Raw genomic sequence first — 72,089 nt, forward strand, 5'->3', positions numbered from 1 at the left:
GGCTGTGCTCTGCTGTGCTCTGCTGTGCTCTGCTGTGTGGTTGTGTGCCGGGGTGGGGCAGGGCTGAGTGGTCCTGATGGAGCTAAGGGAAAGGAAAAGCTAAGGTTTCAAGGGAGAGAGATGAATTCCAATGCTGTGTCTGCTGGACTTGTATAGCCTAAACTGAGAGAGGTCCTTGGAGACCATCTACCTGGTCCAGTTCATTCTGGATATCTGGGCAGACTCAAAGTAGGGCTTTTTGTGCACAAGGCAAAAGCACAAATCATAGATGCTAGCCCTGAGGTGAGACACACTTTGGACCGCATGGATCCTCCTGGTCTCCTCTGCCTCGTGTGTAACCATCTTGAAAGGAATAAAGTGATTTTAAACGTGCACTTTTACCCCTCCCTTGGACTGAAAAAAAAAATGAACCCTAGGAAACTGCAATTTCTCCAGGAGTCTAATGCTAGAGGAAGGAAAGGGTCAGGATCCTGGTGATACAAAAGCATGTGTCTCTTTGTGCGTGTATGTGCCTCTCTGTGTGTTTGTGTGTTTATCCTCCAGAGGGAAATTTCATGGAGTTCTGACAACTTGATAGACCACCTTGCAGGAAAGGCTAGCACTAAGATGATGATGGGCCAATGATGGTCAGGGACCACGCTGGACCAGGACCACTTAGCTGGTCTTCTACTTAAACCTGAACATCCTGTCAGGACTGAGAGTCTGGACATCTGGAGGAGGCCACTAGATTGCTTTGTTCTTCTTCCTTACATGGCTTCATTGAACACCCCTCCTTTCCTCTTTTCAGTAATAACTTTGTCTCTATGAGGCCCATGGAGGCTGGGTAGTTGAGTCTAACTTGCTAAAGATGCTCTGTAATGTGATTGGCCTGCCCTGAAGCAGTCCAGGGGAGCCTGGATCTGGGCTCCTGGAATGTGACTATGGGTAATTGGAGCCTGTATCTCCATGCCATCTTGCTTTTAACTGTTCTTGGGAAGGATCTCAGCAGGTGGCAGACCCCTAGGGAGGTGTAATTGACACAAGGAACAGCCTTTCTCAGAGACAGCGTCAATGTGTCTGTGTAGAGTCTTATCCTGAGTATCTGAAGTGTAAGTCCGGAGTCATCTGTAAGGATGGGTTTCAGCACTTGTGGAGGGACTAAACTTTTAAAGGCTGTTGCTTTGAGGATCATGCGTCCATGCAGCTTTGAACCCGAAAGACTGACGTGCCTTTTCTCCCCTCTCTAATTGAACTCCTCTACCAACAGTTTCTCCCTTCCTCTGATCATTTATCATGGATTATTTTCAGTTTCTAGAACTAATGTCTTGAGATTGCAGCTCAGTTCCTGGCAGCGCAGATAAGCACCCTGCTCCAGTCCGAGGCAGGAAACCTTTGCGGCATGTCAATCAAGGGCTGCCCGTGGCTATGAGTTTGCCGATTGCTGTGGTCTTTTAGTTTTCAGTGACAGCTGCTGTGAATGGATCAAAGCTCTTAAGAAACTCTTGGTTCACCGAGACCCCCTCAGAGATAATTTCTCTGCAGGGATGATCGGGCTCTAAGATAAGAGAGTGTTTGCTGGGAATTCACAGAGTGTTTCCTGTCACACCTTACTGCAGTCGGCTGGAGAACTCCATAAACTTCACAACAGTTAGCTCCCCGTACTTCGTTCTGTACCTCCGTGAGGGAACCTATTAGTTAGAGCATCTCTGGTTGCTGGTGACATGAAATACTTCACCTGGCTTCATCTATTGTGGACGGAGTCTGCTTGTTCTTTCCCGGCTGCCTAGACCCAAAATAACCACACAGGAACTGTATTAATTAAAACACTGCTTGGCCTATTAGTTTATTTATATTTCTAGCTAGCTCTTACATTTTAAATCAACCCATTTCTATTCATCTGTATATTGCCATGTGGTTGTGGCCTACCGATAAGTAAGGTTCCTTCCTGCATCCAGTGTCTGTCTCCTGCAGCGGCTACGTGCCTTCTCTCTGACTCCACCTACTCTCTTCCCTCTATCTGCTTGGAATTCCCCCTTGCCCTATTTTGTACTGCAATAGATCCAAAGCAGCTTCTTTATTAACCAGTGATACTCACAGCATACAGAGGAGAATCCCACATCAATCTATAAAGGAATTTGTTGGCTTATTTATGTGATAATTGTCAACTAATGGGATTTATGGTTGTTTTGGAAATATATTTCTAGGTGTGTCCTTGGAGGTGAACTTAACTTTCTCCAGTCACAAGGTTAAGAACAGGGAGAGAAGAGAATGGAAGTCTGTTTTAGGAAGCAGTGAAATTTGCAGCCAGACTCCTGTGGTTGGTACAAGACAGGCTGGCAGGGCCAGGGCCAGGTTATCATCTTGTTCAGATTCACATGATAAGGGGAAGGCACTGTATGGCAACTTTTCCTCTCTTTTCCTCCATCATTGTATGGTCAGTTCATATTATTTTTTTCTCAATGGCTCTAAGACTTAGTACAATGTAACCCTGGGAAAGACAGCAGTTAAAGGATGTGTGAAATAAATGTGGGTTATAATGGGAGCCCAGGACAGGAGTAACTACATAATTTTTGATTGGATTTGAGGCTCACTTCATAGGTGGAAGTTCTATGCCTTGAGAAATTCTAATTCGGTAGGGACAATTGTCTCAACTATCTCAACAGTCCGATAGTCAAAGTAAAGTAACAAGCGTCACTTTGGAAGATTGTAATTCCTTTTAGGGTCATTGCGCAGAGATAGAATCATTGATCCATCTACCAGACAAGAGGGAGCACTGCAGAAGCCGTGAAGTCTACACTGTAGGATCACACAGGCATTAAGTGGGTGGTGTGGGAGACCCTGTATAATGACGTCAATCATTAGGAAGTTCCAGACAGACATAGGAAACCCTCAAGCTGCTCTGTGCCCTGATCTGGGCATGGCTGTTGCATGCTGGGCATGGTTGTTTCTTCTTGCTCAGGGTGGACGTGATGGCTAATCTTGGTTGTCACGCTAGCCACAATTACAATCAACTTAAATCCGAGTGGCCGGGCACACCTGTGAAGGCTTTTACTGAGTGGATCATTTGAGGTAAAAAGATCTACCTTACATCTGGGCCCCATCTTCTGGTGGCAGCCTACATAAAAGGACAAGGAAGAAGAAAGCTGTTGCTTTTTGTCTGCTTCCTCTCATTCTTGCCGGCAAGTTCATCCATCCTTCTGGGGAGGGATTCCTTCTCTGGTGTTAGAACCTATTTCTTTAGGATTCCTGTCAAGTTGGGAGCATAGCCCCCTGCCCCTCGCATCTATCCCAGCCCCCAGGCCTGGTCTGGACTCAATCCCAGCAGGCCAAGGTATTAAATACTCCCCAGGGTAATTAAGTGATCACTTAAATACTCCCCAGGGTATTTAAGTGATCCACCAAAAGAGGAACACATGGTCTCCCTTTCTTCCTCCCTGGGTCGTATACCTGCGGTTTCCCTGTTCCCCTCGGGGCCACCCCAGAGCACAGATCTCCCATTAAGCCTGGATATTTCTTAATATGACTTGTTTTTACTTGGCTTGATTGGGAATTTTTGTGTCGGCAGGGAGCTTGTGTTAGAAATATTCCTAACAATTCCAACATAGGCTGAAGACCAGAATGTGGTGGTTTGAATGAGAATGGTTTCATAGGCTCATTTCTTGAATATTTGGTCCTTAGTTGGTGGAACTGTTTGGGAAGGATTAGGACATGTGATTTTGTAGGAGGAGGTATGTCACTGGGGGTGGGCTTTGAGGTTTCAAAAGACTTACTCAATTCCTAGTTAGCTCTCTCTGCCTCCAACTTGGAGATCAAGATGTAAGCTCTCAGCTGTTCTCGCTTTTGTTCTTTAAAAAATACAATAATGCTGGGGTGACCGCAGCTGCTAGTCCAGGCAGAGACTGCTAGAGCGGTGCAGGTTCCCCGAGGTGAGCAGCAGAGCTGACCGGAGCATGTCCCAAACAGGCTGGTCCTGCCATGCGGCTGGGAGAGTCATCCAAGCGGGAGGGTGACCAGGTGGCAAATAAAAGGCTTACAGGACATAGTAAATAGACAGAAGGCTAAACATAAAGGTGAACATTTATTACTTAAAGAAGAGGGAGAGAAAGAAAGGCAGAAATAGAAAAAGAGAAGGAGAGGGGAAAACGTGTGCACATGCCAAGAGAGGGAGCAGAAGAGGGAGTTAAGATCGTGACAAGGTCAGAAGTAACTGGGAGTGGGCGTGGTTTGCCCCTTAAAGGGACCAGACCAAAAGAATAACATTTGCCACCAACTCTTTGCTCTGTTACCATGGACTCTAACCCTCTGAAACCATAAGTCCCAAATTAAATGCTTTCTTCTACCTGATGCTTTGGTCACAGTGTTTTATCACAGCAATAGAAAGAAGTGAGGTTGACTTCTTTACATCTGGACTCTGGGTTTCTAAACTGTCAACAAGGGGACTTTATCCACACAGTAGCTTGTCATGGTCCAATTGGCATCTGTTCTTCACTTATTTAGATTTTCAAAGGTCTTGGGTGTGAGAATAAAGGGGGCAGTTGACTGGATTGTTGGGGGTAAGGAGTTTGTTAGAGGGTTTATTACCTACATGGACAGAGAGACAGACAAGCAGGCAGACAAACTAGCCTAATATGTGCTCTGAGGAGAGTTCAGGCCCCAGTGCCAGAGACAGACAGAATATAGTAGGGGCTCTAAAGAGGATCTATGTCACATGGCATGGTTGTGACGCCCTTTCTATAGATCTCTGAGGAAGGTTTCAGAAGGGGTTTGTAGTTAGGCTCCCTGATTCCCCAGGAGGTAGTAGGGAAGGGGTGGGGAGTGGGAATTGTGACCACCAACACCCCTTAGATGTGTCTGAGCCAGTAAACTTACAAACTCACTTCCCCAAAGGAGAAACGCAACCACCAGGAAGCCTGTTAGCTAGAGATCCATGAACAGTGCTCTCAGGAGGGAGCCTGTTAGAAGAGGGGCTGCGGACCTTGTGGACTGGGCATCAGTGTGCTCTGGATTCTACCGGGTTTCCCTTATAGGAAACCACAGCTGAAACCCGTGGTTGTCAGGGTGGGATGGGGTAGGGTACAGAGTTAGGGTGTTGAGGGTGAAGTTCTCTGCCCTTTAAACCCATCTGTGCCTCAAGGGAAGCTTAGCCTAGGCCTCCTAGTACCTGTGGCTACTTATTTTCCAGCCTCCTGGTGGGGATGCTTGGAGGGACACACTAAGGATGCTGGCAGATGTCTCCAGCTGGCTTCTTTCCAGGGCCATTCACTGGCCCCTGTAGAATTAAGCTCCTGAGCTGCAGGAGGGAGAGAGGCAGGTGTGACTTCCTGCAATGCAAACTGGGCTGACCCCATTCCCTGAGGAGCACAGGGCTTAGGGCAGCTCTGCAGCCCAGGGTTGTCAGTGACACAGGTCCTACACTTTTCTCTTTCTTATGAATTTCAAATGATTTTCCAGGTCACATTCTGTGACTCTCCTGGCAAGAGCAAAGATATTCTAAGGGGAGACATTTGTGCTTCTCGCTTTAGTTATCACACTTTTGAGAGAGGGGACCCCAAGAAATTGGCATTTTTCCAGGAATCAAACTGAAGGAAGCCAAAAGCTGAAGTCCTAGTACCAGCCGGAGGGGGAACCTGTCTCCCAGGAAGAGATTTCAAATAGTTCTTGACAACCTGCCAGACCACCTTGCAGGAGAGACAGGAGCTGAGCTAATGATGGGTCAGTGATGGGCAGGACCACGCCTTGACCAGGATTGCCTAATTATGCCTAGTTCTCTGCATGGTGTGCCTGGGGGAGCATTAGACCTCTTAATCGCTTCCCTTCCCTGTGTGACCATGTGGAATAAATCTTCTTTCTCTGTTTTCCACCCTTCCTTGCCTATTTAATTGGCCTGTTAGGGCTTCCAGGACATTTTAGGGCTGCTAGAACCCAGCCTCTGACTTTAACAGCTGGATGAACATAAGCAATGTTTTGATTCGTTAGCACATATCAGCAAAGTAGGTTTCGGTACTGGTCCGGATTTTTATTACTATGAAGAAATACCCTAGGCAGATTAACTTTTTTTTTTTTTTTTGGAAAGATTATTTAGCTCACTGCTTTTTGAGAGTCAAAAGTACAGTGTCAGAAGCCGGGTGGTGGTGGCGCACGCCTTTAATCCCAGCACTCGGGAGGCAGAGGCAGGCGAATCCTTGTGAGTTCGAGGCCAGCCTGGTCTACAAGAGCTAGTTCCAGGACAGGCACCAAAAACAACAGAGAAACCCTGTCTCGAAAAATTAAAAAAAAAAAAAGTACAGTGTCAGTATTTGTAGTTTTATTTTATTTTTTTAACTCTTTGGGGTCCCACTACCCAGCTCCCAAATAAATGTGCAGAGATTTAATTTTACTTATAAATGCCGGGCCTTAACTTGTCTTATTTCCAGTCAGCTTTGCTAACTTAAATTATCCCGTTACTCTTTAACTGTGTTCTGCTGCTGGTCTTTCTACCATTCTTTAGGCTTTATATCTTTCTTCCCTTCTTACTCCGGGGCTAGCTATGTGGCTGGCCCTGGCATCCTCCTCCCCTCTCTTTCTCACTCCTCACTCTTCACTCGAACCTAGATTTTTCCTTCTATTTATGCTGTCTGCCCGGCGGCCCCGCCTAGCCCTTTTCTGCCTCACTATCGGCATTCTGCTCTTTAGTAGGCCAATCAGGTGTCTTAGACAGGCAAAGTTAGACAGATGCAACGTAAATGAATGTGACACATCTTTGCATCATTAAGCAAACATTTCACAGCCTAAATGAATGTAACACATCTTAAACTCATATTCCACAACAAGTACTAGCTTGGCTCTGATGAGCTCAGAGTGACTGGCAGAGTAGTGTGTTTCATGGTTTTTGTCCACAGAGGGTCCCGAGCAGCAGGCAGTGGCTGGGCAGGTGAGCGGGTGGAAGACAGGTGGGCAGACACATTGTATGCATCAGAATTGGATATTTATTACTTAGAGGAGAGAAAGAGTGGGGAGAGAAGGAGAAGAGGACAGAGAGAGAGAAGAAAGAGAGAAGAGAAAGGAGAGAAACAGAGAAGGGAGCGGGACAGTGAGTGGCTAAGATGGCGGGGGAAGGGCAGGGGTTGCCAGGAGTGGGCGTGGCTTGTCTCTTAAATAGACGAAATCCATAACAGTGTGTGCATATGGTCAGAAGAGAACACACCATCAAACGGGGCAGAGAGCAGTCAGAAGCTGTGTTTTCGACAGCTCACACCTTTGACATCTCCATCATCCCATGGCCGCTGCTTTGCTCCCTTGGGAGGGTAGATCTTGCACTGTCCTAAGCACCTTCCATTCAGCAGTGTATATAAAGTTGTGTTGCCTTCAAGTGTCCCCACACGGGATCAGGTCCAGCACAGGAACCCTTAGGAGACAGACCACGCCAGTACCGCAGCAGCCTTCTTCACCTCTCTCCAGGGGGATTAGGTAAGGAAATGGAATCTCAGGGCATTTACCAGACATCTATAGAACTTTCCCTTATTTCTTGAGTCTTAACAAGCCTTTCCTTAGCACTTTCTACATCTTACTGAGGTTCAGAGAAAATTGCTATGTGACAGTTTCGCTGCAGGCCCTGCTTCAGGTGAGGTCTTCCAGCCTGAGGACTCAGAGCCTCTCCATGCAGCCTCTCCATGTTCACACCATCACCTCTTATTTGGAGTCAAGGTGCGGTTCTGAGTGGCTTGTCAGGCCTTGCTTGACCTAGGGATATAAATCTGTTCTCTGCCACTGCTGCTAAGATTCATGGAAGCACCCACAAAGGTATCATGACTGAATGCAGAGGGGAGGAGAGGCTGAAACACGCTTCTGCAGAGATTCTAATGAAGAATGGCCACACCATTGTCTCAGCAGCATACATAATGCTGAGAGCACACGGGAAGTGTAAGGGGAAGGAGGTTCTTGGTGGCATCTGTCCTCCTGTCTGCTGTTGGTAGACCAGAGGGTAGACAGCCACGGAGCTGGAGGAAGTGAATATCTGTCACAGCTAACTTATGGCAGCACCTGGGGTGGGTGGGTTATTTCTGGAGTCACAGAATCAAGTTCTACTATGCCATGGTGTGCTGTTACATAACTCCTTTCTCCTCCAAAACACCGTGTGGGTATACTCCATATGGCTATGAAGGGGAGATTTGTCATACCTTGGGTCTGTATTTATTTCTGGAGTAACTAGTTTTTGGCAACTCAACCTGGGAATTCATTTGACTCACTGAGAAGAGGCGTGAGGAAGCATCGGCTCCATTCAGACGTGGAACACGCACTGTTTCCTTACAGGCTCTCCTGGAGATGCAAGCTCATGGGAGAGACTTACCTGTTCACTGTATGTGGGCCAGTCTTGGGGTGTGGAAATGGACCAGTGCTATTTATTTTACCGGGTAATTGGAGTACTCACCTGATTCTACAGGACCTTTGCTTTATGAGAACATCTCAACCCTTCTCTGTATGTGTGCACATCAGTGTGTGTGTTTAAGATCACTTTGGTTTTTGTGATGGGGTCCCTTGGTGGGCTGGACATTGCTGACATGACTAGGGTAGCTGGCCAGTGAGCCCCAGGGGCATGCTTGTCTCTGTTTCCCCAGTGTTTAGACGATAAGTATGTACCACAATGTTTAACTTAATAATTTATTTGTTAGTTTATTTATGTGTGTATATACATGTGTTTATGTGTACTACATGTGTGGCCATACTCACAGAAACCTACATAGGATGTCAGATCCCCTAGAGCTAGATTAATTGGTGGCTGTGAGCTGCTGTGTAAGTGTTAGGAACTCAACTCTAGCCCTCTGTAAGGCCACTTAGTGCTCTTCCTGAGTTATCTCAGCAGCCAATACCTAGCTTTTTCAAGTGGATTCAGGGAATTGAACTCAGAGCCTCATTCTTGTATGATAAGCAACCTACTAAACTGTCTTTCCAGACCCAGAAACACCCCCTTTAAACAGAAACCCCTTTACTGAAAACTCATTGATGATGCTGAGAATGGGCAAAGAAAATGTGGGCTGGATTTCCAAACAAGAATTGCTGATCTTCAAGATAATTGAGAAGGAAAGGTAATTAGAAATAATGGGGCTGGCTCTCCACCACTGCGCTAATGAACTTATTTTGGGATGCATTTTATACAACTGAGTTTTGAAAATAACTGGCTTGTGCTAACAAAAATGTATTTCACAATTATGCTAGAATCTAAACTTTCAGAAGGATACATGGTGAAAAATACACAGTTTCTTCTCCAGTCAATCGCCCCTGAGGTTTCTGTGATTACACACTTGCTGTTTATATGTCAAAAACTCCTTATGCAAATGAAAGAATCTGTGTCAGTTTATGAAAAACAATCACAAATAAGTGACTGGAGGGACAGCTCATGGGAAAGGCCCGTGCTTAGCATGCGAAAGACCCTGGGATGGATCCTATGTCCCTTGCCCCAAATCACTCTGAAGATCCTTCTGTGACTTGCTTTTCCACTAGGCATTCTACTGCGAGGGTCTTACTGAATCTGCATAAAACCCAGCAATGTTCTCTACGATGACCACTGACCTTCCACTGTGCGAACGATTTTTCTACCTTATTCTCTGATGAATAACGTATGTACTGCATCTTGGCTTTTACTATTTCAAACAATGCTGCAAACACTATTTTCACTAACGTGTTTGTGCACATCTACAGTTACAGCTGATGGAAAAATTCGTCCTCATTGGTACAATGCAAGCTTGTATCTATTGTGTAGCTATCACCTCCCGATGGAAACATCCACTCCTGAAGGGAAGAGAAGAGTTTCTAAGATTCAAGAGCAAACAACTCAGAACTCTCAGGAAGCTCCTGAAACTTACAAGATTCAAAAGGCTCCTCTGCAGGGTCACAGCAGTGACAGCTTCTGGGAAGAAGAGTCTTTGGGACTGGCTGAGCTGCCCAAAAGGCTCAAGGAGCTCCAGGGAAGCAGCTTTCGTGAGCTGTCACCAATGCTACAATAGGTCATGTAGCTGTGCAGTAGTCATGCGGCCTCCTTGAGTAGCCCACAGTGTCACCAATGCGAGAATAGGTCATACAGTCATGCAGTAGTCATGCGGCCATCTTGAGTAGCCCACAATCCTGTACGTAATCCCTTACTGGGAATGTTTATGGTATTCCAAGTAAACTCACAAGTTTGCTTAGTGAGCTCTAGATTTTTTTCCTTTTTGGTCAACTGTTGCTGCCCTGTCTAGAGTAAGTAAACAAACAACAAACATTTGTTCATGTCTCCCAGGAGAAATCACACAGATGTTTTTCTTGCTGTCCAGAAACGAGAATAATAGATTCTTTCTGGATCTTTCTGATACTTAAAAACTTCATGGGAGAAAAGTATTTTTTTTTTCATCTCTTCAGTCACTCAGAGATATTAATTGAGCATCTGTGATGTGCCCTACACTGTGTGTTAGGTTCCGGGAACAGAAGGAAGAAAGAAACACAAGTAAATGGCAAATGGGAAAACACTTTCCCAAGGGAGTTTAGGGTGCAGATGGGAGAAACAAACGTGAATTAAATATTCACATAAGGAAACGTAAAACCATAACCTTGGTGAATTCTATAAATGCGTCATAGTTGATGAGCAGCTGAGATGGAGCCAATCAAGGATGGACTGGAGCCAGGACACACTTCCTGTGGAAAAGGAGCGTTCATTCAATCTGAAGTGTAAAGTGGATAATCACTAGCCAAGGAGGAGAGGCGAGAGAAAGGAGGGCACTGCACAGGGAGAGTGAGCGTACTGTGTGCAGAGGTCCACAGAGAGAGTGAGTCTACTGTGTGCAGAGGTCCACAGGAGAGTGAGCCTACTGTGTGCAAAGGTCCACAGGGAGAGTGAGTCTACTGTGTGCAGAGGTCCACAGAAAAAGTGAGCCTACCGTGTGCAGAGGTCCACAGGAAGAGTGAGCCTACTGTGTGCAGAGGTCCACAGAGAGAGTGAGTCTACTGTGTGCAGAGGTCCACAGAGAGAGTGAGCCTACCGTGTGCAGAGGTCCACAGGAAGAGTGAGTCTACTGTGTGCAGAGGTCCACAGAAAAAGTGAGCCTACCGTGTGCAGAGGTCCACAGAGAGAGTGAGCCTACCGTGTGCAGAGGTCCACAGGGAGAGTGAGCCTACTATGTGCAGAGGTCCACAGGGAGAGTGACAAAACAAAAACCCCACTCCTTCCAATAAAGGCAAGAAAAGCTGATATTGTCCACATTGCCAGTAGTAGCAGAATTTCTACCATAGAACAAATGATAAAACACCATCATGGTTCTCCCTACCTCACAGGCAGGTGCTGGTTTAGCCCAGACAGGCACAGTCCCCATTTTTGTCTCCCTTGGAAGCCGGAATCTTCACTAGAGAGTCACAGACAGACAAGTTCAAGTTCGTTACTCATTTGTTCTGTGACGTCAGGCTTCCACCTTACAGAACTGGCTTCTTTCTCTGGACCACATGATATGGCGTCTCCTTTGAGACCCTATTGAGAAGAAATAGCATTCAACAGCACGTGATACTGGGGGCTGCCAAGTGGCAACCCTTGTTGTTTAGCATAACACACATTTATTTCATAAAATGGACCGTCCTCCTGACACGCAGTCTTCTCAGCAACCTGAGAATGCTGATTTAAATACAGATACTGCAAAATCAGGGTTGTTGAGACCCCTCCAGCCATTTGCTTGGCATGTTGTTAGCTCAGTCAGTGGAAATGTAGGACCTGGATTCGATTCCCGTTACTCATGCAAAAAGCAGGTCACGGTGACATGTGCTTTGTAATCCCAGTACTGGGCAGGCAGAGCTGGCCTGATCCCTGAACCTCCTTGGCCAGCCTGATTTGGTGAGCTCCTTGACCCAGGGAGAGAATCTGTTTTAGTAAACAAGATGGACAACCCTGAGAAATGATACTTGAGGTTAACATCTGGATTCCATGTGCAAGCACACACATGTGCATGCTTATCTATACACTTGTACACCCCCCACTCAAATCCCCCCCCCCACACTGTAGAGGGTGATATCTCACACAGGGAAAGCAAGCCATGAGGTATCATGTTCCGAATGACAGGAGCTTTGCTCCGTGAATTCTACAACGCAGCCCCTCACCTGCTGCCCAGGGATATGCTGGGCATGTGCTTTGGTGGTCTGCCCTTAGCCTCCCGTGGGGCTGCAGGCTCATTTAACATGCAGAATCACATCAGCCCACACATCTGCAATGAACTTTTATATACTTCCTCATTTTGTGAGCTTAATTAGCTAAGCCTGAGCCAGTGGGCTGGAGTAGATGGAAAAGCCTTTAGATAAAAATATCAGTTACCCTGAAAGCCTTTTGGAAATGTCAAGGAATAGCCAACTAACAAAATAGAACCCAAAACTGAAGCTCCCCTGCTGTCTGCTTTTTCTCAGAAAAGAAAGGGCTGATAAACAAATAAGTAGATGAATTAAAAAAGAAAAAAAAAACCCAGACCTGGATTTGAAATGGATCCTTCCCCCTCCAATACCCTAGGTGTTGTTGACAAAGTCTGTTCTCTAAGAACCAGCAGTCTTTGCAAATATCAAGCCTTTAGGAGCCTTAACTGCTGTGACATTTTATTATTGGAGGAGGTCAACAAGTGTTCCGGTCAGGAGAAGATAATGTATATGGGACAGGAATAGGGGATAGAGCTGCCCTCTCTCAGACGGGTGCACGTGGCTCTTCAGTGTGTGGTAAATGCTGAGTGATGGGTGCTTTTGGAAGAAACAGGGCTGCAGAGGAGTGGTGATGAACACGGTCCTGGCAAAGTGGAGAGTATTAGTCCCTTTCTTGCTGCTGTGACAAGATTCTGACAAAAACCACTTACAAAAGGGCTTATTTGGCTCACAGTTTAGGTGGGGACGGCATGGTGGTGGGAGTGTGAGGCACTTGGCCACATTGCCTCCACTACCAAGAAGCATGGAGAGACGAATGCCTGTCCTCAGCTCACTTCCTTCTTTTTACACAGTTTAGGAGGGCAGGAAGGGATGAACTTTGAGGATGCAAGTCTGCAAGGTAGCTCAGCACCAAGGGCCGTACTGGGCTGCAATGGACCCTCTGGGATATCCTGAGGAAGGCAGTGAGATCTCTAGGTCTGGTTCAGCCGCTGGAGGGAGGCCACCCCGAGAAGGCCATGGCCTTAGGTAGGGGAGGGACCCTGGAGGGCTGAGGACTGGTTACTCTGTTTGTAGTTTTCCACTGGCTGGACTCACAAGTGCTCATTGAAGAGAATGTCTGAACAGTAGCCCCATCTACCCAAGACCTACTATAGCTTTAATGTGTTTTCTCTCCTACCAAACTCATCTTTTTCATCTTAAAGTTTAACCCACAGAATGGATACTAGAAACTTAAAGAGATAATTAGGGCTTTTCCCCCATGAATGGATTAATCTGTTCATTCAATTAATGGATTAATGAGTTTGCTTGAAAATAGGTTTGCTGAAAAGCAAATATGGGGGACTGGAAGATGGAAGATGGCCCTGAGGGGTAAAGGCATTTTGCTGCCAAGCCTGGCAACCTCAGTTTGACCCCTGGTGCTCATATGGTAGGACAGCACCAACTCTGGTCACTTCTCCATTGTCCTCTGGCCTCCGTGGTAGCTTTTTAAGCCAGTGTGGAAGTTGGGAAGATAAGTCAGTTTGTAAGGTGCTTGCCTTGTAAGGAGAAAGACCCAAGTTTGATTCTCTGAACCACATTGTAGAAGTAAAGCTTCACCTGGTGATGCATACTTGTAATCCCAGAACTGAGGAGGCAGAGACAGGGTTCCTGAGGCTTGCTGGTCAGCAAGCCTATCCTACTTGTTGAGGATCAAGAAGATGAGAGACCTTGCCTCAAAAACAATATGGATGGCTCCTGAGGAAAAATGCCTAAGGCTGTGTTCTGGCTTCCACACATACATGTATACATGTGTATGTATGTCCCCTGGACGTGTCCACACACATAGACACAGACACACAGACACACAGACACACACACACACACTCATACACACACGGGGGTGGGTGGGTAGGGAGAGAGATTTGGATTCCAAGGAAAATGGAAAGTTTTAGGGGTAGCTAAGGCAAGAACTGTGAATGTATTTGACGAGAAGGTGCTCCATGAATGGTAGATAAGGACACCCAGCAAGAGGTGACAGGGGTGGGCACAGTGGGAGGTAGAGCTGGAGAATGGGGGACTCAGGACAAATTGATAGAGCAGCAGATGTAGCAGGGAGGTTCTGCACAAGAAGCCGTGAGAGCAGGGCGGCCTGACGATTGGGTTGAGCCAGTGTGGGATCTGCAGAGCAGTTCCCCAACACTGTGGGCCTGTCCACGCTTCCGCCTTTCACTGTCGTGCGTTTTGTGTCTCCTGTCCCCTTGCTTTGATGCTGGAAGCTGTTACTGAGAAGAGAGATGACCAAGTCACACTAATGTTGCAGAAAACTGACAGATGATTTATCCAGAAAACACATCAACAGAGGTGGGGCATCAGGTGCAGACTGGGGAGTTATCTAAAACAGGGGAATAAAGATATGGAAACCAGCGACGCCCCCTCTGCATAGATCCTTTTGAAGGGGATGGTAGTTGTCAGGTTCTTGTTTGCAAGTAAAAATTTATATTTTCTCTACACGTTTTCCTCTGTTCTGTATGGAAATTCAAATCAGATAAGCACCAAGGCAATAAGAATCTAAAGTCAATTTCACGGAAATTTTGTAATGACTGAGCTGTGAAAAGGGAGGATGAGTCTCGGAATGTATGCTTCAGCCTCCGAAGTGACTGGAATGGCAGATTCTGCTTATGTGTGTTTATGTGTGTGCATGTGAACATGTGTGCGGAAGACAGAAGATGACATTGAGTATTTTCTTTAATTGCTTCTCAACAATATTGTTTTTTGAAACAGAATCTCTTTGAATTGGAGCTCACCAGTTTGGTTAGGCGGGCCAGTGAGTCCTCGGGGTTGGCCTGCCTCTGCCTCCTGAAGGCAGAGAGTTTATGGTTTCTGCCTTTCTCCTCCACTTCCTTCCCCCTCCCTTCTTCACATGGGTGCTGGGGATTTGAACTCAGGTCCTCACGTTTGAATGACAAGCACTTTTCTTACTGAGCCTTTGTCCCTTCTCCTAGCCTCTAACTTTTATTCTCCCAATCTCACGTGGATCTCAGGTGACGAAGAGATGAGAAGCTGCTGGGGGTAGCACAGGCTGGTTATCCTGGGGCCTGGTCACTCTCATTTTCCAGGGACAGGGACAGATCCGCTGCTCATTCCTCCAGCGTCATGATGAGCTGCCTGACAGTGTGGGCTGTGCACAAGATGGGAGGTCTCAGGCCGTGCTGCCCAGTGAGGACCAAGGACTGTTCCATCTGAGGCTTTCTTTGTAGGATTGTTGTTGGTGCTTGCAGAGTACAGGTCAGCATGCTGTGTGACTGAGCTCAGCTCTCAGTGATACTGACCCCATTTCACAGATGGGGAGACTGAGTTTGAGATCTCACACTTTAAGATCTAGGTGTGGGATTCGGCTCCCATGGCTAAGAAATTATAAAGAACAATTATATGGTTCCAGTCTAGGTTCAGACAGTGTCACTGGGGCTGGTTGCACCAACATGAAGACCCGTGTTCCATCTGCAATACTTGTGTAAAAAAATCCGGCAAGGTGTCTTACATCTGTAATCCCAGCACTCAGGAGGTGGAGCTAGAGTAGCCCAGGGCTTTCTGGCCAGCGGAGTTCATAGGTGTCAGGTTCAGGAGGGGACTCTGTCTCCAGATGTAAAGTGGAGAGCAACAGAGAAAGGTGTTAACTTCTGACTTCTGTGGGCACAGGCATGTACTTCCCTGTACATACACATGCCAACAGTGCTTTCTGCCAGAGCGGATTTTCAGCCTTGGTGGTGACCTACCTAGGTCTGCAGGTGTGGGCAGGAGGCCAGGTGCTACGGGCAGTGAGAGACCCTCAAGATTACATGGAGGCTCAAGTTAACTTGGGAACATGCGATGATCCTTCTCCATCAAAGACATTTCAATGGTAAGCACTGCAGTAGCATGGAGCGCTGGGAATGCGCTGAAGTTTTTCTGTGAGGAATAAACGGCCAAGCTCGGCCAGCTGCCAGGGTTAGCCATGTGCTTAATCCCAGGTCTTGGCACACCGGCAAGTGCTCACGGCTCCGTGTGGCTTGGTATGGCCCTTGGCTGTGCCTCACAGCCAGCCAAGCTGAGCAGCTGCAGCAAGGAAACCTTTAGTTAAAGAGCAACTGGCAGCAACGCGGAGGGCTCAGCTCATAAACTTTTATTTAAGAGAGATGAAAGACTGCTCAGCGGAGTGATTCAAAACCCAGAAACCTGCATGTACCTGTGGGAGTGGGGTTGGAAGGCCAGCTCCTACCAGTACGCCCCTTTCTAGAGTGTCCACTGTTCTTAGCACTGCACCAGGGGCTTTGTAGGTCCTGCCTATAAAGTGTCCTCGTCCAATAAGCAACGAAGAGTCATCTACATGGGGCGACATAGGACTTTCTCCATGTGAGCTGAGGGTGCTACCCTCTGACTTGTTTCTGTGTGGAGTCTGAGTCCCTCTCTCATTATTATTATTATTATTATTATTATTATTATTATTATTATTATTTGAGACGGGATCTCTTGCAACCCAGGCTGACCTTAAACTTCGTGCATAGCTGAGGACAACCTTAAACTACCGATCCTCCTGCCTCCATCTCCCAAGTTCCTCCGGGATCATAGGCGTGTCTCATCCAACCTCGTTTTTGTAGTCTGGAACCTACACCGGAGGCTTCATGCATGGTAGGTAAGGACTCTATAAACTGAGCCACATCCCCAGCCCCCATAGTCCTCATTTCGATCAAACCCAGTTCAAGTGGCACGTAGAGGTCCGCTATAGAAAGCTTGAAACACAAAGAGGGTTAGTTGTCAGAGCAGCACCAATAGGGCGTCCTCAAAGAAAAGACACTAATGTGGAAACAGCAGGTGACATTCAGAATCCAGAAAGAGCAGCTTGCTTCACCAAAGCCTCAGGAGCCTTCACCAGGAAGACGTGAATGATTGCTACAGCTCCTTGTTGGAGGCAAGCTCACAGTTGACTCAGCCTACCACCTTCTCCTTGAAGCAAGAGTGAGGAAAGGGGGCTGCGTCCTATGTGTTTTTCCTCACTGTTCATCTGGAGGTTACAAAGGTGGGGAGAGGCTGGTGTCTTCTTTTGTCTGCTGTTTTCCTGGTCAGGCAATACTGTTTAACAAGGAGGTTTGGCAGATCATTTGGGGCATAGGCCTAGGTAGTAAAACCGACTGTCTTCCACAGCGTGGGTTATTCTTTGATGATCACAGCGGGCAAATGTGGGGCAGACGTAGAGAATGGAATATGTCCTTTGAACAACACAGAAGAGAGGATTTAGAAATTGGAGGGAGAGTCAGGGAAGCTGGGTTTCCCAGGAAAGCAGACAAGGAACCCCTTGCAGGAAGGACTGGCCAAGAGGCACTTTGTATGTACGACATGTGTACATGTGTGTGCACATGCATGTGAGGGCAGAGGTGTTCCACAGGTGATGTTTCTCATGTGTTGGTCCCCCCATTGTTTTTAATATAGGGTCTTTCACTAGCCTGGAACCCTCCAAGAAGGCTAGACTGATTGGCTGGTGAACTCTGGGTTCTGTCTCCACAGTGCTGGCACCACAGCCGTGTACCTGGCTTTCTAAAATGTGCATTCTGGGAAGTGAACTTTATTGTGTGAATAGGTCCTTTGTTGATTGAGCCGTCTCCTAGACCAAGAGGGACTTGAGAGGCAAGAGTACCTCTTTTCAGGCTTGGTCCAGCAATACTAAGAAATTTCCATTTTCAAGCTTTCTGTGTCTCCAGTTACCCTCCTTCCCTAACTCCAAAAGGGAGGGTCAGCAAATGCACTGATTGCAAAAGGCTGTTTTCTGCACCTTCCTTCAGAGAACCAGCTCCAAGGCTCCGTTCTGCACCTTGTTCCAGAGAGCCAGCTCCTGCTCTCAAGGCAGCGAGCTGGAGATTTGGTTTGTTTCCCAGCCACTTCTCCCTGTGTTGTGTTTGAAGCTGCCCTGCCTGGTATAGTACTAACCCTTGGTTCTTCTGAAGTCATCTATGTGCACATATGCAGATTCCTTGAAACTACGTGGCAAATGTTTTAAAGACAAACCATCCTGGAGAAATTTGCAGTTTAATTAATATTTAAAAAGTACGTAATAACCTTCCTGTTTGTGGTCTTGGAGAAAACCCGTTCTCAAGTCACGGTTTGACAGGATTTGGTCTCTGTTTGGACTGGCTCAGCCTTTGTGATGCTGGGAGATTTGGTAGCTTGCCAGTTGTTCTTTTGTGAAGGGGTGAAAAATTCTTTAATGCTTTTCTTAGAAGAACAGTGTGTTAGAATTGCTATCTAACTGATGACTGCAAAAAGAGCTGTCAAAAATTTTCAAGCTATTTGAAGTGGTCAAATGATTCCATTTTTTTTTTTAGTCTTTTAAGACCTTTGAAATGCATGCACATTTGTGTTATGAATATTTATAATTATTACAATAAGGTCATCTTTTTTAATAAAGAGAAGAAGAAAACACTTGCACATTTACACCTCAAAGTCTTTTGTTTTTAAATAAAGCTTTATTGGAACACAGCCATGTCTATCTACAGACATGTTGCCTATGGCATTTATTCATTTTTTATTTTAAAGAGATGTATTCTTAGTCTCTTATTTAGGCTGACCTTGACTTTCAGGACTCCAGTCTTCTTGCTGCAGTGCCCCCATCCCCCGGAGCTGGGATTACAGGCATTTGCCAATGAACCAGGCTTTGTCTGGCTCTGTATAATGAATATTTGCTGACTCTTGTTTCAACTGAATTTTCTCTAAGAACTTTCTATCAGTGTCTGGATTGACACCATTTTCTTCCCCTTCAGCGCAGCATGGATGAGTTGTAGGCTTACTCTGAAAGAAGGCTTTGGTGGCTGCCATCTTCTTGCTATTGTACATGGTGTTAGAACAGAGGATTCCAAATATGACTTTGTACACATATGCAAGGAGTTCAAAAGTTGGACACTTAGAAGGGGAGGTGCTGTGTAAAAAGATCATCAGCCTTAGGTTTAGATAAAATTCACTCTCCAGAGATGCTGTACCTATGTAGCCATTTGGCATTCAGGGATAAATGTACCAATTTTTCTGAATAAAAACCACCACCACCAGCAACAGCAGCAGCAACAACAGCAACAACACAGAACTCTTAGAAATGGAAAGATGGTTTAGGGATAAAGAATGGTTGCTGCTGCTTCAGAGGGCCTGGATTTGGTTCCCAGCCCCCTTGTTGGTTCACAACTGCCTATAACTCCAGTTCCAGGTGATCTGATGCCTTTTTATATCCTCTGAGGGCACCTAAACTCACATTATCATGTACCAACACAGTAGCAACAACAACAATAGTAATAACAAATAATAATAAAATAAATAAAAATTTAAAAACTCAGAATTCTCAATAACCAGCTTTCTAGCATCTTCTATAAATATGGCCCTCAACCCCAAATGCTCAGAGAAAGGAGACACAAAGCATCTGGGAAGTTAACTTTATAACATCTGGGTGCCAAAGTGGTACACATGTCACAGAACTTAGAGAAGGCAGACCTGATATGCATTTCACTACCACACCACTGCCACCTCTGACCCTATTCCATATATGTATGTATGTATGTATGTATAGATGGATAGATGTTTTGGAAACAAGTTCTCTCTATATATCCTGGCTGCCCTGAACTCACCATGTAGACCAGGATGGCCTCTTCCCTGTAAGGTGGGGAAAGGCTTCATGGAAAAAAAAGGACTTCATCTGGTCTGGAAGGGTCAGGATGCTTAGTCAAAGAGAGGCCACCCTGGGAGATGACTTAGGCAGACTCTGCTTTCCCTGCTCATTGAAAGCCAAGTTCTATTCTTTTAGAAAATAGTTTATTTTATGGGAATGGGAAGTGTGTGTGTGTGTGTGTGTCTGTGCATCATGGTTGTGCATTGCCTATGGAGGCCAGTAAAGGGAGACAGATCCTGTGGAACTGGAGTCAACGGATGGTTGTGCGTTGCCGTGTGTATACTGGGAAGTAAACTTGGTCCTCTAGAGGAGAAGCCAGGGCTGCTAACCATTGTTAACCACTTCTCCAGCCTCAAGTTCAGTTTCTTAGGTGATGTAAGCTACCAAATACTTCTCATCAAAATAAATGTTGGAGAGGAAACTGCAGTAAGGATATAAAAACAAAACAAAACTGAACAAAAAATAAACAAAACAACAATGAACAAGAAAAAACAACAATGGCAACAACAAAATGTGGGCTGGTGTGTGGCTGGACATGCTATGGATGTGGGCTGGTGTGTGGTCGGAGACATGATATGGATGTTGTCTGGTGTGTGGCTGGAGACATGCTATGGATGTGGGCTGGTGTGTGGCTGGAGACATGGATGTGGGCTGGTGTGTGGCTGGAGACATGGATGTGGGCTGGTCTGTGGCTGGAGACATGCTATGGATGTGCTAGAACTTGGTGCAATATTTCATGATCACAGAGAGGAAAGGTCACAGCAGTAGAGAAAAGTCAATTCTTAGCAGATCTGCTCACCCATAAGGTACTTGTCCCATCAAACAATCAGGAACAATCTCATCGTCCTGAGTTGGACAAAATGTAGAGGAGAAGAGGGAAGATAGTGTTAAGAAAAAAAATTATTAACATTTGCTAAAGCACAAATAGGGCTAGGGAGATGACTCTCTATAAAACATTGAGTTAATTCTTCAGAACCCATGTGAAAAAGTTGGGTGTGGTGGCATAGGCTTGTCATTTCACTTCTGGGGAGACAGAGGTTGTCCCTGGGACTGGAAAGTCTACTTGGTTAGTTTCAGAGCAGGGAGAGACTTTGTCTAAAAAGAAGGTGATCATTCACCAACCCAGATACAAACATTTGATCTAGCATGGTGACCTGGCTGAATGATATGCTGGTACAATAATGGCACAAATGGTTTGGGGGCAACCAATTACCACATGATTTCCTACATGGAGTTAAGGTCCACTCCATGAGATGAAATTATGCCTGACACTTCTCAGGTGGCCAAGAACTGAGACTAATACACATAGACCTAGAGAAAATCAAACATTATTCTTCCTCTGAATGAACACACAATAAACTGACTTCCAGTGACTTTCTACTGTATCAATAGATCAGGGAGACTCCCTCCTACAGAAGATGGGAACTAATACAGAGATCCACAACTGGGCAATGTGTGGTGAGCGAGAGACTAATGGAAGGAACGTCTTAAGTAGATTTCTTCATCAAATTCCTTCTTTAGGGCTCAGGGAACTATACGGATGAGGAAATTGAAAGATTGTAAGAGCCAAAGGGGATGGGAACTGTGTCTTCCAGATACAAAATGACTGACACATAGGCATGCACAGGTGACAGACCGCATAAGACCTGCATAGGTCCAGACCAGACAAGGTTCTTGCATTAAGTTGGGGAAGCAGACGTGAGTTCCCATTATTAACCAGGAAGCTATCTCCAAAGGTTTACCACACACAAAGGAAAAGTTAGTGTCCCCCAGGGAGTCCCACTGGGCTTAGCCACCATACTTAAGAGCAAGTCCCACACCCAGCAGTAGATGGTCACCACAAAATTAACTCAAAGGAATTTTTGGATTTTTTGTTTTAAATTTTTGTCTCATTTTTCATTATTTGTGACTTTTTTTTTTAAAAAAAACCCTTACTGGTCTTTTGTTTATATATTATGGATTCTAGCTTTGTGTTTTTACATTTTTATCCCTTGTGTGTTTGAGTGTGTGTGTATGTGTGTTCCTTCTTTGTCTCTTTTCCTTTTTTGTTTGTTAATTTGATCATTTTGCTTTATTCTTTTTTTTTGCCTGTTGGTCTTAATAAGAGAGAGAAAGAAGGCATGGAGTTGGACGGGGAAGAGAAGGGAGTGGAGAGAATCTGAGAGGAGATGAGGGAAAGGAAGTCGTACTCAGAATATACTGTATGCGAACCTTTTTTTCAATAAAAATATAAAAAATATAGTTTCCACCTGCGGAATGACACCTGAGTGTTTCTCTGACTTCCACGTGTATCCATACTCGTGTGCATACACAGGAACAGACAGACAGACAGGCACACATGCACATGCACACACACAGAGATGTGGTAGGGAAGGGTGGAGGGAGAAAGAGACCTGTATTCAGGACTACCGCTGCAGTAGGGGAACCTGGGCTCAGCTCTAAGTAGAGAGTGCAAAATGAGTAAATGAGTTTTGGGTAAAAAACAAGATCTGAGTGAGTGGTGTGGAATGGCTACGACAGCAGAGTAGATGCAGTGCATTCTGGGTAACTGTGTTCTTGTCTTGGGTAGGCCAGGTGACCAGCCATCTCTAGGAGGCTGCTGGAGGAAAGAGAACCAAATCACATATGCAGTGCCAATGGTTACTGGTTAGGGATTTTAGAGGTTCCAGGTTCATGGCTAGTGAATGTACCTGAGCACACATGGCTGAGCATGCTTCTCCTTGGGGTATATTATTTACAGAGCACCAGAGAAGAGAAAGGAAGGTCTTCTTCCAGTGCCATTTGCTGAGGTGAGATCTGAACAAATGAAGAAGCAGCCAACCGCTGTGCTAGGCAGTGGGAGGGGCTGCAGTTGAGTATCCTGACACAGAAGATCAGGTGTCAGAACTACAGATACAACAGAAGCATCCAGTCTAGATGAACAGTAGGATTTAGCTACCTGGGTTGCAAATGTTCAGTGTTCTCTGCAGAGGAAGAACCCTTAGGCTGTTCAGGGATCATAAATGTTGTGAGGAGTCTGCTTGTTCGTTTCCCAGCTATATATTTATATTATAGCAAAATTGACCTTAAATTTGTATCAATAAACCAAGATTCATGCCAATGAAAATCTCTATAACATATCCCCCTTTAAATGCAAAGAAACATTTATAAACAATATTTGGGCATAGTTCTCTAGATTACTTCCTGCTGATTGGGGCATTGTTAATGAGGTCTTTCATGGTGTATCCTGTGTGCTAGGTTCATCTCATTCAGCAGCTGAGCAAAGTAATATTTTGAGGGTGTTCACGACAACCTTTCAGGGCTTCTTGGTCCATCAAACCACATTAGCCTGGAATGAATCCACAGGTTCTCATCCTCTGTGGAAATAAAAGAAGAACCTCTTTTCCAAAGCAACATATCTTTAGACCCATATTTTGAATCCAAGAAACCTTTAAAATATATATGTTGGCTTAGCTTAGCAGTCCCCAGAATCAAATGTCTCTCTGCAGTCAAAAAATTCAAAGAAAATACAGTAATATACGTAATTCAGACTCTCCATGTATAGTTCATCTTTACATCTTATTTATTTTACGACTGTCTATACTCTTGTCTCTTTAAAGACTTTGCTTAATTTTTTATAAATCACTTACTTATTTTTATAATTCTCTATACATCCTCTACCATACCATTGTAGGGAAACTAACCTTCCCATAGAATTAACCTTCAGCCTACTCTCATCCTAGATGATATATTCAGTCATTTCTGACAAATGTGTGTGTACTGATGTATATGTGTGTGTTGAGGTGTGTATATGTGTGTGTACAGGTGTCATGTGTTTGTGTACAGGTGTGTGTATACAGGTAGGTATATGTGTGCGTGTACAGGTATGCATGTGTGTGTACAGGTGTATATGTGTATTTGTACAGATATGTGTGTGTACAGGTGTGTATATGTATGTATGAGTACAGGTGTGTGCGTGCAGGTGTGTATGTGTGTGTGCACAAGTGTGTGTGTACAGGTGTGTGTGTACAGGTGTGTATGTGTGTGTACAGGTGTGTGTGTTCAGGTGTGTATGTGTATGTGTACAGGTATGTGTGTACAGGTATACATGCATGTGTATACAGGTGTGTGTGTACAGGTGTGTATGTACATGTGCTTATGTCTGTATAGAGGCCAGATGTTGATGTCAGTTGTCTTCCTCAGCCAGTCTTCAGTTGCTGGTTTTGAGACAGGGTCCCTGTCTGTGTGGAGCTCACTGATCTAACTAGGTTGGATGGCCAGAGAGCCCCCAGAGACCTTTCTGTCTCTGCCTCCCGAGTTCCAACATTACAATTTGTGCAACTGTGCCTGGATTTTTGAAACATGGGTCCTGAGGGATCCAGCTCAGGTCCTCATCTTTGTACAGCATGCTTTTTGCCTACCGAGCCTGCCCGCAGCAAATCTTTGTATTGTTCTTGTAAACTTGGGGTCTAACAGTCTCTCCAAGCATGGCTGGAGCTGGCTAGAGAGGAGAGTCTGCCTTACTGTGTTCAAGATGGAGTGGGAAGCTGGGGAAACAGCTTCCCTTGTTTCAGAACCAGCTAAGGATCAGCTGAGGGCTGTCCTAGTACCACCTGGGTATAGTATCACATGCGTTCTGAACGTTGCATTCAAACACCCATGTCTGAGGAACAGTGGTAGCCAGGGTCAGATATACCTCAATAAAGTTGAATTGTGCCCTGTGGGCATCCACAGATGTACCCACTGAGAGCCTTCTCTGTTAAAAATGTGTACCAGGTCTATGTTGTACACATCTTCAGTGGCTGCCACGTGTCTCCAGAAACAGATGTGTGATGGGTAGTTTCTTGATGGTTTGACTCCCGGCTTGAAAAGCTCAATTTGATTGTTAAGATGTGAATACTTGTCACCAATTGTCCTCCATCAGCTGAATGCTCCGCCAGCGAATCTCCCCTTGCCAAACCTTCAGCAAGTCGTTCAGAAAGATGCCAGGTTTCCTTTGCTCACTCTCGGGAATTCTCCAGGGGTGAACACAGGGTGCTGGGGGGAGGGCTGGATTCAGTTAGACATGTTACAGGCTAGATGTTAGAGGAATGTATGACATAGTTTTGACATTTTAAGCACTGATAACATTTAAAATCAAGGCAGGAGAATGACTTTTATTAATTATCCGTGTCTCCTCCTGCCCTTCTGTCCTCCACCTGCTACCAGCTGTTAAACAGTTGAGAAAATGGTAAATGAATACGATTACAAGCAATTATGAGTTTTTCTTTTTTTAAGAGACAGATGGAACCAAGGTTTCTATTTTGAGAGGCTTTTGAATTTAGGTTATGTCTACACAGTGTCGTAGTATTACAGGGAGACCATATGTTTCATTTAGCGCCACTGAGATTTCCTTGGAGAGTGACCTGGAAGCCGTGGTCAGTAGGCTATGTCAGGACAACTTCATCGACAGGTTACTAGTAAGCACAGATTCAAATTCATAGTCTCATTGCTTCAAACCTTCAATTTTTTTTACACATGTATGTGTGTGGTGTGCATGCATGTATGCATGGGTCAGATCGGTGTGTATATGTGTGGAGGCCAGAGGTTGATGTCAGGGTCTTTCCCAGTCCCGTTTTCCCTATGTACTGAACTCAGAGCATGGCAATTACACTAGTCTGTCTAAGCAGCTGGCTTGAGGGATCCATCTTCCGTCTCTACCTCCTTTGTGGCTAAGATTAGAGGTAAGCCGCCATAGCTGTTCAGTGTTTACCTGAGTTCTGGGGATCTTAACCCAACTCGGATCCTTATGACTGGGTCAGGTTTTGTGTTGTGCTGTTAAAATCCAGAGATGAAAATGGCCTGGTTTAGGCCCTCATTGAGTGAACTGTGCACGCAATGGGGTGGGGGCAGACTGTGTCTGTTTGGCTTAATTCAATGGTTCTTTTATGTCCTTTACATTTTCTCTAACCTGAGAAAACTTGGGGAGGGGTTATTAAGCACAAGAATGAATCATTATGAGCCATTTTCAGTGTGAGTTGCTTTAGTTAGACTTAGGGCTCATCTGAGAGTCTCAGCCAAGCTGGAAATCTGAGGGGCCCTGTCTTCCTGAGTGTTCAGCTGGTACCTGCCTGCCTGGGCGCTGCAGCTTATCTTGGGGTTAAAGGTTGCGTCTGTGTGACTGAGCCCATATATCAGGAGCGAAAGGGAGTCTCAGGCCCCAGGGTACACATTAGATAAGGCTCTGCGTCCTGAACCAAGACAATCTGGAGTCTGTGGAGGGGGCTGTACTAGATCCTGGGGAGACTGATGTACTCAGACAGCGGGAAGTAAAGGAGATGGAGAGTTTTAACCAAGAGTATAAAAAGCATTGTGTTGTGCCAAATAGGCATGTAATTCATTTTCCCAGTTTGGAAGGGTTTTAAAATAAAAGCACCTCGCTTTCCGAATTCTCTAGAATTTATTACAAAGTGGGGATATTGCTTGTCACATTAACTAGCTCCTGGCATTAAACTGAAAATACTGTGTAACATGAAGGGCCTGCTTTGTTGGGGTTTCTGTCTTGCCCAGTTCCCACAGCTGGCAAATCCCAAAGAAAATCACACAGAGGTCTCCATAAGTTATAAACTGAATGGGCCATTATCTCAGCCTTTGTATTAGCTCTCATAATGTATATTAATCCATTATCCTTATCTATGTTAGCCATGTGGCTCAGTACCTTTTTCAGTGGGGCAGGTCACATCCTGCTTCTTCCGTGATCTGGGCAGGACTGTCAAGGGAGCTTCCTGTTTCCCAGAATTCTCCTATTCTTCTTGCCCCGCCTCTACTTCCTGTCTGGTTGTCTCACCCATCATCCTGCCTGGCTAATGGCCAATCAGCATTTATTTAAAACATAATTGACAGAATATAGAATTGTCCTACACTAATACTGGACAATCAACAGCTTTGAGATAATACAGTTTAATCCAATAAGTAAGACATTTGGGGCTGGCAACTTGTGGCACTTGGTATGAGCTCCTACAGGTGAACTGAACTCCTATGATCCCTAAGGGGACTTGGAGGTAGTGCTGTCTCTCAGGATCATAGACTAGGAGTTACTTTTCCCCAGATGACCTGATAGAACGTGGGTTTCTGCCTCAGCAGGCTGGAAAGAGCCCCCAAAGCCAGAGTGCCCAACCTGGTCTTAGAGCTTGGTGCTGCCAGCCCGGGACATGCATTAGGATCTTCTGCCTTGGGAGTTTTAATCTGTGCGTGAATTCTCTACTGAGAGACATGTTATATAAGTACAGGAAAACATCTAACTGACATGTGGTGTGTCCGTGTGTATGTGAGTGTATGTATGTGTGTGTATGTGGTGGTGATGGTAGTGTGTGTGTGTGTGTGTATGGGTGTGGTGGTGGTGGTAGTGTATATGTGTGTGTGTGTGTGTGGTAGTGATGATAGTGTGTTTGTGTGCATGTGTGTGTGGTGTTGGTGTTGGTGGCGTGTGTGTAGGTCAGAGGAGAGTCTTACTCAGATGCCATCTATCCTTTTTGAGACAGGGCCTCTCACTAGCCTGAAACTCACCCAGGAATCTAGACTGGTGAGCCAGTGAGTCCCAGGGAGATTTGTCTCTTAATGCCCAGAACTAGGATTATAGACATTCTCCACAATGCCAAGCTTGTGTGTGTGTAGACATGTGCATGCCACGCTGCACTTGCAGGGTCAGGGGATAACCTCAGATAACCTTCTACTTCCAGGGTTTCTCTTGTTGTAGAGACCATGACATATACCGTGTTAGCTGACTTATGAATTTCTGGGGATTCTCCTGGGTCCACCTCCCATCTAATAGCTGGGGTTCTGGGGTTATAGATTACTGTTATTATGTGCAACTTGGCCCAAATTCATCCTCTTGTGCTTGTTTGGTAAGTGTTTTATCCACTGAACAACATCCTAAACCAGCAGAGCTTTTTATTGCTTTTTTTAAAAAATGGTTTCTGAGAATTGAAGTCAGGTCTTCATGCTTGTAAGGCGAGTTCTTAATGGACTGAACCATCTCCCTAGTCCAATATCCTATTACTTAAGGAGTCCTTAGGAACCAGCAAACTTCTGAGCACTTTGTAATAGAAAAAGATACATGGAGATGAGTCAGCAGAACAGCAGCTTAAGAGAGGTGGCAGCCCATGGCCAGTGCCCTGGGCTGGGGCCAGGCAGCATCTCTGCACAGGACTGCCTACCTCATGTTAGCGCTGGTGCTAATGGTGTTTGTCATGGGGCTCTTGGGAAATTGTACTGTTTTCACTTAACAACTCTTTCCCCAGTGCCAGGATTTTTCACCCCAAACCCACCATAAATAACACAAAGTGGTATTTTGCCATCACAGTTGCAGGCAGGAATACAGCAGTTGACATGGAGAATACCATGTGGAGACATTTAAATCTGTGCTGTTATGAATGAACCTACTGCTGTGTGCATGTTCATGCCATGTGCGATGACAAAGGTAGATTCTCTGCATCTCTGTAGAGTCCATGTGTCACTTCCTTATGTTTTAAATCCCCTCCTCCATTCAACCTGAGAGTCTTCTCATAGACGCACCTCCCACAGCAAGAGCTCCTAGTTTCTAAAACTCAAGGAAAGAATGGTTTGTATGATTGTGTGTGTGTATGTATGTATGTTTATATGTTCATTTGTGTACGTGAAGATGTGTATGTGTGTGTGTGCATGTGTGTGCTTGTCAATGAAGAGGCTAGAGGATAGACAACCTTGGGTGTTGTTCCTTAGGAGACATTTACCTTATTTGGGAGATAGAATCTCTTATTTTCCCTTTTTGGTCAGAAACTCAGTAAGTGGGTTGGGCTAGCTGACCAGTGAGCCTGAGAGGTCACTTCTCTTTGCCTCCTCAGTGCTGGGATTACAAGTGTGGGCCACCACGCCCAGCTTTCTTTCTTTTTTGTTTTTAAACAGAAATTTGGGGGATCCAACTCAGGTCCTTATGCTTGCAAGGCAAAAGCTTTAACAACTAAGCTATCACCCCAGCTCTAGGCTCTCTGTGTGTGAACATGTATGTGCACATGCATGTCACAGAACATATGGAGGTCAGAGAACAATTTATGTGAGTCAGTTTTCTCCTTTTACCATGTGGGATTGAACTCAGATTATCAGTCTTGTTGGTAAGCATTGTGCTAGCCCTGCTTTTCTATGTTTTATTTGGAATATATTCCTAGACGCTGTCCACCCGACTCTGCTGTCTTCTGCAGGCTGCAGACTTACAGCCTCCTCTACTGCTCGCACCGTGCATGACTTCACTTCCTCCTGTCACTGCCTGCATTTCATGGTCAATCTCTGCTTATTGATTTATTTTCCAGTGGTTTATTATTTAAACTTATTTCCAGGATTCAATGGATATAATTTTCCTACTTGTAAGTATTGAAAAATATTCTGTTAAAACAATGGAAATATTTTTCATTTTGATGGCATTTTATTTATTAGGGGTTTCAGGAATAAATGAGGTAGTTAAGTAACACACACACACACACACACACACACACACAGAGAGAGAGAGAGAGAGAGAGATTGACAAGCTATAAAGAGAGGCAAAATTTGACTAAGTTTACAGTTTCTCAAGAATTCTCCAACAGAGTAGGTAAAAAGGAGAATCTAAAAATGGTCAAAGTGCAAAGAAGTGTCAGTGAGTGCTCAGCCTCAAGTGGGACATCTGTGTGGCACGCTCATCCAGGGCTCAGGGGGACATCTGGATAGCACACCCTCCTCCAAGGCTCAGGGGACATCTGTGTGGCATGCCCGCATCCAAGGCTCAGGGGCCGTTATGAGAGGGGGCAGAAAGATGGTAAAACTAAATAGCAGGAGGCGCAGAGGGAAGCCACACCTCCTGGCAGTTGATGCTCAAGAGCTCATAGCACTTGTGAAGGCAGTCAACATTCTGTCATGGAGGAGACTTGAGCCCCAACCCTTATAAAGAGCTATTGACAGTTGGTTGCTTCTGCGGGGGGGAACGTTTCTTTTTAGGGGTGAGGCCCTTTGGCAAACCGTACTGTGGTGGATGGCCCCATACCCGTGAGTACCACCCATGTGCTAGCATGTGGGTATCACAAATTAGAATCAGCAAAAATAGGAGAGACCTTGAGGTGGACTTGGGGAAAGTGGAGATGGGAACATGAGGGATTGGGCTTGGGGGTGAGTGGAGGGGGAGAGTACTGAAGGAGATGACTGGAAGTGGGAGCATTTTGTGGTTAGGTAGAAGCCTGGTGTAAGGCAAACTCCCCGAAAGCTACAAGGATGACCCCAGAGAGGACTTCTAACAATGGTGGATGCACAGCCTGTACTGGTCATTTCCTGTGATGAGGCAGGACCTCCACTGGAGGAACTGGGACTTCACCCCAGCCACATAACCTTTGACCTATAGTCTGTCCTACTTATGGGAAGTCCGGGGTGGGGGGGGCAAGGTTGTGAGAGTGGCACTAAGATTGTGGGAGTGGCCAACCAATGACTGGTCCAGCCTCGGACCCATACCACAAGAACAAGCCCACTCCTGATACTGTCTGGAGTGTTAGTACCCAGGACTGGATGGCCCCTGGACCTTGGATAGAATCAAACATGATTGGAAAAAAAGTCAATGTAATGATGCCTAACAATATTCTACTACACTTATAGGTTGGTGACTACCCCGATTGTCATCAGAGAGCCTTCATCTAGCACCTGATGGTAACAGATGCAGACACCCACAGGCAAACATTAGGCTGAGCTTTGGAAATCCCACGAAAGAGTGGAGGAAGGACTGTCAAAGCCAGTGAGGCTAAGGACATCACAAGAAAATCCACAGAAACAACTAACCTGGGCCCATAGGTGCTCACAGGATCAGGATTGACAGTCGGGCAGCATGCATGGGACCAACCTAGGTCCTCTGCGTATGTGTGACAGTTGTATAGCTTGATCTACTTGTAGGACTAGCAGTGGGAGCAGGCGCTGTCCCTAATGCTTTGGCTGGCTTTTGGGAACCTATCCCTCATACTGGGTTGCTTTGTCCAATCTTAATATGGGGGGCGGTTAGTCTTACTTCAACTTGATATGCCGTGCTTGTTGATACCCATGGGAGGACTGCACTCTTCTGAACAGAAATGGAGGAAGAATGGATTTGGGTGGGCAGGAGGATAGGAGGTGGGGGAGGAAACGGGTGGAGAGGAGGGAGGGGAAGCTTGCATCAGGAGGTAAAATAAGTGAACAAGTTTAATGAAAAACAGGAAAAAAAGAGAACACAAAGCTGGGAGGAGGTAGAGAATGGGGGAGTGGGTCTGAGAGGAGTTAGTGGGAGGAGTGGGATTGAAAAGACATTGGATGGTGAAAAAGACAAGATCTCCTGAGTACATTGGGAGCGTGGGGGTCTCGGAGAGGGTAGAAGGGAAGAGGGGAGGCAAAGAAGGGAGAAGAGAAAAATGTATAGCTCAACAAAAACAAAATAAAAAATTAATAAAAGACAAATAACATAAGAAAATTAAAAATAAATTAATTAGGAAGATGAAGCAAGTAATATGTATGTTAATTTTTTATGTCTGTAACAGAATATTTGAGATATTAATGTAAGAGTGGAAAGGGTTAGTTTGTCTCGATCTCATTTTAATCCAAGTTTACATGGTCTCTGCCTTTGGGGTTATAGTAGTACTGTGGCAGGATCATGTGGAAGAGGAGGTAAATTCACTTTTGGTGACCAGGAAGCAAAGACAGGGAGAGAGGAAAGGCTGGGAATATCCTTTTCAAAGCTACACCTCTGACATCACATCCTCCACAACCCCAGTCATCTGCTTCTGTGATCCCAGTGGTGGTGCAGCAGGCCAGCAGCCCCAGTGTCTGGGGTATTCCCAGAGGTGAACATTGGACACGCATCAGCAGAGAAAGTGAAGACTCAGAGGAAGCGGAAACAGGCATCTCTTGAAGGAGAAACACCCCTGTTGGGATGCTGGGGTCTCCAGAGCTGGCTGACTGTCCAGTGAACTCTGAGCTGATCTCTTCTTGGTTCCCTTGGCTCTCACCTCTCTTGATCCTCTCTTTTCTTTCTCAGTCCCCCACCCTCATTCTATCACTTCATCTCTTTAGTTGGATGGTGTTGACCCCGGAGCAGGGGGATCCAAGCTCATGAGCTGGTGACCCTGCTGAAAAGTGGGCATGCTGTCCCTCTTTATAGTCCAGCTACTGCAGGGCTGCCTTCTCTTTCCCTCCTGCCTCTTCCGTGACTGCCTGTTCTCTGCTAACACCTCACAGTTCACCTCCTCTCAATAGCGCCATAGTCTGGTGACCTGAAGGATGCTCATCACCACTACAGACGAGAGTTTTTTGGAGAGTAGGGTCCGGGACTTGTGAGAGCAGAGCTAGGACCGTGTTTCCTGCTGGTGCCATGGCAGAGGCAAACCAGGAGCTCGTCCAGAAAGCGCCCTTCAGCTCCAGGGTCGTTGCCCATCTGCATTTCGTGACGGACCCTCAAGGACAGGTTTGCCAGGGGTGCTGGTTCATGGGAGGAAAATAAAGATGAGGTATTTAGTGTTGGTCTTAGTTTGACTTCCTGTTGTGATGCAATACTCTGGCAAATTTCCAACTCCAGCTCACAGTCTGCCACTGTGGGGAGGTCGGGGCGCCAGGACCCTGGAACAGGTGGTCACATCACATCCACAGCCGAGAGCAGGGAGCAAAGCAGAAACGCTTGCAGTGTGTGCTCTCTTCGGTCATTCGGTCCAGGCTCCCACCCATCAAATGCTGTGTCTTGGGGTTTCTGTTGATGTGAAGAGACACCAGGACCATGGCAACTCTTACAAATGAAAACATTTAACTGAGGGGATGGCTTAAAGTTTCAGAGGCTTAGTCCATTATCATTATGGTGGGGAACATGGTGGCATGCAGGCAGACATGATACTGGCTACATCTTGATCAGAAGGCAACAGGAAGTAGAATGAGACACCAGACAGTATTTTGAGCATATATGAGATCTCAAAGCCCACCTCCACAATGATGTGCTTCCTCCAACAAGGCCATACCTACTCCAACAAGTCCACACCTCCTAATATTGCCACTCCTGTGAGATTATGGGGGCCATTTATATTCAAACTACTACATGGTGCCACCAACATCTAGAGTGGGTACTGTCACCTCAATTTACCCAAGAAAGAAAATCTTTTGTAGGCATGCTCACTGGCCAACCTTGTCTGGACAGCTCCTCACTGAGACACTCTTCCCAGGTGATTCTAGATTGTCAGGTTGACAGTGAAAATCACTACCACAGACTTCAACTTTGAACCCTAACCTCAGTCCCTAGTGGGTGGGTCCAACAATAGCCACATGGAGTGAGCTGACCCTTCACAGCTGGCACCAGGATACTGTCCTGTTTTGTGCAGACAGCTTTGTTTCCAATCTGGCAGATGCCTAATGGCTTCCAATAAGCCTTAATGAAGTGTCCAGCAGGTATCACTAATGGGCTTGACCCTAAGAAAGACAAATACTAGGTGGATATTAGGGATTTAAAAGCAATAACCACAGGCAGATATTTCTAGGCATTTCTTCTGAAGCTAATTCGGCAGTGGCACGTGAGTCTTATAGGCAAGGTAGATGGGTTGGCAGGGACGGGAGTGGTGCAAGAACAGGTTAGCAGCAGATTTGGGGGTCTTTGCTCCCTAGCTGCGGTCATTTGTCACATCCTCATCTGCCTGGTGCCTGGAAAGGTGAGGACATTTTTACAAAGAGTGTGGGCATATGTGGTGGTAACATTTTGCTGGTGTTTAGTATGCATGTAGGAAGTTGCCTGAATGTTGTTTGAATTTTCTGAAGATTTTTAAAAACCCCTTTTTGTGCAAAGGTAACATGGCATTTTAAGCTAATGAGCTGGTTGCCAGTATCTTGTCCTGTTCCAAGTTAATAGGATCTGCTTTTAAAATCTAGGTGCTTAATTGTAGAATGGAGCTGCCTAGGTAATGGCTTTACTTTTAATTAATAGTAAGCAGGGCAACTCCTTGATTTCCTCCACTGAGTCAAAGAGACCAGAACTCTTTAGGTGTGTGCGTGTGCGTGTGTGTGTACATTCTTGGGCCACAGGTTTATGTCAAATGTTTTCTTTAATTGATCTTTACTCTGTTATTATTTTGAATTATACTTTTATCTTCAAGTTTATGATTACATTATTTCCACCTTTCCTTTCCTCCCTCCAAACCCTCCCATGTAACAATCCCCACCATAATTCTCTTTCAAATTCATGGCCTCTTTTTTTAAAAATTATTGTTGCACACATACACATACACACTTATGTTCATAAGAACAAGAATAAATGCATACAAGCTGCTCTGCCCATATAATGTTATATGTATGTGTATGTATATGTCTATATTTCTGGGGCTGACCATTTAGTATTGAATAACTACTTGATGTGTTCTTCCCTGGGGAAGATTTTTTTTCTACCCTCAGTATTTATTCATTGCCTGTAGTTCTTTGTCTGTGCTTGAAGCCTCATGACCTTCCCTTCCTCCTTGTTAGCATGCCTATTGGTGCCATCTTTGCTCAGGTCGTGTTTAGGTGGCAGGTTGGTGGGACTTCAAGGGTGCAGTTATTGACATCTCTACAAGTAAATGCAGAGGGCCCAGATTTTTACTTGAGTGCTGTGGATCTGAACTTGGGTCCTCATGCTTGCAAGCCCTTTCCCAGCTGAGCTCTCTCTACAGTTCTGAAGCCTGGCCTCTTCATGGACCCGAGCCAATGCTGTCAGAGCAGAAGCACAGGCTCTCCAGTCACACTGACGTCATGAGAAACATGCTTCTCCCACTTACAGCTGTAGCTCCAAGCCACAGTTTCCTTATTTAGAATGAAAACCATGAGCCACTTTATTGGGTCATTGTAAGGATTACAAATAAGAGTTGTAAAACCATTGAAATAGCTTGTAGCACACAAAGATAAGGCATGTGATAATTCCATAGGGCCAGACCTTGGGGTCAGTGACACAGGTTCTAGCACAAGAAATTGTCATTAACATGTCAGAAGTAACTCACAGTGGTGTTCTTAGGCTTCTTAGACCATCTGTTAACGCAAGTTTGAAGAGCAAACAGCCTTGGGGACCAGAGAGGATGAAGTTAGGATGGTTGCCTCTCTGGAGATATCAGGCATAAATGGACCCACTTCTTCTCATCCTAGAGGTAATCCGTTTAGATTCTAAATTTTAAATAAGAACACATGAATACACACACACACACACACACACACACACACACACACACACACACACACACACTGATCTGTAGCCAGTATCTAAGCAGAGAGTTTTATCATTTAAGGGTTCTCTCCTGCAGTACCAGGTATCATCCCACTTTGATGTATCCTTTGGACCTGTGGATACTGGGGTTTAAGAAAGCCATGTAAAACATGACCCTCACATTGCATTCCACTGTAAGGTGTAAGAGATGACATCCTGCCTCTTTTGTTACTCTATGAGACTATAAGGGTAGCAGGATGACTCTCTAGTTTACGAGAAAGGTAAACCCTAGGTCCTTCACAGCTTTTGGATTAATTTAACACTTTGGTTTTTGAAAAGCAGATGATGCTGATCATGAGGTGTTGCTGGTGGAAGCAGAAGGATGACAGAGCACACACATAATCACCATAGGTATGGACTAGAGATAGGCAGATCTCCATCATGTGGCGATACTAAGTGCATACTTGACCTTCCAAAATGGTGATGAGAAGGATGGAAAGACAGCCCAGTGGCCAAGAGTGCTTACTGCTCTTGTAGAAGATGTGTTTGGTTCCCAGCACCCACATCAGGCAGTTCACAACTGCCTGTATCCCCAACTCCAGAGGATCCAACACTCTGCTCTGACCTGTGAGGCTACCTGCAGTTGAATGCATATACCCTCCAACACCTAATTATTATTAAAATAAGAACCACAAATCCTTTAGAAAATAGTTATAGTTTTATAGACAATCATGATTACATCATGGATACTGCCCAGGGATACTTTTAGATGAAAATAGGTACAAGAAGACCCTGAGAGCAGAAACAGGTTTTAGAGGCAGTGCTAGGGAGGAGGCCAGCCTGACAGTCCATCTGGGACAAAAATAGAAATGGGAGAGAGTGTATTGTGGCTTGTTGCTCCAGATGGGGGGTCACCTGCATGTGTGGTGGAGAACGGAAGGAGTGACATGAGAAGAGGTTGTCAAGGGAACCGTCCAGGGCACTTGAGCCATTCCAGAGATGTGGGTGAAGTGGGCATCTCATTCTGGAAGCCCCTGGGCAAAGAGGCAGAGGAAGCAATGGGCCTCAGTGTATTTCCATTTCTCTTCACTCGAGCTTTGGCCAACCATTACGTACTGCGTATTCAGTATTTGTTTCTCAACTGCGGCTCAGGTCCCTTCCCCGTTCCAGTGCTGACCTCCCCACCCTTCTGCTGGCCTCAGGGCATCATCATCACTATTACCATCACTGTTATCATCATGACTGCTCCAGTACTGGCCTCTGGGTTTTGTACCATGGCTCTTTGGCCTCCCTATTGCCGCCAAAATGTTCTCTGGAAATGTAAATCTCCCAGTTAAAGCCCTTTCTGGGATTTGATTGGCCTTTCCAATGGAGATGGACTTTTTGGCTCAGCGGCTGTATCGTGTACTGATCCTGTTTCAGCAGTCACCTTTCCGTTTTCTGGCCCCTTCTCAGAACTGCTGCTTCCTCTCTTCTGCACACGGTTGCTCTTAGAATGTGTCATGCTCTGGTGTGATATTTCTAGGAGTTAACGGACAAACATCTATTTATCCACACCAAAGAAACAGTTCCACTCCGTTCTAACTTAGTGAAGCAGTGAGTTTATTGGGGTTACTCAGAGGAGCATGGATGCCTGAGTGACGACTCACAAATCTTCATCCCTACCGCCCCCCCCTCAACTTGCAGGCAGCTCTGCATAGACGATCTCTCACTTTGTCAATTGCTTCCCGAGTTCATAGCCTTGGAAAGAGGCCCTTTGAACCAGTAAGTTCCAGGAGCTTGGGAGTTCTGTTTACTTCTGGGCCTTGCGTGTTTCATTTACTTCCCGAGTCTTATGAGTTGCCGGCTTCCCTCCAGGAGGGATAGCTTCAACGTGCAGGCAATAACTGTGGAGCCGCATGAACGCTACTCTTCTCTGTGACTGTTCAGGTCCTGTTGTCCATACTCTGGGGCACACAGCTTGTGTTTTGTGCCTCTCATGTGTGCCTAGCCTCCGCTTTCCTGCACAGTCTCTCACTGGTGAGTTCTGAGGGCAGTGGTCGTTCTGCTTTCCACGTACTGTGTTTCCTTTCTATGGAGGACTTCACAACCCAGGTAATGGCAAACAGTTGTTTCTGGGATTGGCCTGGTGAGGGACTGGGCAAGGAGTGGATAGGGACAGGAATTAGAGGCCTAGAAAACCAGATAGAACTCTAAACCAGATCCAAAGGAGAAAGCCTAAGATTGCTTCATTTCCCATGTTTAAAGATGTTAAAACAGGGGCTGGAGATGACTTAGTCAGTAAAGCTTTGCAAACATGAGAATCTGAGTTTAATCCCCAGAACCCACATTGAGAACATCCAGGTGTGGTGGTGCACACCTGTAAGCTCAGTACTGGAAAGGCAGAGATAGGCAGATTCCGGGGCTCATTGGTTAGCTTTGAGTCCCGAGTTAGTGAGACTCAGTATAAAAGAGCAAAACAAAGCCCTCAGGATGGATGATGCCTGAAGTTGCCTTTGGATTTCACGTGCACACACACATATGTGCACTTGCATATACAAGTGTACCTATATGCACAGATACATAGATACACATACATGTGTGCATGCAGCACACACACACCTCTCTCTCTCTCTCTCTCACACATACACACACACACACACACACACACACAGATGGGTTCAGAGAGCAGCACAATCTTCTCTTCAGTTTGAATTAGTTGTGTTGATGTGTTTTTAGTGCAGACCTTGACAGTGAACATGACCTTTGCCCCTCTGTTGCTTACCTCCAGCTCTGTCTGTGTTTCTGTGGGCTGCTGTGCTGTGTGCAGTGTGGCTGTTTGATGGAGCTTCAGCTTATGCTTCTGTGAGCAGGCAGATCTTTCTAGGACCCCACCAGGAGTGTTCTCGGGAGAGCTCAGATTGGATTAATTAGCAGAAACCTGCTCCCCACAAACCATCCCTTCTTGGCTCCAGATCTGAAGAGGAGCAATGTCTTGCATGGACCCTCCATGGTGATGCCAGCAGAGTGCCTGGCATGAAGGTCTCAGGTAGGTCCAGGAAAGAGGCCTCTGCAGAGGGAGGAGGTAATTATGCTTTGTGGTCTGGATTATTCATTTCATTTTCTCTCTTAACCTTTGAACTTGAATGTCACCCGAGTCTTCTAGCTTTGCTTCAGGCATGCGATGGCACCCAGGGCACAGACTGCAATTACCTATGAGTTGGACTTGAAAAACATTCTTCTTTCCTTTATTCCCAAACCCAAGGAGAGCGGTAACCATAGATACAAATAAGCCCATGGCTTCACACTCTCTCCATGTAAGATGAGTCCTTGTTCATGTTCCTGTGATGAATACCGCGGTGGAATGCAGGCCAGGGAGGAAATGTTTCTTTGGCTTACATGTTGCTGTAAGTCTATCATGGGGCAAAACCAACTCAAGGCAGGAACCTGGGGGAAGGAACCGAAGCAGGGACCATGGAGAACATTGCTTACTGGCTTGCTCCCTCTAGCTGCCTTTCTCATAGCCCAGGCTCATTTGCCCAGGAATGGTCTAGACTGGGCCATCTCAATGTCAGTCACAGAGAATGACCCACAGATTTGCCTTCAGATGAGTCTGGTGGAGGCAATTCCTCAGTTGCGGGTCCCTCTTTCCCGGTGACTCCAGTTGGTATCAAGTTGACAAAAAACTGACGAGCACAGCTGCTTTCCACAGAACCCTTTGGGTTCCTGGTTTTCCCCATTCAGTAAGACTGCTGATGTGTGTGACATCTTTTTTTTCTGGGATTCATCTGTTCACTGTTGAAGCTGTCCTTTGTGTTGCTATAATATGATATCCGAGGTTGGGTACTTTATAAAGAAAAGAGGTTGATTTAGTTTACAGTTTTGAAAAGGGCAAGTCCAATAGGAGGTGATCTTCGGATAAAGCTGGCTTGGTCAGGTCCCATCATGGCAGAGGGCATCATGGGGGAGTGTGAGTGGGCAAAGGGAGAGAGGACATGCTGAGATGAGGAGAAGGTGGCAAGGGGGCCAGGGTCATTGTTTATCTCCCTCTCTGTATGCATTTTTCTTATGTACCTGTGCACCCAAGTGCAGAGACAATAGACATTGGGTATGGCTCCCTTCCTCACTCCTTGAATACAGGGTATCATTTTGAGTTTGGGGCTCACTTCTTTAGGCTAAACCGACAGCTAGCAAGCACCAGTGGTCCTTCTGGATGTGGTGTTTACCCTCCCTGGTGCTGGGCTATAGGTGCACATGCTGTATGTGGGTGCTGGGGATCCCCAGGTCCAGGTCCTCAGGCTTGGGCAACAATTGCTCCTATCCCTGAGTGTCCCCCTCAGCCCAAGGCTCACTCTGTGCGCCAGTCACTTTCTGTTGCTGTGATGAACACCATGAGCAGAAGCAACATAAGGAAGAAAGCTTGTTTTGGCTTGTGGTTCCAGAGAGTTATAGTTCATAATAGGAGGTAGCATGGCAACAAGGTGGCATGGTGACAGTCCAGGAAGACGAGAATGCACATCTTCACCGCACACAGGAAGTCGAGAGAGCAAGTCAGAAGCAGGAGAGTCTACACAATCTCAAAGCCTGTCCCCTAGTGACGCATTTCCTCTAGCAAGGCTCCTAAAGGTCCCATAACCTCCTTAAATGGCACCGCCATCTGGTCACCAAGTGTTGAGCTGATGGGGACATTTTTCATCCAAATCACACAGAACTCTTCATCCAAGCTTTGTTTTGTGAAAACAGATTCACCTAAAGACCAGCATTAAGTCCTTCAGAAGGCTTTGCCACAGTGATTTAATCACTTTCCCTGGGTTTGTTGTGTTAACTTTTCCTGAAGAGAGTCAGCAAATATTTACTCCACATGGGCACCAAGGACAGTCCAAAGTTTGATTTCATTAGAGTTCAAGTTAGTGAGATCCACAAGTCTATTAAGGCTTCTTTACCACATGTGAGACTCCCAAAAGCTGTGACGCGCTTCCTGACCAGCAGAAATGGACGATCACAAAATCAAGAATCCTTCTCAATCACAATTTATTAGAGCTCCTTGATTGAAAGGGGGAATGGGGAACAGGGATGAGAGAGAGAGAGCGAAAAATCCAAAGACAGCCGCTTTTCTAGGGTGAGAGGCTCGAATGCTGATTGGTTGATGCCATTCTACTAGGACCCAAGGTCACGGGACAGGTCAGGAGACCGAGTCTCTTGAAATGCAAAACAAGGCTCCGAGCACACTGGCCTAAGGCGGCAACATCAAAGGATAAGTATACCTCCAGGCTGTAGGAGTGCTGGCACTATCTGGCCAAGGCCACATCCAGGCGGCTCCCTACAGCTCCTCCTTTTATTGTCTTTTAGAGCAATAAGGCAAAACTATTTTCCAATCTGGTCCCCACCTCATGATGTGTGGACTGATTAAAGAAAAGAAAAGCAAGACACACCCTTCCCGTGCAATGGGACAACTACTTCCCTGGGAGTGTTAGGGCTGTGTCTGCACACCCTCCGCCTATGCATACCTTCCTCTGTGCCGTGGGACTATCTGGTCCCTAGAGGGTGCAAAGGCTATGCATGGCTAATTGCCTATGAGCTCTTTCGAGGCTAAGAGCCAAACCTGGGGTGAGGATACACATTCCAAGGCTGCCAAGGCCTGTGCCACAAAGACCTTGTCCCTCCTCACTTGGGCTAGCAGGTAGCACACCAATCAAAGACATACAGCACTTCCACCTAGACACAGCATGCCAAGGATATCTCTGCTCCCACCCATCCCCAAGGAGGGAGAAAGGCAGAATAGAGTCAGTCAGAAAATTGTTAAGAGATAAGAGGTTGCACAGGGTGCTGCTCAAGGTGATAACGTGAGACAGTTGCTCTTGACACCGCCCAGGGTGTCATCTCTGCTGCCTCCGCACGAATCTTCCACAGCAGGATACTCAGCATCCACTGGATCATCTTTCTTCTTTATTTCTCTTGTCAGTCTCGCTGGCACCCAGATTGGATCTTCATGATTCTGAGGGAAAATGCAAATTGCTCCCCTGGATCTGGTAATTACCTGATCCGGTCCACACCATTTATTAATCAATACATCCTTCCACATGACTAAATCTCGCTCTGTAGAGCTTTCAAACAGGGCATGCCTGTCTGCTGCTGTTTTTCCAGCAATATTTTGAATTAAAAAATTAAGTGTAAAGAGTGCAAGAGAAATCCTTTCTCTGGGGGATGCTGCTACAGCTATTCCCCCTTTTTGCTTTCGCAAAATTTCCTTTAAATTTCTATTTGCTCTTTTTACGATACCCTGGCTTTGAGGATTGTATGGTAGGCCAGTGGTATGTTCAACTTGTAATTGCTTGCAAAAGGCTTTAAAGCCCTGTGAGGCATATGCCGGGCCATTGTCGGTTTTTAAACGACTTGGCTTTCCCCAAGCTGCCCAGGCCTCTAAGCAGTGCATTTTTACATGAGTTACCTTTTTCCCTGCCAGTGGGGTGGCATGAATTATTTCAGAGCATGTGTCCACCGACACATGAACATACTTTTGTCTGCCAAACTCCGAGATGTGAGTCACATCCATTTGCCAGAGTGAGTTTGGCTTTAACCCCCTGGGATTTACCCCAATATGTGGGGGATGTAACATGGTCACGCAGGAGGGACAGGCTTTTACTATCCTCCTGGCATCTTCCCTAGAGATCTTAAACTTTAAGCGAAGTGTATTCGCTGGAACATGATAAAGCTGATGGAAATCTCTAGCTAGCTGGAGTGAATCTGTAGCCACAAGGGCCAGTGCTCGAGTAGCACCATCAGCTTGAGCATTGACCTCTGCCATAGGTCCTGGCAAGAGAGAATGGGCTCGAATATGAGCAACATAAAAGGGATTTTCTCTTTTTAAAATATGTTTTTGTATTTGTAAAAGAATATTAGACACTGTACTTGAGCTGCGAATTGAGGCTGCAACCTCAAGAGAGGCCACAGCATTGACCACATATTGTGAATCTGAAATTAAATTAAATGGCTCAAGAAATCTCTGAAACACCTCCAAAACCACCAAGCACTCAGTGACTTGGGGGGAATCAGGCCGAAATTGAAAGACCACAGGTTTAGCATTTCCTGCCACCAGAACCCCTTTTCCGGTCTTTGAGCCATCTGTATAGATAGTTAAGGCTCCTTCTAATGGGTGGGGCGAGGTAATCCTGGGAAAATACACCAAATTTTTCTCCACAAAATTTATTAAGGGGTGCCTTGGCACATGATTGTCAATAACATTAGGGAATGCACAAAGCAGGATAGCCCAGCCATCTACTGTGGCTGTCAAAACTTCTACCTGTTCCCTCGTATAGGGAATTATCAACTTGTCAGGCATTCTCGCAAAGTGGGCTAAGCAAAGCTTTATTCCCATTAATGCTTGGCCAGCCATCAATTCTGGATAATATTGAACAGATCTTGCTCCTATGGAATTTCCATGCATCCACCAGAGGGGTCCATCTTGCCATAACACTCCAGTGGGATAATTTTTTGTTTTGAGGATGCATAGTAAAATTGGTAAGGATGGATTCACTCGCTGTAATTGAGCTGTAGTAATAGCAGATTCTACCCTCTTAAGGGCCTGCATTGCAGCCGGGGTCATGGCTCTAGGTGAACAGATATCAGGATTGCCTTTTAAGATGGAAAACAAAGGCAAGAGCTCAGATCGAGGTATATTTAAATATCCTCTAATCTAATTTATATCTCCCAGCAACTGCTGAAAATCATTAAGAGTTTTAAGGTGATGGGTGCGAATAAGCACTTTCTGAGGCCTGATGCTTTTAGGGGTGATTATAGTCCCCAAAAATTTTATCATCGAAGATGTTTGTACTTTATTTGAGGCTATGTGGAGTCCTTGCTCCTCCAAAAGGGATGTAACCTTTTGGAAAACTTCCTTCAGGGTTTCCTGGTGGGGGGCAGATAATAATAAATCATCCATATAGTGAACAATTTTCACAGTAAGAAATTGTCTTCTAACAGGACTCAATGCTGTATCTACATATAACTGACATATGAGGGCGCTATTGGCCATTTCCTGAGGCAAAGTTTTCCATTGAAACCGAGCATTGGGTTGCTCATTGTTAACAGATGGAAGAGTAAATGCAAACCTTTCCCGGTCCTGGGGACACACGGGAATTGAAAAGAAACAGTCCTTGATGTCCAAGGAAATTATAGGCCAATTCTTTGGTATTGCTGAAAGCAATGGGAGGCCCTGCTGGGCTGGGCCCATGACCTGTATCTGAACATTGACTGCCCTAAGGTCATGTAGTAACCTCCAACCTCCAGAAGCCTTTTTAATCACAAAAATAGGCGTATTCCAACGTGATACAGAATGTTCTAAATGTCCTAGTTCTAACTGTTCTTGTACTAATTGTCTTGCAGCTTCCAGCTTTTCCAAAGAAAGGGACCATTGAGGGACCCATATCGGCTTATCTACTAGCCAAGGGATGGGCATTGTCTTTTGTGTGGAAGCTACAGCTTCAGTGGCCCCTATGAAAAACCCAAGCCTTTTTTATCTAATTTGGAAACAGTCTCAATAGGATTTTGTCTACCTTGGAGACATTTACCAAGTCCCTTATTGGGAACATAGCCCTGACGTGCCATCATTTGCTTACTGGTATCAGAATAATCATTTGTAAGTCTCAATCTTATTTGAGACTGCACATTCCTGCCCCATAGGTTGATGGGCAAATCAACCATAAAAGGCTGAAAAGTCCCTCTTTGATCTTCTGTTCTCCAGACTAACTCCTTAGCACTTATATGTGGTGTTTGTGCATACCCCAGCCCTTGAAGGGACTGGGAGGCCTGTTGTAAGGGCCAGCGTTTTGGCCATGCTTGGGATCTGATGATACTTTTATCTGCTCCAGTATCCACCAGGCCTGAAAAAATCTTTTCTTTTATTTTTAAATTTAAGATTGGTCGCTGATCAAGCTCCAAGGATAAACAAGCCAAATCTACTCCCATGGGAGCAAGGCTTTTGTCCTTTAAGACAAGCCCCTCCGCTGGAAGCTTATTATGCCCTGAAGGCAGAACTAAGAGTTGAGCTATTTTGTCTCCTGGGGCGATGGAAATTACCCCGTATGGAGAATGGCAAAGAATTTTAATGCAGCCTTCATAGGCAGGGTCTATGACTTCAGGATGGACTATCAGGCCTTTCATAATTGAGGATGAATGTCCCAAGACTATGCCAACAGTATCTTTTTCTAATGGCCCAGACACATCTGTTTCTATGACCTGAACTCCCATATCCTGAGTTAATAGCAGTTCGGAGGTGGCACAGAGGTCCAGCCCTCCGGAGCCTTTGGTTGCCCTTCTTGTTGGGACGATGGAGTTATCTCGGGGACTGCCATCTTGTTCTGAATTGCCCCAAATATTTTTTGGGCCCTGGGTGCATGGGCCCCTCAATCTGTTTTTTGACAATGACTGAACAGGCAGAGGAATAAGTTGTCCATTTATATCCCTAACTGATCTGTATTCATTAACCCAATGTTTCCCTTTCTTGCATCTGGGACAAATGTCTGGCTGCCTCTGCGATGTTGCAGCTGAGAGCCCTGAAGAATCTGAGGCATTATGACTATTGGTACATTGTTTTTTGAAATGCCCCAACTGTCCACATTTAAAGCATGCCTTTCCCTTATCTCCTCTGACACCTCTGGCAGCAGCAAGCACAGCAGCCGCCAGCCCTGCATTGGTTAGAGGCCCCCCAACTTCACGGCAGGCTTTGATCCAGGCTTCTAATCCCTTTCCCTTTATTGGACCTATTGCTCTTTGACATTCCTTGGTGCTCTGCTCAAATATTATTTGCTGGACAAAAGGCAATGAAATATCTAAATTCCCAAACATTCTTTCAGCTGCCTCTGTCATCCTAGCCATATAATCAGAGAATGGCTCTGCAGCACCTTGAATAATCTTGGTTAAGTTACCAGCTGTTTCACCTTTATTAGGGAGTGATTTCCATGCTCTATAATGAATCTCACTAACCTGCCTATAAACCTCCCAAGGATAATGATTTTGATTTCCAGCAAATGCCCCCTGTCCAAGAAGCATATCAGCCGTCCACTCTGGGTGGCCACTTTGTATGTTAATGCGCTCTTGGGTCTGAGCCTTGTCCTGGACTATAGATTTAAAATCCAGGAACTGCCCTGCTGGAAGAGCTGCTCTTGCAATCTCCTGCCAGTCTGTAGGAGTCAGTGCTACTGTAGCAATCCTTCTCAATAATGCGATTGTATAACTAGCATTTGCTCCATAATTTCTCGCAGCTTCAACCAAGTCCTTCAGCTGTCTGTATGGGATTGGTTCATACCACCTATTGTAATTCTGTGGCTCCTCAAAAACAGGAAAGGCAGCAGCCAGTTGCGACCAAGTTTGCCTTCCTATGAAGCTGTGACCTTCTGTAGCTGCCTGCTGGTACATGGGTGGAGGGGCGGATGGGGGAAGGGCAGCAGGAACTGGCGCCTCGTCTCTTCTGCCCTTTGTAGTGAACACATCAACATCGCCCCGCCTCCGGCTACCTTGCTGCTCTTTCTCGGATTTTGTAGCTGCTTCCTCTATTTGTTCTTCCTCCTCTGATAAATCTAAATCTACAAATTCTTTCACTACTAAAGCTATGGGGCTTCTCTTCCCCTTTTCTCCTTTTTCTATTTCCGGATCCTTATCTTTTAATTTTTTTTTCTAGGCCTACATTCTTGTTCCTCCTTCTGATCTGATTTTGAAAAGCTGTCCTGATGTTTCTGTAATGCCTTGTGACCCTGTTTTAATATCTCTATATTACGTTCTTCCTTCAAGCAGTCCCACATCATCCTCCAAAAAAGAAGTGTGCCTCTCCCAATATTTCCTTCTGCTTGTTCCAAATCCCTGCCTAGCTTATTCCAAGATGGTAAAGTTAGGTCACCTGAAGCTGCAAACCAAGGTGAGACATCAACAATGTCTTTTACGATGTTAGCGACAGTGCTAGAAGAGATCTTTAAATCACGCTGTCGCAAAAGTGCCTGGATTGAGCGATAAATCTCCCTGGGGTTCGAGCTGGCTCCATAAGAATTGCCCATGATGCGCACTTACCCCCTGGGCTAAAGAAAAAACCTCCTTTTTACTTACAAGGAAGTCCTTTTAGAAAAATGCCGCTTGATCTACTGCGGACTTAGTTTTACTTTTGACTAGAGCTGCAGTCGCAGCAGCAAAGGCATTCACCACCTGGTTAATCACAGCGCAACCCAAAGCAACAGAGAAGAACAAATGCAAACATTACCGCTCTGGACCAGCCTTAGCAATCAGCATACATCTGGAGGATTTCCTGACGTCAGTCACAGCTCTTTGCGTTGAGTTCTGAATTCTGCTCCCTCCTTGGCTTGTTCAAATCCGGCGTCCCGGTTTTCAGCACCAAAATGTGACGCGCTTCCTGACCAGCAGGAATGGACGATCACAAAATCAAGAATCCTTCTCAATCACAATTTATTAGAGCTCCTTGATTAAAAGGGGGAATGGAAAACAGGGATGAAAAAGAGAGAGCAAAAAATCCAAAGACAGCCGCTTTTCTAGGGTGAGAGGCTCGAATGCTGATTGGTTGATGCCATTCTACTAGGACCCAAGGTCACGGGACAGGTCAGGAGACTGAGTCTCTTAAAATGCAAAACAAGGCTCCGAGCACACCGGCCTAAGGCGACAACATCAAAGGATAAGTATACCTCCAGGCTGTAGAAATGCTGGCACTATCTGGCCAAGGCCACATCCAGGCGGCTCCCTACAAAAAGCGACATCACCACAAAATCCACCTCATCCTGGATGACAGCCTCATGGAAGCTGCACCATAGAGTCTATCACTCAATTAATCTTCTGCTTTCCCATATATGTAGCATTTCCCGAGATCACTTGCAGCTGAGCAAGGGGGTGGAGGAACAGCTGGACTCTCAGGTGAGGGTCTCCTGACCTGGCAGTCCTCCACCTACTAGGTAGTGTCGGTAGCTTCAGTATCATCACCACAGACTTGGCTAGCATTGTAGTGGTCTGCTCTAGTTGCCATGGCTTCTGGAGCAAAGAGGAAGATAGTGTCATGTGACAAGGAAAATCTCTCCTCCTTTCTAGAGGTCCATCATGTCTAAGATCACCCCATTTGAGCCATATGCCTCTAGCACATGGACCTACTAGAGAACAACTACATCAGAGCCATAGCAACCGCTTATAGAAATCCACTTATTCCTTCTTTGTTAGGGTGTGGCCTGCCCCTTTGAGACACTGGTTACTCTAAGGAGCCCGATCCCAGAGCTGAATAGATCAGGCTACCCCTACTTTGTAGGATAGAGAGTTCAGAAGCCATGTTGTGCTATGGCTTCACAGACTCTAATTTATGGTTAGAGTCTGTCTAATACCTGGATCCTCACGCTCCTTGTCACACATTCTACCCTAGACTAAACATGAACTGTGGTATCTCCGACAGCTGCTTTCCTTTCTTATTCAGAGGATTTCTCTGAAGGCCCCTCTGGCCTCCCCACCATCCTGTCCACAGCAGCACACTCTATCTCTATATAAGCTGTCTTTCTTAATAAAGTTCCTTTTTCATTTCCAGGCTCTGAAGAGAATCCCCTATTTTCCTTTAAGGCACCATGCATACTGTGTCTGGCATAACGTATTGTAATGTTCTCCCACCTCAAGGCCCAACCACGGCTTCCACGGTCCTGAGGCCCAGTCTTCCAATAGGTTCATTTCTGAAGGGTAATTTTGTCAGCTCCTTTCCTAAATCTATCTACCTGCCTGCTGCTCCTCTGACTTTGTTTTTAACACTGCTATCATGAAAAACCTACATGCAAGTCTGGTTCTACGACCGCCCATAAACTCCTTAAGGACAGGACACTTACCAATAGCTTTGTAGTCAAAGGAAAGTGATTAAACTTGAGGATGATTGCCAGGCGGCCTCGGGATGCCCAGCTTCCCCAGGGCTCCACTCCCTTCTCTGTGCAGGGCACCTGCGTCCTAGTGACATGGCAGTCCATTGGAACGCTGCGTTGCTGAAGTGGGATTGCCTGCAGTGATGGCCTCGACACAACAAACAGGACAACTTCAAGCTTGGCCTGCTTTATGATATTTTTCTTCCCAAACTGGTTTGTTGTGACTTTTGCTAAAAGTCTCAGACTTTAATGCTAGAGAGAAGCTTAATGGGTGGAATATAGGTGCAGCAGAAACAGCCTCAGGTCAAGTCCAAGATGGGTATGGGAGGATGGTGGGGGGTGGGATCTCCTCATCTCCTTAAGGACCAGCAATAAGTGGTAGGCAAGCTTATTGCTCTTCACCTGGAACACATTTGCTGGACACTCAGCCTGGAGTAAAGCCTTTAAAAAAATCTCAGGTCTCTTTCTCTCTTTGTGTGTGTGCGATGTGTGTGTGTGTGTGTGTGTGTGTGTGTGGTGTGATTTTATATATATATATGTGTGTGTGTGTGTGTGATGTGTGTGATGTGTGTGATGTATGTGTATGTGTGTATGTGAATGTATGTGTGTGGTGTGTGTGTGATATATATATGTGTGATGTGTGTGATGTATGTGTGTGTGGGTGTGTGTGTGATGTGTGTATGTGTGATGTATGTGTTTGATGTATAATGTGTGATGTGTGTGATGTATGTGTGTGTGCGTGTGAATGTATGTGTGTGGTGTGTGTGTGATATATATGTGTGATGTGTGTGATGTATGTGTGTGTGCGTGTGAATGTATGTGTGTGTGAATGTATGTGAGTGTAGTTTACCTAGGCTGTGGTGGTCAGAGGTAACCTCAGCTGTTAGTTTTATCTTCCACCTTGCTTGTCACTCTGTATGCCAGGCTAGCCCCCAGGGAACTTTTGGGGATTCTCCTGTCCCTACCTCCTCATCTTGCCATAGGAATGCAGGAATTACAGACATGCTTTCATACCTGGCTTCACATGGGTCTTAGTCAGGGTCTAATGTTTTCATGGCAAGCACTTTGCCCACTGAGCCATCTCTCTAACCTGAAATAAAGACCTTTAAAAGTCTCTGCTAGTTTATAGCCCAATCATCTATTAGTTACCCAATGAACTTTCTGTATCATGGAGGAGTTTAGGAGCACTAAAGATGGCTTTCAAGTCTTGCTCATCTCCCCCTTTCCCAAGATTCTGCTCCACATATTGGGAACAAATGTTGCTGAAAGATCAGTCCTGTCTAATCGGGATCTTACAGGTCTGATGCTGTTAGGACTATAGTGGCCATAGTGACAACCAGTGACACCTTAGTGATCTCTCTGGGTAGCAGAGATAGAGCATGTAATAGCAAAACCCAGATCTCAGAGGAAGAGTCTGTCTATCTTGAGTCCGAACACTAAAAAGAGCAGGCAAGGTAGTTATGGGGCTAGAGAAAGGGCTTAGTTGGCAAAAAGGTTTGCGGCACAGAGTGAGGATTTGAGTTCAACTCCCCAAAGCCCACATAAAAAGCTGGACACAAAAAACAAGAGTCTGTTAACTCTAGTGTTCCTACAAGAAGATGGGAGGTAGAGACAGAGAAGACCTGGAAGCTTGGGGCCAGCGGACCTGGTGCCTGAAGCATAAACACAAGAGAGAGGCTGTGTCAAAACGAGGTGACTTATGGGGCTGTTGCTTGTCCTTAGCGTGTACACGCGTACACACACACACACACGGGGGAGAGGGAGAGAGAGTTTTTATGAATTATTATGGAAGGAGGAATTAATATGGTGCTTAAGTCTCTGTAAAATTCCCTACGGTCACCAGTCCACTGCCATATTTGTAAACCAAGAGTTAGGCCTGTCTGGGACATAGGCACCTTCCCAGTGGTTCACACCAGCAGGAAAAACCACACAGCTTCTAAAAAAAAAGAGGCAGATATCTTTAGAGACATTCAGTCCTTTTGTACCAGCTTTCATAGGAGTTGTGTGGTTTGATCTCCAAGCTGTGGTGGGCTCCCTCTGTTTGGAGTCAGGACTTAAACGGAAGAAGAGGAACACAGCAGACAGTGGTCTTGCTGCTGTGATCTGCAGAGAGTGCAACCTCTGACAACCACTCTCTCCCCAGAGGGCCCTTTGGGGTAACTCGGAGCTGTGGATGCTCATATTGATCTTGAAGCTGAAAGAGTTAGTTCACAATCACTGCCATTGACAAAGGTTCTTACAGCTCATTAACCACTAGATTATGTGGCACAGTTCATTAAAATTCTGTCTCATCCCCTGCATTTGTAAACAGACTTGGGGGCGTTTATCACTTTGTGATTCTTACAGAGGGTTTCCTCCAAAGTGTGCATTTTTCTCCTTTCCCCTTTTCCTAGTAGAAAAAGCATGAAGTAATTTGCCTCAAGATGCACAATCATTTAAATGCAAACGAAAATGAAATACCAACTAAGAATCTCAGGTCTGGAGATCCCCCATCCCGGCTTGCTATTTGTGACTGTTTGGCTATGTAGCTGCTTTCACAAATGCATTTGCTCAGAGCTCTTGTTACATTAATTTTGTATAAATTGTCATGCTTCTTAGCAGGCTTCTGCCCTATAATTGCTTGCATTTGAATACAGACAGAAAGGGAGAGATTACATCCAATTTTAAAACTCTATCTTTTCCCTTTGTTTATTTTTTTTATTTTGTGAAGATTTATTTCTTTTTTCTTTTTATTTATGTTTCTGTGTGTGTGCCAGAGTGGGTCTATGTATCCTGTATATTATGAGATGCATGTGGAGGCCAGAGGGCATTGGGCCCCTGGAACTGAAGTGGCAGACAGATGATGTAAGATGCCTGACTTGGGTTCTGGGAACTGAACCTGGTCCTTTGCAAAAGAGTTAACATTCTTAGCCACCAAGTCATCTCTCCAGCTCCTTCTTTCCCTTGGTTGATACCTAAGTATTGAGACTGTTATTCCTTGCAAAACACCCATCTCAGGATGGACCCAGAGCAGAGGTGTAAGGGTGTATGAACCAGACTCTGGGTGGCTGCTCCCTCTTTGGTGTCCCATGAAACTCTCACCTTAGAAAAGACCTTACTGTGAAGACCCACATGACAAGTATTTGTGGCTTCTGAACCTGAACGTTCTTGCCACAGAAGTCCCAAAGAAGCGACAGGCAAACTTTCAGCTAAAGAGAAAGATCTGATTCAGTAAACCGTTATCTATGGATGTTAAAATGTGAATTTCATATACTGTGTGTGTATGTGTGAATGTATGTGCCTATATGTGTGTACATGTATGTATGTGTCTGTGTGTCTATGCATATGTATGTGTATGTATGTTGTGTGTATGTGTGCATATGTGTGTCTCTCTGTGTGTATGTATGTGTGTGTCTGTGTTTATGTATGTCTGTATGTATGTGTGTGTATGTATATGTTTGTATGTTGTGTGTCTGCATGTGCATGTGTGTCTGCACGAATATGTGGGTCTGCGTGTATGTATATGTTTGTATGTTGTGTGTCTATGTGTGCATGTATGTGTGTATATGTGTGTCTGTGTGTATGTATGTGTGTATGTCTGTGTATTTGTAAGCATATGTCTGTGTGTATGAATGTGTGCATGTGTGTATACATACATGTGAATATGTATAAGTGCATATGTGTATTTACATGTGTGTGCGTGTGTTTGTGTGTGTGTATTTACATGTGTGTGCATGTGTGTTTCTGTGTCTATGTGTATGTGTGTGCACATGTTTGTTCATGTATGTGTGTGTGTGTGTGTGTCTGTGTATGTTTGTATGTATATGCAGACCAAAAGATAGTTCTAGTCATTCCAAGTATCATCCTTGAGACACTAAGCCTTACATTTTGATCTCTCACTGGTCTGAAACTCACCAAGTAGACCAGACTGGCTGACTAGCCAGCTCCAGAAATCCTCCTGCCTCTTCCTTCAGCTCATTATGTGGCCTGCTGCTTTCGTAAATACATTTGATATGAGCTCTTGTTATGTTAATGTTATGTAAATTGTCAGATTTCTCAGCAGGTTTCGTTGTTATAATTGCTTTCCTTTGAATATAAACAGTCAGGGGGAGATTATAGCCAATTTAAAAAGCAAGTCTTTCCCCTTTATTGTCATGGGATTACAAGCACGTGCCACCATGCCTGCTTTTCTATTTGGACGCTGAGGCTCAGATTCAGGGCTACCTGCTTGCAGGGCAGGCGCTGTACTGACAGTCACCTCTCCAGCCCTTGTAGACGTTTTAAGTGCTCTGGAATGCTTGCCCATTTTCCTGCTCCAGCTGTTTAGACTCCTTCTTATTTCCAGCGCTGTTCTGACGTAGCTTCCCAGGATAGCTGTAGTTTGCTGACCACCATACACCTAGGCACGTGCTCTACTTTTGTTGGAAAAGATAGCCCTGGATTCTCAGATGTGGTTTCTAAGCTAGTGGCAGCATCACTGGGGACTTTTGGCCCCACTGAAGGCCAGAGACTTGAGGGGAGGGTATAACCAACGCGAGAACCCTGACTCAGTAAGAATCTTCTGGATGCATGTTTGTGTTCCTTCACTCCTGAGCAAGTCGTCTCTTCAGCGGTGACCCATATCACCATGGCCACTCTAGGATGGGGTGAGTGCGGAGACCACACCTCAATACATGAGATTGAGAGAAACTGGAAAAAAGATACCTGACAATCTCACAGTGTCGACCTCTGGTCTTACGTGCACACATATACACACATATTGCCTCCCCACCCCCAACACCACAGGCATTATGGTGCTTACCCAGAATCCCAGTGCTCATAGAGGTGGAGACAGGCCAATCCCTGGGGCTTGCTAGCCAACCAACCTAGTCTAACAGGCAAGTTCCTGTTCCTGTCTCCAAAGACAAGGCAAAATAAGAATAAGAAATCTCTCTCTCTCTCTCTCTCTCTCTCTCTCTCTCTGACACACACACACACACACACACACACACACACACACACACACGCACACAAACCCAAAAGGAATTGGCCACATCACACAATACTTTGCTGTGGGGCTGAGCCATCAGACCACCTTTGTAGGATTATAGCACTCATCAGACCCACATGACCGTCTGTTGCTTGACCACCCATTTCAGCCCCTTTGAGCCAAGAGCCTAGCACTGTGCCAGAGCAGGGAACGTGGGCTTGGTATCTTGCGAGTACTGAATTTGCCTTGCACTGTAAGGGACCAGGCTAGCCTCTGCTCTGGAGAGCCGTGGACTGGAAACACCATCTGTAGCTGAGTGGGGATTTTTCTCATTTATGTGGCTTTGGGATCTTTTTCTAAGCCTGACTGGTGTGAACCTCTGTCCTACCACCTGCCTGGTTTTCACTCTGCCTTCGTTACTCAACCTTCTCTTCTGTGCTGTTGTGACTTTGCTCATCTGTCTCCCACATGGAATTCTCGGCCTCACTCACTGGCAAGAGGATGCTTTCAGATCGCCTTTCAAAGGCTTATTGCAAAAATGTCAGAAAATTCAGGCAGGTGCAAAGGACTTTAAACTATTCATAACATAGCCTCCTAGAGACAGCTTCTCTCCACACAATGACACACGACTTTCCTTTTCATTGCACAGACACACTGACACATACACACACACACACAGACACTCACACACATGACATCCCCCCACACTTATAAAATCAGACATATCTATATCTGTATCTGTATCATCTGTATCTGTATCTGTATCTGTATCTGTATCTGTATCTGTATCTGTATCTGTATCTGTATCTGTATCTGTATCTGTTTCTGTATCTGTATCTGTATCTGTATCTGTATCTGTATCTGTATCTGTATCTGTATCTGTATCTGTATCTGTATCTGTCTGTCTGTCTAGCGGGCCAGAGAATGTTGGATGTCATTTCTTATAATAAAGCTGTCTGCTTTGTTTTATGAGACAGGTTCTCTCAATGGCTCAGAGCTCTGCATGCAGACCAGGGCGGCTGGCCAGTGAGCCCTGGGGGTCTTTGTCTTCCCAATTCTACAATTACAGGTGTTCACCACCATACTCAGCTCTCTGTGGGGCACTGAACTCATGTCTTCATGTTTGTGGAGCAGAAACTTTACTGATATAGCTATTTATCTAGCTCCATATAATGTTTTTTTTTAAAAAAGGTTAATGTTTTTTACTTTTATGCGTATGTATATTTGACTACACATAAGCATGCATGAGCACCATGTGCCAATAGGGGCCTGAAGAGGGGATCACATGCCCTGGAGCTGCAGTTGCAGATGATTATGACTTTGATGTGGGTACTGGGGGCGGAACTCAGGCCTGCAAGAGCAGTAAATGCTCTTAACTGTTGAGTCATCTCCCTAGCCCCACATCATTTCTTTTTGTATACTTAACGTATTTTGACGATCTTCCTATATTAATAAAAGTATTTTACAATGCTTTTAGTGTTTGCATAAATGCATGTTGTGTACATAATTTATTAACCACTTTTGGAGATTTAGGTTTTTTCCAACTTTTATTATATAAAAAAAACACCACTAACAAACAGCGCTGCAGCAACTGTTCTGGAGGCTAATGCTGCATCTCTAATTATCTCCAGAGGACACGGCTCCAGAGGAATTACAGGTGCCTTCTATATTTGGGTGTTCAGAGTCTTCCTAGTAAACGAGCTGTGGCTGGAAAATACTTGCCAAAATCACAGCAGAACTGAACATGTATAGGTAAGTTTCCTCATCATTATTCTCTAAGCAATGTATTATAATACACTTTGCACTGTATCAAGTATTGTAATTAATCTAGAAAGGATTTAAAGTATAAGAAAGATATATGTAGATTATACGCAAATCTTGTCCTATTATGCTACAGCCTTGATCAGCCATAGAGTGCATCTTAGACGTAATCTTCCACAAATACTGTGTGCTGACTGTGATGTCCACACTCACCTCCCTCAGTACATTGCAGAGGTATGTTGCATGGGGACTGCTGCATGATTGGCAGCAGCATATCTGAGCACCCATTTCCTGTGTCCTTGCTACATAAGATGTCATCATGCCAAAACAAATATCTGATTTTACTTTTCTCAAAGTATTCCATCTTATGGCTTTATTTTGCCTTTCTTAGGTGACTAGTAATGCTGACATAGTTCCTTATATATTTGTGCATTTGTATTTCTTCTTTTGGATTTTTTTGTCCTGCTTATTTACCTTTTTTAATTTATTCTTTATGCCTTATACATATCTATGTTGTATATTGAGCACATGTTCCTCATAGCCTTATAACCTCCCTTCCTGTGCTTTCTTCATTCCCATAGTCTCCTTTATTTCCCTAGACAGTTTATTTCTAATTGTATGTAATAGTCTCATACATGATTTTATGTTTTTATATAATCAAGAAACCACAAATAAGAGAAAACATAAAACATTTACCTTTCTGAGACTGACTTAATTTCCTTGATAAGATTGTCTCCATTTATATTCATTTTTTACAATAACAACTTTTTTCTTTATGGCTGAAGACATTTCATTTTGTGTGCCTCACGTTTAATTTATCCAATCTTTTACAGTGCTGCAGGAAACACGGAGGGACAAGCATCTCTGCGCAGTGCTGCAGCAAACACGGAGGGACAGGCATCTCTGCACAGTGCTGCAGGAAACACGGAGGGACAAGCATCTCTGCGCAGTGCTGCCTTGGAGGCCCAGGACAGGTGCAGCTGTGTCATAGTGAAGATTTTTTTTTTTTGAGAAATCTCCACATCAACATCTGTAGTGACTGGTCCAGCTCACATCCCCACTGTCAGTGTGTAAGGGTTATAGATTTACCCAGATCCTCTCCAGCATTTGTTGTTACATGGTTTCTCATTGCCTCTTGCTCTGTGGTGAGATGGAATTTCAGTGTAGCATAGATTCACATCTTTCTGATGGCTAGCTGCTGTGGTTAGTGCTAATTGTCAACTTGACAAACCCTAGATTCACCTGGTAGACGTGCTTTTGGGCACGACTGTGGGGCTTACCTAGATGACATGTGTTAAAGTAGAAGGCTCATCCACGTGGGTGGCCGTACTCTCTGTACAGGGGGTCCTGAGCTGTGTAAGAATGGACAAGGCAGGCTGATCACAGGCATGCATGCGTGAGTTCATTCCCCTTTGTGTCTTGACTCTGCACATGACGTGACTAGCTGTCTCAGCCTCTTGCTGCTGTGGCTCTCCTGCAGTGAGGGACTACAGCCTGTAGTCATAACCTCCTAGAACTAATCCGTTCCTGTTTGTGGGCTTCATCGCAGCAGCAGAAATGAAGCTAAGACACCTGTGAAGCTGAGCTTTTCCTATTTCCATTCCTTCCCTATCGGAGGCCTCGTGGGCTTTTTTCTCATTGACATGAATCATTCTCATTTTGTCATGGACTGACTTAGATCCTCTATGACATCTTGGCTCACAGCAACCTTTGTTCTTCTTCTTGGACTCCCTGACTCCTTCATACTTGATGTTGCTCTGTGTAGTAAGGAGGTTGTTAGTTCGTTCCTGGCTGCTCAGTCCCGAAGTAATCACACAGAAAGTATATTCTTTGCAATATTGTTTGGCCAATAGCTTAAGCATATTTCTGGCTAATTCTTATATTCGAAACTAACCCATCTCCATTAATCTGTGTATTGCCACGTGGCTGTGGCTTACCAGGTAAAGTTCCATTCAGTGTCTGTCTTTGGAGGGGCTCCATGGCTTCTCTCTGACTCCATCTTCTTTCTCCCAGCATTCAGTTTAGTTTTCCTCATCTAACTCTGTTCTGCTAAGCCACTGGCAAAACAGATTTATTCATTAATCAATAAAAGGAGCACATAGACAGAAGGACTTCCCACCAGCTTTGCCTATGCTTCTTTTCTTATTTGAGCACTAATGACTTTTTTCAGAAATTGATTGTTGCAGATTATTTGTACTCTGTGTGAAGATGTGTTTCTGGCATGGATATAATAAAAAGCTGAATGACCAATAGCTAGACAGGAGAGATAGGTGGGACTTCCTGGCAGAGACAGGAAGAGGAGAATCATCAAGATGGGAAGAAGTCAGACACACAAAATAGGAGAGAGTTAAAAGCCATACAGTAGAATGTAGATTAACCAAAATGCGTGTTAGTTTAAGTTATAAGAGCTAGCGGGGCAAGTCTAAGCTAATGGCTTAGCTTTCATAATTAATAATAACTCCCTGTGCTGTTATTTGTAAGTTGGTGGTCCAATGAAAAATCTGACTACATATGATACCCAACATGGGGCACTGACCATACCAAAGGAGAAGTTGCGCCAGCTGGTGCCACCATAGTTGCCACAGGAACTCCTGAAAGTGGGCTCAGCACCTTCCCAGAGCTGGGGTGATAACATGGCTCTGTTCTCCGGGAACCGAGAGGTCCGGGGCCAGTCACCAGACCCTGTGGAGTTAGCCTAGCTTCAGGAACGGACAGAGGAGCCTAGCTTCAGGAACGGACAGAGGAAACCTCTTAACTGATACAGTATGTTTGAATATGCTTAGGTGACCCAAAGAAAAGTCTGACTACACTTGATAGCAAACCTCTGTTGGGAAGGTCATGTTACACTATGTCAATTGCACCCAGAAGCATGCTATGAAGGGTGACTGGGTTTGACCTTTTAGACATGAACTCTCACGAGCTACAGAGATCCTGGTTTTCTTGGTTCTCCATACCCACACAGCACAAGACTGACTGTCTAAGGTTTGCTGAGTCATTCAAGGTCTCATTTGCCTCTGCCGAGGTGCAGGTATGGTCTACAGGTGTCGCTCAAAGGTCCGTGCCTTGAGATCTTGCTCCTGTGAGACAAAAGCCCATATTCACACACATTCTAAAGAGCTTGCTTTAAAAAGCGAATTAATCTGCTGAGAGTTTGGTGTAGCATACAGCTCAAGGGGTAGCGATTATCTGCTAATCAGCCTAGCTGATGAGTGGTAAGAAGGCTCTAAGTGATGGTGTGAAGATGGTAAGCTACTCCTTCCAGAAGCCTCCAGAAGCAGCAGCCTCCCTTCAGAGGCTTCCTGACTTAACAGTCAGTTTGGACTATGCATTCTGCTCTGCAGAGTGGAGTTGGGGGGACCCCTCCCTTCCTGGGAGGGGTGTGACTAGCGCATGTGATGCATTAAGGAGTGACAGCCACGAAGGCCCTGTCTAGCTGCCCTCCCTTTCTTCTTTCTCCTCTGCTCCCAGTGTGATTTGAACAATCCTGTGTATTTGCGTGAAAGAAATACTAAGGGAAATGATTGAAAATCTGCAAACAAAGTGAAGGTGTAACTATGGACATTTTCACCATTGTCTGGCACAATGGCTTTCAAAGGGGAGGCTGGAGACATTAGGGAATCCTACAACCCTTTCAGAAGGACTCTGAGCATAAAGCCACGTCCATAATAACAGGAAGATGTTGCTTGCATTTTTATGCTGTTGACATTTTCCCATGATGCAAAATTACGGGTAAAACTGCCTTATATTTCAGCACAAATTGAGGCAAGACACCAAAGCAGTTGATGCCACAGATCATTTGCAAAGGAAAATAGACTGTTTTACTGACAAAATGGTGATGTCAATAATTTAAAGAAATGTAGTAGAGAGGTAGTGGGGGTCGTTCAGTGGTCAAGAGGTCTTGCTGACTGAGCACCAGAAGGCTGAAGCCAAGCACCTGTATAAAAAGCCCAGCATGGCGAGGTGTAAGTAAACCACAGTGCCTCGAGGGGCAGGTACAGAAGGCACACAGGGCTTACTGGCTTCAGCCAAGTTCAAGGTTTTACAAGACCTTGTCTCAAGGGAGAATGGCAGAGAGTGGTAGAGTAGGACACACAGTGTTGTCCCTGGGCCTCAGCACATGTGCTCATGGGTGTGTGCGTATCTGCAGCCCATGTACACATCTCTCTCTCTCTCACATCTCTCTCTCTCTCTCTCTCTCTCTCTCTCTCTGTCACACACACACACACACACACACACACACACACACACAAAGGCACACACACAGTAGCATGGAATGTATCTATACTTGGAAGAGCTGTACAGTTTAATGAGCCAATATTTTCTAAAAATTACACACAAGAAAATTATGCAACGACAAAAGATCAGTTAAAGAGGAAGGTAGACTAGTGAGGTTTTTTTTTTTTTTAACAGAGTGCAAAAATTCACCCACATGGTTTTCAACCTGCCTATCGCCACTCACTTAGAGAAGTTACCGCTTGCCCTGTCTTATTTTAGTTATTTATTTGTGTGTGTGGTAATGAATGGGTGTATGTGTGTGCATGTGTGCTTTCTCATGTCTGCATGTGTGGAGGCCGTTAATGAGCTAAATGTTGGAGTAACAGTTGCTGTGTCTGAAGAGAGATTGTATGCACAGTGTGCTGTAGTCAGGGGTTGGGGGAAAAATCCCAGTTTCTAAGGTATCTGTGAAAACTGCCTGCCTTAGTCAGGTTGGATCAGGGCCCACCCTAGTGCTCTCATCTCAATGCAATCACCTCTGTGAAGGTTCTGTCTCCCAGTACTGTCACATTGTAAAGGACTGGGGATTAGGGCTTCTAAAGTAAGTTTGCAGGCCATAAAATGGGTCACCTCCCATTCCCCAATATTGGTGTGTAACAAATAGTCGAGAACATCTAAGTGACATCATCATCATCATCATCAACAACAAAATAATCTCTTCTTCACCTGGTGCTTGTTCTGGTGTCCTGGGTCAGGGTTTCAGTCCCCTAACATGGTAGGCACTGATTAGGTATTAACTCCTCTGGCCTGACCCTGGTTTATAACAGTTGGGAAGAAATGTCCCCGAGTCTCTGGGTATAACATGAAGGGGGGACTTGCTTGTTGGGGTTTCTGTCATGCCCAGTACCCCACAGCTGTTTAGCCCCAAAAGAAAATCACACAGAGATCTCTATAAGTTATAAAGCTGATTGGCCCATTAGGTCAGGCTACTTATTAGCTCTTGTAGCTTATATTAACCTATTTGTTCTGATCTATGTTAGCCATGTGGCTCAGTACCTTTTTCAGTGGGGCAGATCACATCCTGCTGCTTTGATGGTCTGGGCAGGAGTGGGAGGAATCAACTTCCTCCTCCCCAGAATTCTCCTGTTCTCACTGCATCACTCCTACTTCCTGTCTGGTTTTCCCACCTATACTTCCTGCCTGGCCAATCAGCGTTTACTTAAAACATGATTGACAGAATCCAGACAATTCTCCCGCACCATCTGTGTCTCCACAAAGTTAGCCTGAGCACATCCCTTTCAAGGTGATGGCAGAGCTTACACAGGCCAGGTCCAGTCCATTGACATCATGTTTGTCTTCATCCTGTATGTCAGAGCTGATCACGTGGCCATCTGTGGAATCAGAGGACATGAGCACCGATGTCACACAGCATGACGAACATGCTGTTAGGAAGTAGGCAGAGGAATGACCTGGACCATTAATAACTACCATACTTGGTTACGTAATGTGATTATTTGTGTGATTGCATGTGTGGATGTGTGTGTGGGTACATATATGCCCATGTGTATGTGTAGATCTTTGGGTGTCAGTCCTAAGGCACTGTCTGTCTCACTTTTTGAGACATTGTCACTTATTGAACCCAGGGCTCACCAGTTCATTTAGGTTGGCTAGACAGGGATCTGTCTGTCTCTACCTCCCCAGCACTGCGATTATAAACCTGGGCTGCCACACCTGGCTTTGGTTATGTGGGTTGTAGGCATCAGACTTAGGTCCTAATGCTTGTACATCAACAACCATACTAATTGATCTACCTTCTTTGTCAATAGTTCACAGCTATTCGTCTTAAGCCCCTGTTTGGGTCCTCATTTGCTACTATCTTATGTGAATTGGGGTGGAGGCAATTGCTCCTTAGTTATCAATTCTGTACTTACACATTCTGTGGTACTAGCCCAGTTCACTCTCCCAATAATCCAACTATGAAAGAAGCATAGTTATCTATTGTCATGGCTTTGTATGTCTCCCGGGGGTGCATCTGTCACAGTTGTCTCCAGCTGGCTGATCCCGTCCCTGTGGGGTCTCTCTCCTAGTTAGGGTTTCTAACTGTGATGGTTGTGATAAACTACCATGACCAAACGCCTCTTAGGAGGAAAGGGTTTATTTCATCCTACAACTCTACAATAGGTCACAGTCCATTTCTGGGGAAAATCAGGGCAGGAGTTCAAGGCAAGAATGGAAGCAGAAGCCTTGAAGGAACACTGCTCACTGGCTTCCCCTCCTGGCTTACCCAGCTTGCTCTCCTACAGTACACGATTCCACTGACCAGGGATAACACTGCCTACAATGAGCTGGTCCTTCCCACATCAATTATCAAGAAAATGAACATAGACTTTCCCACAGGCCACTCTGGTGGGGACATTTTCTCATTTGTGGTTCCCTCTTCCAAAATGACTTTAGCTTGTGTCAAGTTAACACAAGCAGAGGCTCTGACCTCATCAGTGGGTTAATCTCCTGACGAGGTCTTCTGAGTGAATGACTCAGAGCTGGGCCTGGATCCAGGAAGTGCACCGCTGAAAGCATTTCTTTGGGATGGGCTCTCAGGACATAGTCTGCCTCCTGCTTCTATGAGGAGTGCAGGCTGTCAAACGCTCCCACTTCCAAGGTGTGCTGCCTTGCTTCAGGCCCAGCATGATGAGTCACATGACCATGGACTAAAACCGTGAGCCAAAAGAAACCTGCCTTCTGTTTGTTTTCTCGTGTGTTTGATCCAGTAAATGACAACATGAGTGAGTTCACACATCTGTCTTCAACCAATTAGGAAACCAAGGCTCAGAAATAGAACTTGCTCACAGAAACTCTACCGGGGAGACTACTCTGAGTCCAGGTCCATCTGACGGCACAAAAAGTTTTTTCACTGACACATTTAAATCTTTTCCCTCAAAATTACCCTCAGGGCATAGAGAGTGAATGAATTCAAAAGCCTGGGAATCTGGTGGCTGCTACCTGAACTGCCCATTACAGTGTGGAAAGCCCAGAAAGCTAAAACTTTTATCTTAAAATATTCGTATTGATTTGGCATTCTGTTTTGCCTCTTTTCACCTTCGAGCAGAAAGGATGCTGCTGGAAGAGATGTGTGTTTATGGAGGGATTTTTCAGTACCTCTGGTACCCAGCTGCCTGCCTTAGGAGTCTGCCCATCTTCATCTGAGAAGCATGACATTGCACAGGCTGCCTGCCTGGAACAATAAAATTGATCGTCTGGGTCCCCAGGGTTATTAATATACCTGGTTGCAAAAGACGATGACACATTTTGGCTATCACCTGCCACTTCTTTGACATTTCCAGTCAGTTCAGTGGTCCTGTGTTTAATTTATCAATGGAGCGAGCCTCCTGTAGGAATGTCGGAAATAGCCTGGTAGGAAGGAGACAGTATTGATTCTGAACTCTTGAGATCTGCTTCTTAAATGTTCCTTTAAAGTTGGCTCATTTTCTTTCAGACATTTGCAACATACTGACATCAAAGGCAGCTTAGGGGTGCTTTAGCTGTGAGAGAGTTCCATCTCAACGTATTGCTAGGACATGGTATTGTCTGCAAAGTCCAGGAACTCGGCTCCCTGTTAACATTAGCATTTAAATTCCCCTTCTGGGGTCTAGGAAGATAGCTCATTTAGTCATGTGCTTGCCTTGTAAGCATGAAGACCAGAGTTTAAAGCTCCCAGAACATAAGCAGAAAAGCTGGGTGTAGATGTGCTTATAATCCCAGTACTGTGGAGGCAAGGACAGGAGAATTCCTGGGACTCAGCTGCTCAACCAACCTAGTCTACTTGGCAAGTTCCAGGCCAGCGAGACCATGTCTCAAAAAAGCAAGGTGGAGGTCAGGGCAGAGGATGTGGATGGGGATGACTCACACGACGGATTATGGAAGAAGCATTGGAAGCACCTGCTTTATAAGATCATTAAAACATAACCAATAACAGAGTTTGAATGGACGTATCCTGCATGGGTGGACCCTGCTCCTCCCAGAAACCATCGTTATTAACTGATATTTCTGTGCTAAACTTAGGACGCTCTTCTCCAAGTTACTCATCAGGGAGTCCTCAGGGTTCCCCGAACAACACAGGCAGTGCCTTTGCTCTTGTTTTCCCACCAGATCTTGATGGTAAGACCCCCCTACTGAAGACACCATCATGCCCTTTGGGTGCAGAATACAGAGGAACCAAGCAAGAACTGAGCTAGAGGCTTCCTCCCTGCTGGCTAACTTTCACGGTTCTAGGATGTGTTCTTCAGGCTCTAGTAGAGAAAAATCCATGAAGTCTTGCTCCACTTTACAGGGAGCCCGCCAGAGAGGAGCACTCAGACACAGATTATAAATAATTTCAAGGATTTACTCCAGTTGACTGGGACTACATTCAGGTATTTGGACTTAAGTGGAGCCCCGAGTTGTCCAAAGCACAGGATTTTTGAAGGCAAAACCATGTCCTGGCATCTCATTTGGTAGCTACAGGGAGCTTCACAGAAGCAAGCAGTTTAACAGAAGCTGAGATAAATCAGCTGGGGTGCCTTGAGCTTGGGTTTCTAGAATAGACTTGGGTAATTTTCCATGGAATCTCCATTAAGGTGATCAAATTCTAGTTAGACCTAAAATGACCTCGTAAGAATACAAGAAGGAGTAATGGCTGCATTGTCTTGTCCTGTCACACTGCCAGCTGTGATGCTGACTTGCTAGGCAAGATGTGTTCACTGATGCCATAGTGACGAAATTATGATGGAGTCAACCAGCTTCCTTCTAATCTGATCTGGGGACTGCCTCACAGGAAGGAGCATGGGCCTGAAAGCATAAATCCCATTAAGATCTCATGGCTGCGAAGGTCTTAGGTCTTAGACAGGGACCAAATGTACATATTGTCAAATTACTTTCTAAATACTCATGTTTGTACCATAGGTTGCTTTTAGTCTTGACCAGAGAATCTTCTCACTGCTGTGTGCAGTGGTTAGTGCAGAGACTCAGAACTCATCAAAAGGACAGGACAGGATAAGCGATGGTGGAACACCTAGCCCTAAGTGGAATATCTACATCATCCCCACCGAGACTCAGGGAATGTTGCGGAGAAGAGGGCATAAAGAACATTAGAGCCAGAAGATGGTGAGGAGCTTTTGGACATGACATGACATTGCTCTCGAGAACTGGGTGCAGCTGTGTCTACTCATCTCATGCCAGAGCAGCACCCATGTGGGCCCATCAACATTTCATCATGGACTGGGGAGAACTCGTGGGGCCCCATCCCATCCCTTCCCCGGGGGACTGGACTATGGACAGCTAATGATTGCTGGGGGAGGCACTGCCATTTTCTTCCATGGTGTAACTGCTTATGAGTTACCCAGAGCCCAGAAAACAACTTCTTGCTCATGCACATGCAGTCACCCGAGCACAGTGGGTCCCACATGTGATAACCATAAAAATAGGAGTCAGGGAGGGGGGACCTTTCAGGAAGAGAAAGGCTTTCAGTGGAAGAGGGAAGGCGGATGAGAGAAAATAATGGGGGTAAAATGACTAAAATTCGTTATATACATATGTGAAACTGTCAAAGAATAAAATAAAACACAAAAATGCACCCCTCCAAAAATCTCAGTGCATGCACGCACATGTACACATACACACACACACACACCCCACACTCCCTTCTTCCTTCAAAGATCCCTTGTAACTTGGGTTGAGTTGAAGCCCACATTTTTGGCCTTCAAGGGATGAGATGCTTGGTCAGTGTTTGAGACTGTAGTTCGATGAGCCTTTCAGAAACTGGGTCATTGTTATACTCTGTGCCCCCAAATGTACTTTAGCATTAGAGGATTTAGCTGAACATCTTTCATCTGTAAAACATGCTTTCAATGCCCAAATTTTGATGCTGTCACAAGGTTCTGCTGGGACTGAGTAGACAATTTTTGTAGGCTGTGGATTCCTTTTCTATGGACAGTGATGGTCCGCGTTCAACTGTGCATCTCCAACTTGTCTTTTGGACTTGGGGATCTTTCAGTAGTAGAGCCTCAGAAACATGCTCAAGCAATGTGTATAGAAGTTTCTAGACAAAAATACAGCTCTCTCCTCAATGAGAATAAGAGACAGTTTATTCTGGAGTCAAATACGAGTGACCACGGCGCTCAAACACGGATTCAAGTTACACCAAAATCCATATTGCGTCAGGTCTTGCCTCTCATATCACTGCCTACATAAATCACCTGTACTCTGAAGCACACATACACACACACACACACACACACACACACACACACACACACACACCCCGCCTGCACTACACTTTTGCCTGTTTTCTGGGGAACACAAGCTAAGGCATTTTCTTCTGTAGTTAGATTTTTCTGGTTAAGTGACTTTACATCTCTGGCCTTGCTCTGTTGCTCAGTTATTGGCGGATGATTGATTGCCAATGTCCCTCTGGCTTTGAAAGCCTATAGTTCTATTTGAATGTTTCTTCCCTCCTGGGGACACCTTTCTTTTCCTCATTCATTTATAAGCCAAACTTTTGACATTCCAAGTGGCTGGCTCTTATATTTCAGATGAACCACTTTATACTCCTGGGTGTCCTGAAATGCTGAGAAGCACCATCCCTCCCTTGGCAACCTTTTCTTCTGTGTGTAGGACATTCATCACTTGTCCTTTCAGAGACAAAAGTGAGGTGTTCCTTTTAATCTGGGCTTTTACACCAAGACAAAAATGCTCACTGTGGGACTCACAGCCAGTTAGTTCCTATGAAGAATTCCCCTTTCTTTTTTGTGTACATGTCTATGTGCATGTGTATGCATGTTCCCAAGTATGTGTATGTGGGTGTGCATGCACATGTGTCCACATACATGTACAGGCCAGAAGACAACCTTGAGTGTCATTCCTCAGATTCTCCTCTCCTTGTGTTTTGAGACAGAGTCTTCCAGCAGGCTGGCCTTTCTGTTTAGACTGCATCTACTGGTCAGCCAGCTGTAGGGATCTACCTGTCTGTCTCCTCAGTGTTGAGATTATGAGCAAGTACTCACTGGCTCAACTGTCTCCCTAGGACTCCTGGTAATCTTTTCGTTTTCACTGTTTAAAAGTTCTTACTGCTCTTCCCATGTTATTGACAAGCTGAGAGCTTTTGTTGAGGTACAGGTATGAATGACAGTGCTGTATACATAAAGGTTGTATGACAGGAGGCCTCTGCTCTCCTTGGTAGCACCAGAGGGCTTCCAGTGGGGATGACTCTGAGTAACAAACGGCTCTGTGTCTCTGCCCGCTGTGTCCGTGGCTCCCATAGTGTGGGTAGACCACATGGTGATGTGAAGACCTTTAATGTATGTGAAGACCCTTGCCGTGGGCATTGTGGGTAAACAGAGATCTTGTGAAGGCAGAGTGTGGGGAGTGGCTCACCTTAGGTATAGTTGCTACAGAATAGCTTCTGAGTTGTAGGAATCTATCTCAACCTGAGTATTGATTTTTGTATGTACTCTGTTGAGATTTGAATGTGAAATGTCCCCAGTAGGCTCACGTACTTGTATACTTGGCATGCCGTTTCAGAATATTGTGGAAGCTTTAAGAGATAGAGTCTTTCTGAGTAAGTAGACTATGATGGTATGCCTCGAGGGTTTGTAGCCTGACCCCATTCCTGTTAACTCTTTTCTTCTTGGATGAAGATGCAGTATGACCAGCTCCCTCCTGCTCCTGCCATTTGCCTTCCCCACCTGATGGAAAGGTCCACTTGAACTGTAACCTGCATGATTCTTCCTCCTCTGAATAGATTCTTGTCAGGTATTTGACCACAGCGATGAGAACAGCAGCCTCACGTGCACTGACCAGTAGTCGAACTTATAAAATCCGCCACTATTTATCAAGCATGTGTGATGCATTAGAGACTGCATTTTACCCAAATCCTCGAAGTCTGAACAGGAGGCGCTATTGTCCTTATTTTGATTAATGGAAAAGCTTAGACATATTATAGTTCTAGCACACTATTATTACCACATACTTTATTATTTACTTTTTGTTTATTCCTTGATAATCTCATGCATGTATACAATATATATTTAAATCATACAAACTCCTCCCCTTCTAACTACTGCCAGAATTCCCTTCTGTGGAAGGACACTTAAACGAAATCCCACAGTAACTCAGAATTGAGAAATAGATGGCTATTTATTTGGGGGTAGACTCACAAATCAGAATCCTCTGCTTGAATGGAGATCAGAAACCAAACCCCACAGCTGGAAAAGAGGCCAGATGCATGCTCTGCATCAGCATATATAGTATAAGAGGCCATGCCCCAGTGGGCGGGTAACCACTGGCTGTAAGACTTCCTTCAGTACCCTTCCAACATTCATACCCCTTTCTAAGAAAATCAACAGGGTGACAAAGGAATGAGAGTAACTAGAATATGTTCTACCTAGATCTATAAAATTATCAAGGGATGCATTAATAAACCAACTCACTGACTTGCATTAGTGTTGCCTATGTGTGCACAGGTATGGTGTCATTCACTGGAGAATGAACATCGTTTCAGGGGCCAAGGCACTGAAAGAGTTGACCCTGTATCCCCCAGAAGCCTCCAGCTGTCAATAGTCCCTTAGGATTGAGGCTCCTGTGTCTACTCTCCATCCATGCTGGAATGCTAGCTGGCCTGACATTCTGTAGGCAGCTGCTGAGTTCTCCAGCTCTCACAACCTTCCTGTCCCCTCTTCCACAATGTTCCCTGAGCCTCGTGGGGCAGGGGCGTGATAGAGATGTCTCATTTAGAGATGAGCACTACAATTGCTTATTTCCCCAGCTTTTCCAGCTGTGAGTCTCTGTGTTAACTCTAGAACCTACTTTCATCCAGCATCTGCTTACTACACATTTGCAGAAGAAATGAATGGTAAATTAAGGCTATAAATTAAGTTTGTGAATGGCAGAGTCCTATCCTCTCTTTCTCTCAAGGCACTTAGATTGTACAGGTCTCTGTACCATAGAGTCAATTCCACATTGTCTTCTGTACCAGTGTTGTGTGCCTTTTCTCTGAGGATATGTAAACCAACATCTATTCACTTCAGTTAGGGCAAGAGACAGATAAGAGAAATGATTACACTGGGGTCTAGCGTGATGTACCAATGAGTTTATTGGGATTACCTAAAGGAGGAAGGGTGACTCAAAGACAAGTGAGTCATAGAAATGCTGATTCTAGTATGAGTGAAAACTCCCAAAAACTGCATCCACAGAGTTCTCTCTAAGAACTTGTAGAAAGATCCCCTAAACAGAGTCTCCTCTCTCCAGTAATTTTCAAAAACTGTTTTTATAATCATGAGCCCAGGCCATGTGAAGCTTGTGAGTTTCAGGAGTTTCCTAAGTCTTGTAAGTTTTGTTTACTTCCTGTGCCTTGTATGTTTGTCTTTTTGAGTTATATGAGTCTCCTTCCTCGCTCTAGGAGAGATGTTGTGGGTTTGATTTGGAGGAAATAGCTACACAACAGTCCAGATAATTTCTGCACTGATACTTTATTTCATTTTGGCACTGACACTCTGTTTCATTTATCTCTTCCTAATCTTTCTAATCTCCACTTCTGCTCCTCTACTTTCTTGTATTGACTCAAAGTACATGCATACATACATGTAGATCACACGGTATAATTCTGACTCCTAAGTCCTTCTCTTGGGATGCTAATAAACTTATAAATGGTCCAGAATCCAGACAGCTGGCATTAGTTCAGTGTCTGATTTGAACTTTAGGAGGGCATTCCTTCCAACCTCTTTTCTCTTGCATACCAGGAGTTCAGGCCCTCCTAACATCTGTTATTTTGAGCTCTACATCGTTTGATTGTGCCACATCAATAGGAGTAAAAGGAGTCACTGCAACAATGTCCAGCTACAGGGTCAGCTTTGGACTGTTGGTGATTTCTCAGAGGTACATGATCTTCACATGATCTGAGGTGCCTGGGGCTACACTCACCTCCAGAGCTCTGCCTGGTGTCCTGGTGCCTCCAAGCTGAAGCCAGTGCCCATTCTCTGTGCTGTCTGATCCTTCACCATGTTCACTAAGGGATGTGAAAATAAAAGATATTCCAGCCGCTTCTCCTCTGGTCAGGGGCTCCTCTGCGATAGGTGCCCCTTTTTCTTTGGGGTTGTTTGCTCAGACAGTCCTGCTTCTGTTAGAGGCTAAATGAGGCAGGGACCCTCAGGCACAGACTTCCATGTTAATGCACCTTCAAAGTATCCCTTCTTTTCTTTCAGCTAAAACTTCCTGGTGCAAGCTGAGCATGCCCAGAGGTGTTTCTGCCCATCATCACTTTCATTTTTTTACACATGTGATCCAAAACTTGGGCCAAGCACACCAAAAAAATGGGTTTACTCCCTTTTAAGTTATGACTTTAGACTCAGCATGCTCAGGAATGTACTCCTCAACTTGGTATGCTTAGTGCATGGTCTTATATTTTGGGGGGACACTGCAGATCGTCCTTTGGAGTAAAAGATTTGTCAGGAGTGTCACCAATGTCACAGATAGGCAGTAGCATGGCTAGGGCCCTGGGGAGGGTTCAGTCCTGCAAGACCTTGTGGGACCGACCCCTCTTGTAGGTTTCATGTGTATTTGATGTGGATTCCCAGGTGGAAAGAGAAGGCGCAAAAGTCAGTGTGTGTCCACCACACGGGAAGAGGCACCTGTGGCTCTTAATTGCCTTGAGTGTTTGGTAATCTTGCTTCAGTGAAGGGAGGATCAAGGACTGACAGACAGAATCTCTTAGTAGAGTACCTCTCATTTCCTTGCTCTGTGGAATTAGCTGTGAGGGTAGAGAGAAGGCTGGAGGCGAAGTGGCCCGAGGAGCCCCCACCCCAACCTCGTACAGTTTCTTCTGGTTTGTTTCTTGCTCTAGCACTCTTTCCTTTGCAGAAATGTCAGCAGCTTTCTTTAGAACAGAGAGTCCGCATTGCTGCATCACTGCCACTGCCAATAGCTCCCCACGCTGCCTCAGCCACTGCTGTGTGGAGGTCTAGCACACATTTTCAGTTCCAAGAATTACAGCCTCCAACAGGGACATCCTTCCAATATCCATCAGTGGTCACCTGCCTGGCCCCTCCTGGGGTGTTCTAATGAGCAGGGCTTAGCTCTCCCAGATGAAACATTCCTGTACCACAATGGCCTTTTAATTAAGCCATCATTGTCACTGGAATTTAATGACTCTAATCTCCCTGGGAAGGAAGAAAAGAAGACAGCGGTTTTCACCAGGTGCTGTTTCTGGGTGACACAGGCCTCTTAATGGAAATGAACTCAATTGCTTTGGGTAAGAAATGGTGGTCAATTGATGTAGATCTTTTGTTAGCAATCCCTCTGTGTGTAGGAGTCTTCCTTTCTTTGGTTTTTTGTTTTTTATTATCTTGTGAGCAATTTTAAGTGGTGGTTTATGCACAGTGTGGCAACCACATTGCTCAGTATTGTTCTTTTTAAAAATAATATGATGATGGGATGCCCCGGGCGGCATGCGAACCAGACAGAGGCTGCCGCCACCAAAGCAGTACAGGGTCCCCGGGTGAGCAGAAGAGTCAGGCAGCTGGATGCGGTGGACGGCAGAGTAAATGGACATAAGGCTATGCATAAAGCTAGACATTTATTACTTAAAGAAAGGAAGACATAGACAAACATAGAGAGAACAAAGACACACATGCACATGACACGAAACAAACACACACACACACACAAGAGAGAAGATGGCGGCAGGGGGGGGAGGTCAGAAGTGGCTGGGGTGGGCGTGGTTAGTTCTTAAAGTAACAGCAGAAGAATAACACTCAGGCCTGATTATTACTTTTACCACGTGACTTTTGTGTGACAAGGGCAAGGTAGTTAGCGCTTCTGAGTTTCCCCATTTATTTTATTTCTCCATTTTTGTTTTCTCTGCTTAGAATGCCCTTGTGGTCTCCTGAATAAACTTTCAGCTCTAGACATGGCATAGAAGGCATTTCTCATGTGTAGTTTTTGTCTCATTTCTTTTTTAAAGATTTATTTATTTATTTATTTAATTATTTAGAGAGATTTCCACAGAGGAGGAGAGCTTCAGAGTTCCTGGAGCTGGAGTTACAGGAGGCTGGTGAGTCTTTCTATGTGGGGTTTGGGAACCAAACTCAGCTCCTCTGGAAAATCAGCAAGTGCTCTTCACCATTGAATTGCTTCTCTGATCCATTTCTGTCTTGTCTAAGCAAGGCATAAATAACAGGAACATGAACAGTGGGAATATGCATTCTCACTAGTGATTTGGCCTACTAGTTAATATTTTTTTTTGTTTTGAGTTCATCTCCTGTTCTGGAACAGGAAAGAATAGCATGAGACTGTTACAAGCAACTTTGTACCAAAATGTATGAATTTTAGAACATGGTGTTGGAGATAGTCTGGATCTTTAAACCCCTAAATTCAAGCATTTGTATCACTTCTGAAATTCTAAACCAAAGCACTTCACATTAAAATGAACTGTCTCTAATGGACACACTACTAAGCAGATTCCTAATGACTTATCATTATAAGTTATTAATGCACCTTTCAGTTCTCCCCAGATAAACTTCTCTTTATATATAGTAGATGCTGATTAACACAGAGACCCACAACTAGCCAAGGAGCAGAGAACAAGAGACTGTAAAAGGTTCAGTCCTAAATAGATTGTCTATGTCATCCTGCTTCCTAAAACTCAGGAATATCGGAGGAAGATAGTACAGAGAATGTAAGAGCGGCAGGTGGGGATGACTACAAGGAAATGGGATCTTCTGGAACACGGTTGACTCACAGTGGCTATGATCTGTGCAAGCTCAAGACAGACAGATTCCAGCATGGAGAGGGGACGGGCACATTAAGCCTCACTCCCAGCATGGAGAGGGGAGGTGCACATGAAGCCCCACCCCCAGCACAGAGAGGAGAGGTGCACATGAAGCCCCACCCCCAGCATGGAGAGGGGAGGTGCACATGAAGCCCCACCCCCAGCATGGAGAGGGGAGGTGCACATGAAGCCCCACCCCCAGCATGGAGAGGGGAGGTGCACATGAAGCCTCACCTCCAGCATGGAGAGGGGAGGTGCACATGAAGCCCCACCCACAGCTCAGAGAGGGGAGGTGCACATGAAGCCCCACCCCCAGAACAGAGAGGGGAGGTGCACAGGAAACCCCACACCCAGCCTGGGATTGCATGACACTTGCTGGGAGAGGGAGAGTCTGTTTCCTTTAAGAATATAGACCTCATAAGTCAACCCCCCTGGCAGAAGGAAAACAACACAGTCAAGAATATATGGGTAGCACAAATTGGACTTCATTGGTTTAATAAACTAAAAAAAGAGGACACATGTTGGGTGGGTGTAGGTGGAAGTTTCTGTCCCACAAGCCCTTCCCACTCAACCACACAAAGGCTTAATAG

This window comes from Myodes glareolus, chromosome 5 (genome assembly GCF_982192425.1).
Source record: "Myodes glareolus chromosome 5, mMyoGla1.1, whole genome shotgun sequence".
Taxonomy (NCBI): Eukaryota; Metazoa; Chordata; class Mammalia; order Rodentia; family Cricetidae; genus Myodes; species Myodes glareolus.